General features: G+C 32.4%; 4 protein-coding genes across 4 annotated transcripts; 1 reads left to right on the top strand and 3 right to left on the bottom strand.

The window, feature by feature from the left end:
* Positions 1–581: 581 nt before the first annotated feature.
* On the bottom strand, positions 582–3,545 carry LOC115887225 (protein FAM200A-like). Its single transcript, XM_030906590.1, has 2 exons — positions 3,110–3,545; positions 582–3,003 (listed from the first exon to the last, which is right to left on the bottom strand). Exon 2 carries the CDS (start codon positions 2,992–2,994, stop codon positions 892–894), a length of 2,103 nt encoding a protein of 700 aa, XP_030762450.1. The 5' UTR covers positions 2,995–3,003; positions 3,110–3,545; the 3' UTR covers positions 582–891.
* Positions 3,546–13,466: 9,921 nt separating this feature from the next.
* Positions 13,467–14,976, bottom strand: LOC115887216 (uncharacterized protein C15orf41). The gene is made up of 5 exons (XM_030906583.1): positions 14,776–14,976; positions 14,373–14,718; positions 14,258–14,307; positions 13,962–14,201; positions 13,467–13,846 (listed from the first exon to the last, which is right to left on the bottom strand). Exons 1-5 carry the CDS (start codon positions 14,871–14,873, stop codon positions 13,690–13,692), a joined length of 891 nt encoding a protein of 296 aa, XP_030762443.1. The 5' UTR covers positions 14,874–14,976; the 3' UTR covers positions 13,467–13,689.
* Positions 14,977–17,370: 2,394 nt separating this feature from the next.
* LOC115887226 (ATP synthase subunit b, mitochondrial-like) lies at positions 17,371–45,913 on the top strand. Its single transcript, XM_030906591.1, has 4 exons — positions 17,371–18,021; positions 33,395–33,647; positions 41,559–41,700; positions 45,644–45,913. Exons 1-4 carry the CDS (start codon positions 17,479–17,481, stop codon positions 45,849–45,851), a joined length of 1,146 nt encoding a protein of 381 aa, XP_030762451.1. The 5' UTR covers positions 17,371–17,478; the 3' UTR covers positions 45,852–45,913.
* A 4,576-nt stretch (positions 45,914–50,489) lies between these two features.
* LOC115887227 (histone acetyltransferase gcn5-like) lies at positions 50,490–55,622 on the bottom strand. Its single transcript, XM_030906592.1, has 3 exons — positions 55,528–55,622; positions 55,091–55,254; positions 50,490–50,934 (listed from the first exon to the last, which is right to left on the bottom strand). The coding sequence occupies exons 1-3, from the start codon at positions 55,576–55,578 to the stop codon at positions 50,805–50,807; spliced, it is 345 nt and encodes a 114-aa protein (XP_030762452.1). The 5' UTR covers positions 55,579–55,622; the 3' UTR covers positions 50,490–50,804.
* Between the last annotated feature and the right edge of the window lie 5,326 nt (positions 55,623–60,948).

Here is a 60,948-nt window from a genome sequence, read left to right as displayed (position 1 = left end):
TATATTTTAGCTGATAGTAAAGAGTAGTAAAAGCTTAAAAAGTCAGCAAAAACCGCATCTTGATATCTTCTTTCAAACCGAAGATATTAGTAAAATTATAATAAATACCAAAAAATAAGCCCTTAATTACCTTACTTTTACAACGCGGTATCAGTAGCCCTCTTGATTATGCCCATTCTAACCTAAAAATAAGATAGAAACAGTTTATTTTAAAATCGACGATATACCAGAATATATCATAATATCAGATGGATTAATAACTAATAATTAAGATATTAATAATAGGAATATATAAACAAGGATAATAGTAAACAAGAAACGATGATTCAGTGAAGTCATGGTAAGCTTTGGAAAAAAGTTGCTTTTGACGTAATAGTATAAACGTCAAATTGTTATTAGATCAACATTTTGATAGTCTTTTTGAAGGGCATTTTGAAAAAGCATTTAAAAGATAAAAAACGCTGCTAAGACTATCAAAATGTTGATCTAATAACAATTTGACGTTTATACTATTACCTACGCGAAAAGCGACTTTTTTCCAAAGCCTACCATGACTTCACTGAATCATCAGTGTTGCCAACCAGAAAACTACGAATATCGCTACGTCACTACACAAATTCCGCTACTCCCCGCTACGGTCGTGTCATTTCTAATTTCACTACAAATCTAGTCTATTTTGGAATTATGATTTATATAGATACCATTTGGCAATTGATTTTTTTCAATATAAAAAAAATTACAGCAAAATAAGCACTTTTATTTTGTAAACATATAAATATAAACAATAAATCACAAATAAATCCTTATCTGGAAAAATGGAAAATAAATCAAAAATATATTTTCTCTTTAAAAGATAAACATACACTTAAATTAACTAACTCTAATCGTGCTCTAATCTGAATCAGACGTGTCAGTGTCACAAACATTTTCTTTGGGGGCGGTGGACCTAGTTGCCTCATTTTTGGTTTTAAATTGGTACATGAACTGATTAAATTTTTGAAAATGGCTTTCGCTAATTGCATAACTCGTGCAGCATTTATTTTTGGTTGCTAAATCAATTTTTACTCTGAGAATATCACTCAGAGTATCAGGTGAAAGGCGATTTCTTTTTTTTGACTTAACATCAGTCATTATTGAAAACACTCTTTCCACGTCCGCGTTGCCGTGAGTTAAAGTAAGGATGATCAGAGCAACTATGCTGATATTTCTAAATAAATGCTCATCGTTAAAATTTTTCATGTCCAACAAAGTTGTCCAGAACGTAATTACATCATCGCATGTTAGACTTTCTTTTTCTTCTTCAGAAAAATATATTTTTATATTATTATATTCAGTTATAGCTTTTACGGGGTCTATTTTATTTTTAAATGTGTTACAAATTTCATCAATATCATGTTTTAGATTTACATTCAGAGCATTTTGCGGTTGTACAAATGTAATATTTTTATAAAATTTATCTTTAGTAGGCAATCTTTTAAATGCTTGGGCAACGGCTACTTGATAAAATTTCAAACACTTAAGTTTAAATTGTTCGTTATCAGCTTTGATACAATCTTTGAGTAAATTCATGGTATTCAAACCCACATTAATTTCTTCCACCGGAAGCAACACATTTGGATCAAATACATTTAATAGATCAAGTTCAACCTCACTCGTATAACAGGAGGGTTTGACAAAGTTTACACATAGTATCTTCACAAATCTTCTACTCTCTACATACATTTTATCTACAAGGACTTTGGAAGACTGAAACATAGCATTAAATGAATTAAAGATCGGAAGAACGTGTTTTAAAAATAGAAGATAAGCTTTGACATAGGGATTTTGCATTTCATTAAATATCATATTGCCTACTTGATTTTTATCTTCAAAGGCAGCTACTCGGAAGACTTCTAAAAGAACATCCCACTGATCAATTAGCCTTTCAACACAATTTGATAGTGCCAACCATCTGGTTTTGCTGGGGCTTATAATTTTAAGTTGAGCTGCCCGCATAAATTGTTGAAATTCTTCTAAAACTGACTGTCTCTTTGGACTTCTAGAAAAATAATTGGAGATATTTTGCAATAATGCTTCTATATTACTTGGCAATTCTTGGCTAGCGGCAGCAGCAATTAAATGAGCCGAGTGACACACACATCCATTTACAACAATATGGTGATTTTCGTTTAAGAGATAAGTCTTAAATGATTCTTTGTTCCCCATCATGACACTGGCGTTATCAGAGCAATAACCCACAATATTATTCACGCTTAAATTAAAATCAGTCAGACATTTTTTAAACAGGGAATAGAGACCTTTTGCTGACCCCTCATCAGCCTTGATGGGAATTAAGTCTAATAATTCGGTTTTGATTTTGTTTTCATAAATATATCTAACTAAAATACACAGGTACCGATAATTGCTGATGTCTGTACTTTCATCTACAAGAATAGAAAAACTGTTATTCTTCAGTTCACCACACAATGCCTCTTTAATTGTAGATGCAAGTACGTTTTTTAAAATGCTTGTGCATTTTGTACGCCTTAATTGCATATTTTTTGCGATTTTCGAATCACTAAAACTTAATTTACAAGTGTCGGTTACATGGTCAATAGAACTAAAACTAAAATTATGAGATGCAGCTAACAAAGTAAATCTGATATCTGCTATTATTAGATTTTTATCTTGTTTAGAAGACTGAAATATTTCAGTAATTGGTCTAGTTATTTGCGTTAAGTTCATATTTTTTAAATGTTTCTGACTTTTCCCATGGCTTAACAAATCACTTCTTTTGGTCCCTAAATTCAACTGGCATACTTTACACTTAGCTTTAGCTGGATCTTCAGTTGGTAGTAGCCATCGCTTAAAAATATCTTCTTCCATCCACTTTCTGGAAAAAAGTTGTTTTCGGCTTTTCTTTTCATCTCTGGCCAGTTCGTGCCTCATTGCCCTTTTCTTTTTCGGAGTAGATGATCCGCTTTTTCCTATATCAGAATCAGATAACTCAGACATATTGCGCCCCTGAAATGAGTGCAAATTATGTAATTTTTTATTGTGGTATTTATGCATATTTAGATATGTATTCTGCTTGAATGCATGTATATATGTATAAATCATATTAGCATACCTTTTTATAATACTAAATACACGTACAACCTACATTGCTTTTGTTTTGTTTACTTTAAAAGATTTTGGGAACCACCGAGAACTAGTAAATAGCGATCAGCGCACTAGAGCCTAGAGCCCTCTACCGCTCCCGGCGCTCTCTAACACATTTTACCTGGCACGCCACAGTGCCGGTTGATTGATTGATTGATAGATGTCGCTGCCTTGTTGATTTGAGTTTTAGTTAATAATAAATAAGATTAATATATAATAAAACACATAACTTCTTACTGCTCATAATACTTATGATAAATAATCTGTTTTAGAATGTTGACGTCATTACACGCGTCTAAGAGAATTAAAATATTCCGCTACGTCTTACTGTCATTTGGTTCCGCCGCCGCTACACCGCTCTTGACGGTAAATTCCGCTATGCGTAGCGGAATTCCGCTACGGTTGGCAACACTGTGAATCATCGTTTCTTGTTCACTATTATTAATATCATAATTATTAGATATTAATACATCTGGTATTATGGTATTTCGTCGATCTTAAAATAAGCTAACTGTTTCTATCTTATTTTTTTGTTAGAATAGGCCTAATCAAGAGGGCTACTGATACTATATTGTAAAAATAAGGTAATTAAGGTCTTACTTTTTGGTATATATTATAATTTTGCTAATATCTTCGGTTTGAAAGAACATATTGTTACGTTTTTCGTCGGTTCCGTGTGGATAGAAAGTCACAATTTATTTAAACACTATTTATTTAACACTAATGAACAAAAATAATAACGATAAAAGACTTATAGAACTATTTACAAACGATTTATAACTAAGAATTTATTTTGAATTTTAGCGCGTCAACTGTATATTTATAACTGCCCTCTCTAGGCCACTGCCGCCGGCTTTTATACCGACAGGTAAAAGAAATCTAGAATAATAGTCCAAGATCGTTAGGCGCATAGAGAAAGGTTTCGAATGTTCTCGTATGTACGCGTCCATTCTAGTGGGTCTCGATTCTTCTCGAACGAATGAATCATTGCGGTGTCTATGCGATGTTAAAGGTCATCCGGGCGGGCCATATTGTGAGGTTAGGTCGAGTCCACACCGGCTCGCAACACTGCCCCCTTCTTAGGCACATGCTCGTCCCAGAGATGTACACGGTGAATGAAGGTATTTGCAAAGCGCTGGCCCCCTGGTACATTGCGAAGTCTGGTAGAAAATAGCAGTCTGACAGTTTTCTCTCCGATCCTCAGCTTTGGGTTGTAGCAGCAAACGAGGGATCTCGATTCCCGTAAATCTGAACAAGACTTCAATCATGTTCCGGATTGTACGCCAACTCAAACCATCGAGTCCACACGCCAGCTTCGGAATGGCTAATCGTGCAATGTTGTTGTTTAGCAGGGCTTCTCTCCAGTTCAATCAGGGTCTTCCATAGATTGAGATAAGTCCGGCTTACTCGAGGACCATTCCTTGGTGACCAGGTAGAAGATGTGCCTTGCTTGACCATGTGCATTGTCGGTTAGCCTCAAGACACTTCCAACCTCTGGATCCTGTCGGCGTAGTTCTCCGACACGCCCAAACTTCTCATTGAACGTCGCAGCGATTCCTCTGGACATCCGCAAATCTCGAGCCACACAATGAGCGGCAGGCGAATAATCAGGAGGCACGGAAAAGAGGTCTCGTTGATCTTCTTTGGTTACACCATAGCGAGCCTTCTCTTTGCTATTGTATCGGGCCATGAAATCGTCAAAGGACATCTCCGAATCAGGGGATCAAAGCTGCAGGTTCTCACGGTCCCAGCACGATCTTCTATTTCGCCTTGGTAGGGGCTCAAACGGTTGAAATGGACTACCCTCAGTTTTCTTTTTGGCAATTTTTCTGATACGGTATACGACGTCATTAATTCTATCCATGACTTCGTATGGCCCTTCCCACGAGGATTGTAGCTTCGGAGATAACCCACGACGTCTCTGCGGGTTATATAGCCACACCAACTTCCTGAAGGTCGGTATCCTCCATGCTCAGCTTTGGATGTCGTAGTGTTCCTTCATTCGGTCACTAGCACTTTGAATATTTAGGCGGACTCTCTGATGAATGTCGTCCATCCTTTGACGTAGTGTGTGGACATAATCTTCTCCGGCGACTTCTTCTCCCGGTCGGCAGCAAATTTCAGATCACAGGGTAGGCGCACTTCCCGTCCCATAACGATGCTGGCTGGAGTTTGCCTGTAGATTCTTGGACGGATGAACGGTAGGCCAACAGGAGGAACAGGTGAAGAAATTTGTCCCAGTCTCTTTGGTGGTCAGAGACTACTTTGGCCAGATAACGGTTGATAGTTCTGTTCATGCGTTCAACCATCCCATCGAGGATTGTGGATGTAGAGCAGTCGTCCTGGTCTTGCGGATGTTCAGGACTTCACAGACGCCTTGGAACAGATTGGACTCAAAGTTTCTTCCCTGATCTGAATGAAACTCCATGGGAACACCAAACCTGCAGATCCATTCTTTAACAAGGGCATCAGCAATCGTGGACGCTTCTTGATTTGGCAACGCGTAGGCCTCGACCCATTTGCTGAAGTAATCCGTTACTACCACAATGTATTTGTTGCCATCGTTCGTCTCCGGGGAAAGGACCAGCCACGTCGATCGCTATTCGTTCGAAGGGACTACCAACATTGTACTGGCGCATAGGGGCTTTACCACGCTTTTGTGGCCCATTAATGGCTGCGCAAATGTCACATTTCTTACACCAGGCCCTCACATCTTCTTTGCAGTTCACCCAGTAGAACCGTTCACGCAGCTTGCTAAGTGTCTTGACAGCGTCAAGATGTCCTCCGCTAGTTCCATTGTGAACTTCCTCCAAGACTTCTGGGACCCTCTTCTTTGGAATGACGATCTGCCTTCTCTTCTTGTCCCTCCGGTCTCTCGATCACACGGCGAAGTAGTCCGTTATCTATTACCAAGGAATTCCACTGGGCCCAGTACGACTTTACGTTCGGCGAATATCTGCCAAACTTCTTCCCACGTTGGTCTTTGGCCTGTGTTTTCCAGTTAATTACTAAACCTAATTCTGGGTCACTGGTTTGGTCATTTGCAAGATCTTCGGGTTGCCAACTATCATTAACCACAGTTGTTCTTAGAGGTTTCACTTCTTTCTCTTCAGCTCGGGAACAATGCTTACAGTCCCTTAGCGCAAGGTCTCCTGGAAAGTGCGTCGGCATTCCGATGGATTGCCCCAGCTCGATGTTCTGTGTCGAAGTCAAATTCTTGTAATCGTTCAAATCCATCTAGCTACCTGCCCTTCCAAGTTCTTAAATTGCAACAGCCATTTCAAACCAGCATGGTCTGTTCTTAACAGAACTTTCTTCCATAGAGATACTTGTAGAAGTGTTCCACTGCTTTAACTACTGCTAAGTAATTCTCGTCTGGTTACACAGTAGTTCCTTTCCGGTTTGACAAAAGGTCTTACTAAAATAACCAATGACTTTTTCTTGACCATCCTGGATCTGAGACAGAACAGCGCCTAACGCAACATTGCTAGCGTCGGTATCCAATATAAAGTTTCCGTTGCCAAGAGGGGTAACTAAGTATGGGCGCACTAGTCAGGGCCTTCTTCAATTTCGGAATGCCTCGTCAGAATCTGAGTCCCAAGAAAAGCGCCTCTCGCCTTCGGTAAAGTCTGGTCAATGGTTTTTGCGATGGTGGCAAAACCCTGTACATAGCGGCTTGATAGTATGTGCATAGTCCCAAAAAGCTTCGTAGTTCATGTTTATCTTTAGGTATCGGCCACTCTTCCACTGTCTTGGTCTTCTGTGGATCTACCGCAACTCCTTGGGAGGGAGACTACATGGCCCAAGTAGTGTACCTTTTCTTGACACAGATGACATTTCTTGGGGCTAAGTTTCAAACCAGAGCTCCCTAGTCGCTTGAAAACTTCTTCCAAATTCTTCAGATGATCGTCAAAAGTTTCCCAACCACTATGATGTCATCCAGGTACACTAAACAGGTAGTCCAGGATAGTCCCTTTAACACAGACTCCATTAGTCTCTCAAAGGTAGCTGGCGCGTTGCACAATCAAAAGGCATGACGGTAAATTGCCACAGTCCGGAGCCCACCGAGAACACTGTCTTCTCTCTGTCTTTCAGGCGCCATGTCGACTTGCCAATATCCACTCTTCAGATCTAACGTAGAGAATATCGTTGACCCGCCAATGTGTCTAGAGTATCGTCTATCCTCGGCAGGGGATAGCTATCCTTCTTGAAAAGTATTATTGAGCTGCCGATAATCAACACAGAACCTGGTGGTACCGTCTCTTTCTTCTTTACTAGTACTACCGGCGATATCCACGGGCTGTTAGATGGTTCGATGACACCCTCTTCTTTCATTTCTCGAAGGATTTTGTCAGCTTCTTCACGTTTGGCGAGCGGAAGTCTTCTCGGATTTTGTTTGATTGGTCGTGCATCTCCGGTGTCAATTTGATGTTGTACTAAATTGGTACGACCTCTATCTCCTGCTTCTCCTTTATCAAACACGTCTTGATACTTGATTATTAGGTTTCTCAATTTTCTACTATTTTCGGGGAGATAATCCTTTAACGTTTACTAACTCCTTCACCATTTTTGTCAGATTTTTGAAGTCGAAACTTTGGAGGCTTCACGCTTCGAATGACTGAGGAGACCGAACAACAGTACCCTAACAGGGGTTCCCTTCTTCAAGGATACAAGAATAATAATTCGTGTTCATTACTCTCACCGAGGAGGTACAGTCTTCTTCGCTCGTAGCAGGGCTTTTCCAACAACGACCCCTTAGCCGATTTCGCTGTCATGGTTCATAGCTCCCAACAGAATAATACTCCCATTATTCATTTTACCTTCCAGGCAACCATCCAAAAATATCTCACAGCGCTCAGGGATCGAAACATCTTCTGCTACCACCACGCTTGAAGCGTCTCCTCACATTTTCGATGTAGAACCACTTCTTCTTCATTTATTTTTCAAAATTCCCTGTTTGAAGTTTAGTTCCAAAACTTTAGTGGTCATAATGTCCATTCCGAGAATAAGTTCATCTTCGATATCTGCTACTAACACTGGATGTTCAAAACTGGTGCTCCCAATAACAAAATTAAGGTTTACTTCTCCATGGACAGCAGCGGAGCCCCCTGTAGCAGTACGTAGTCGCCATTGTGTTGTTTTAACCTTCTTCGATGTTTTAAGAATGTCCGGTCTGATGATAGTTTTCGTCGCACCTGTATCCAACAGCATGGTCCGGAACTCTCCATCAACAAAACCATCCACAAAAATGCTGTTGAATTTGTGTTGTAGCGAGGCGACTTGAGCAGTTTTCGTTGGGGCATGTTGGGTACAGGTCGACGTGTCCTTCATTTCGACCTTTAGTAGTTTTCCGACGCCTCGACGAAGCCGGTTCTTCGTTCTTCTCCTTACAACGGCTTCGCACGTGTCCCACACCTGTCCGCAGTTCCAGCAACGAATCGGTCCCTTCTTGCCCATGTACTGGTCCATTACCTTCCGAACAATCCCTTCCACGGATTCGTCGGAACATTCGTCGATGACCCGTACTCTTCCTAAAGACCGAGAACTTTGTTTCGCGGCCTCAAATTCTAGGGCACGTGCTAAAGCATCCACCAAGTGCGTTGGGTGGGGTAGGAGAAGTGCTTGTCTTGTCTCGTTGTCACGTAAGCCGTCGGAGAATGCCTGTACTGCCAACCGCTCCATAACATTCTCTGGCGTAGCAGGGTACGCAAGGCGAACGAGGCGGGCTACGTCGGCTTCAAACTCCTGCAGAGACTCATTTGACTTTTGAATGCGATTTTTTTAGCTGGGAATGATAGACATGTTCCAAATGAGCTTGGCCGTACCTCATTTCTAAATGTCGTACCAATTGCTGATAATCTCCCTGTTCCGATGGTGACAATGTCTGCAGAATATCAGTCGCATCTCCTCGCAATTGCGACAGTCAAAGCTTGGTAGCCTTTTCAGCGATTGTCCATCCGTTCGCTCTCGCAGCTGACCTCAAACTGGCAAAAATAATTGGCCCAAGCGGTTTTCCGTCAAACTGTGGAGGCTTAATAACTGACTTTGAGATATACTTATTTTCGACTAGTTTCCGGTGCACTCCGATGTTTCTTGACATTTTGGGTGAATTGGCCTTTTTCTATTTCTTGTTTAAAATTTCGATTTTTTATTTACATCGTCCTCAATTTGTGTTATTTTTGTCTTGTAGCTCCGTAGGAATTCTCTATAATCTTTTCTTCTAATTCCTGGAATTTTCTGTTATCTTTTTCTTCTAAATTAAGTATTTTTATTATTAAAGCTGGCCTGTATGTCTTTAGAATTTTCTGCGATCTTAACTCTTCCAAAATATTAATTTTATCACTGATTTTCTCTTCTAAATTAACTTCAAGTTAGTTAATCATTTTTACTATTCAAATTGTTCAAGTTGTCGTTTAAATTGTCTTGTAAATTTTTTCAATGACGAGTCAAGGTCACCTTCAGCTCAAAGCAAAATGTTTCAGGATCCTCACCTTCCACCACCAAAACGTCTCTCAGTCTGGCTTGCAAAATGCTTTTCTTTCCATCTGTCTCGCACTCTCTCTCTTCCAATATGCATTTTCAGTTCCGGACGCTTTCAAGTCTTTCAACAATTTTTTCAGAGCCATGGTCAGTCTTTTTATTCTTCTAGTCTATCACACACGCCACACTTGACACCAATTGTTACGTTTTTCGTCGGTTCCGTGTGGATAGAAAGTCACAATTTATTTAAACACTATTTATTTAACACTAATGAACAAAAATAATAACGATAAAAGAACTATTTACAAACGATTTATAACTAAGAATTTATTTTGAATTTTAGCGCGTCAACTGTATATTTATAACTGCCCTCTCTAGGCCACTGCCGCCGGCTTTTATACCGACAGGTAAAAGAAATCTAGAATAGTCCAAAGATCGTTAGGCGCATAGAGAAGGTTTTCGAATGTTCTCGTATGTACGCGTCCATTCTAGTGGGTCTCGATTCTTCTCGAACGAATGAATCATTGCGGTGTCTATGCGATGTTAAGGTCATCCGAGGGCGGGCCATATTGTGAGGTTAGGTCGAGTCCACACCGGCTCGCAACAATATCAAGATGCGGTTTTCGCTGACTTTTTAAGCTTTTACTACTCTTTATTACCAGCTAAAATAACACATACTATCTTATTTAATTTTTTTGAAAAAACGCGCTATGTTTGTTACATTGTCTGAAAGCGCCCCCTAGCGTCTACGTTCAAAACCTTATTATTCTTATTATGATATAATATTAGAGAACAACGGCATACGGTCGAATCGGCCGCTGCTGGCACGTATACGTAGACGTAAAGAATCTTTTACGTGTATAAAAAATATAAGAAATGCGCATGCGTACGTAAACGTTTACGTGTTTGTAGGCCGATTCGACCGTATGCCGTTGTTCTCTATTATAAAGTAAGAAACGCTTTTTTAAACGAGCCCTCGTTTGTTGGATTCTGATCATCCAGTCCGGAGTTATTATCATATATACATCAAGATATGTATACATATCTATCTATACATAGATACATCAAGTAGTTATGAAATTTTAGTTATGCAATTATTAGCAGATTATTACTACTATCAGAGATACTATTTTTGTTTTGTTTGTTCAGACATGTGTAAATTATCTGTGATTTTTAACTTGAATTAAATATATTATATCTATCGTATATCATATTTATTAAAGGTTAATAATAGAGAAACATATCTACTCAAATTCAATTATATCTTTATTAAGATTTAATAACACAGATAAAACCACAAATTTTAAATTACAAATTTAGAAGTTCAAATTCATATACTTTAAAGCTACATTCTATTTAAAGCACACTAAGCAAATTTATGAAAAATATGCGAAAAATTCGTCAAAAATAAAATTTAACCATATTCTACGTAATATAGAATATAATTGTAATATGCAATTATATCCTCAAAAAAATCTTGTCCTGTATCAAAATACAATTTTATTACATTTCTACACTCAGATGCAAAAAAACGCAACGGAGAAATTTTTGATCAAATTTAAAGTGTTATATGTATTTTTGTTATTTTTAGCCCTATTTTCATAATTTTTTTACTAAGCTGCATATAATTATACAGGGTTGTTCACCACATACGACACGGAGTATTGTAGCTAAACGACTAGATTTTTACAAATTGTAAGTTTTGGGTTCCTTGAAGGACTATTAGAGTTACAATTTAAAAATATTTTTACAAGATACAGAGTGTCCCAAATAAATAAAAAATATCAAAGTTGTATTTTTTTAAATGGAACACCCTATATATTATTACATTTTTAGTTTGTACGATTAAAATAAAAGTAAATTTTATTATGGTTTATTACACTTAAACCTTACCGTTTTTGAAATATTTTCAATTTTGTGAAATTGCAGTATAAATTTTAAAGCTTCATTTTTCCGAGGGTATCAAAGTTTTTAATACTAAATATTTACTGAAGTTTATTTATTGATCAGTTATTGTGTTGCAATAATAAAAACTTTACTACCTTAAACAGAGTGTCTAAAAATTTATTTTAAATAATTACTAGCTTTAAACGGCAATAACTTGTTTAATTTAAATGTAACACCCTGTATATTTTATGAGAATCAGATGCACAATTTAATTGTCTATCAAATTGTATTATACCATTTTTTACCTATCTCTTCAAGTTTCCGTAGAAAATGCATTTTCTTGTAATTTAGAACTCATTTATATACTGACATTTTAGATTATTTTTAAAGATATACCAAATTTTTAAAGAGTACAGATACTAATATTGTCGATATAGTTCGTTTATTTCATTAAAAAATAAAAAAAACTGTTTAAATATTTGTTAAAGAGAACCAATTAATATGATTCCAGTATTCAAACTACATTAATTGACTGTTTGCGTTGATTAGTAATAATTGCTACAAATACTAAAAAACTGAATTATGTATGTGTATTAAACAGTGTGGTAAAAAGTAACACCTTAACAATGATATTTAATTTTTTGACAAATGCTTATTTATAACAACAGAGACGTTCATTTTCATAACTTATTATTATATTGATTTCTGATTCAAATCCACATTTATTTAGAATAATTTATTAACGAACACAATTAAGTATGTAGTTAATTAGTATTTGGGCGGAAATACTGGTGGTATATTTAATTACTGGTATATATATATATATCTTTTATAAAGATTTAAATCATTTCTTTTTGCATACAAATGGGCTAGTAATATTATCGTTTTTCTAAAAACGATAATATTACTAGCCTGTACATTTTGTACATTTGTTGTTTTAAAAACAATCTAAAATGTCAATATTCCATGAGTATATTGATAAATGAGGTCTAAATTATAAGAAAATGCATTTTCTACGAAAACTTGAAGGAATAGGTAAGAAGTGGTATAATACAATTTGATAGACAATTAAATTGTGCATCTGATTCTCATAAAATATACAGGGTGTTAATTAAATAAGTTATTGCCGTTTAAAGCTAGTAATTATTTAAAATAAAATATTTTTTTAGACACTCTGTATAAGGTAGTATAATTTTTATTATTGCAACACAATAACTGATCAATAAATAAACTTCAGTAAATATTTAGTATTAAAAACTTTGATATCCTCGGAGAAATGAAGCCTTAAAATTTATACTGCAATTTCGCAAAATTGAAAATATTTCAAAAACGGTAAGGTTTAAGTGTAATAAACCTTAATCAAATTTACCTTTATTTTAATCGTAGAAACTAAAAATGCAATAATATACAGGGTGTTCCATTTAAAAAAATGCAATTTTGATATTTTTATTTATTTGGGACACTCTGTATCTTGTAAAAATATATTTAAATTGTAGCTCTAATGGTCCTTCAAAAAACCCAAAACTTACAATTTGTAAAAATCTAATCGTTTAGCTACAATACTCCGTGTCGTATGTGGTGAACAACCCTGTATATTGTATTATATAGTACACAATAATCACCAAAGCCGCCTTGTCATACTAAAAAATAACTTAAAAAAAATGATAATTAAAAAAATTGCAAATTGTTGATGGCAAGTTCATTTTGTTCTTAAAAATTTACCAAGGCATGTATTGACATGATCCAAAAAACAAAATGCTCAGGAGACATCGTTCAGACTTTAAAATTATATTATCGGAAAATTTACACACGAAATTATTGCATAGGGTGTTTTAAAGTTAAGGTAAAAAAACAACCACTCAATTAATGCTGTATAATATGCCAAATACCTACTAAAGTTTATAAAAAACTGAGTTTACGAATTTAAGTTGATATAATTATTATACACTTGCTAAAAAAATTATGAAAATAGGGCTAAAATAACAAAAATATAACACTTAAAATTTGAGCAAAAAATTCTCCGTAGCGTTTTTTTGCATCTGAGTGTATAAGATATTTGCATTCTTAAAGCTCTATAGAATTAGCCTCAAACTATTTAACATATAAAGCTATATATTGATTAGAATTATATAAAGTTATTAAATCTTCCTATGAGTAACATAGGAATAACATCATTACAATTTATTTCAGCCCATTTGCTAACTCTATTGAAGCTTTACTGATATCTAACTTTTTAATATGAGAGGGTAAATGATCTCTAACTATAAATCTTTTGTCCGACGATTCTGTAATTTTTTTCAAATAACCAAACCAGTAAATAACTAATCCAGGTCCAAACCTAAAAATATATTTTTTTTTTGAATAATTTTTTTAAAAAGTTCCTTCACCAAAATGTCAAGATAAAATAGCGATACAACCTTTAATAAATTTATTAATGTTATACCAATTATTACCTGTTCCAATAGCTTAAATACTGGTTCTTAGTATAATCTCTGTGCAGTTCTTCATCAGCAAACAAAGCTTTACTTTCTATCCAATTAATCACAAAACCATCGATAGCTACAGGAACCTCTAACTTTAAATCTGGTGTTTTGTCGTACCCAAATTTTCTCAGGTATTCCTCATCACGAAAAGTTAAGCCCAATGCCATAGCATCCTTATGAAGACGAATTTCGTACTGTTGTCCTAATGACCTAATAAAAAAAGAATAATACAGTATATCCATTATATTTTTTCAAAAGAGACTTACATTTTCATAGCATCTGCTAATGGGCTATAGAGATTATCAAACACAGTACACTAAAACAAAAAGGAATACGTTTAAAATGGAAAACAACATACATATGAACCTAATAATAACTTACCAGAAATACCTCATATGCTAAATCAGAATCAGGGATCATATAAGTGTTTTTTAAATATTTGTTTACATTTATTTGAGCCTCCCGAGCCTCCTTTTTATCCTGTTGAGTTTTCTCTGTTTCCTGGTCATCGAAATATTTCTGTAAAATCAGTTTAGCCATTAAACAAGGAGCAATATCAAAAAGCTCCGACAATTTGACTAAAATACCGGGTCTTTCTTGATTCTCTACACCTTTACGAAACAAGTCCCAATATCGATTTCGATTATTTTGACTTTTGCCGTAATTACTTTTCATTCGGCGTTGATACTCCACACTTAAAATGCTATATAAAGTGTTTGTGTTAAGACTAAAAATAAAAATTTTGGTTTGTTACAGTACTAAAATATAAAATATAGTTCAATACTTAGGGAATGTTTCTTGTAGTTTCTTTGCACAGTTTCTTGTAAGTCCACTAAAATGTCTGATAACAGTAACAATATCGTTGTATAAAGTAATATCCATTTTTAAAGATTAATATCACAAAATGGAAAAGGATTAAATTAGATTTCAAATATCGTATTCCGCCAAAAGTAAACAGAAAAATCAACAAATTTTTCTAGGTTAGCTTCCGCCTGTCAACTAAAACCATAGTTGCCAGGTCAAGCGAATTTTTGGAAAGAGTCTGAGTTTTTATAGAAAAGTGATGCTGAGGAAAATTTGTAGAAACAAATAAACTTTAGAAAACATATTTTTATACAAGATTTAATGAAAATTTAATTTGAAATTTTCAAATTTGGAATCTGTAATTGTATTGGAAGAAAAAAGCTTCTAAACGATATTCATTAATAATAATATTAAAAGTTGTTTCTTTAATTTATTTGAGATATGTATAAACTATAGTGATGGGCAAAACTGTTATTTTTTAGATAACAGTTGAAACTATTATAGTTATTTATAAAAAACAGCTTAAAATAACAGCTTAAAAATAACAGGTTTCTTTATTTTATTGCTAAATATCTGAAAGAGTATGAAGCGGTCGCCGCCAGGCGTATTAACGCAGTTGCAAGTTGCTACAATGACATGCTCGGTGGTAGTATTTCCAGGGTGTCTAAAAATTTCTAAATATCGATTGTTATCTAAAATACCTCTCTAAAAACGGTCGTTGTTTACAAATAAGCGCTGTTTACAAATTGCGATATAAAAAAGCCAAAATTCCGCCACTCGTCTATACGTATACATTCCGATCTACCTACGCCTTGCCCCTCGATCGGCGTAGATCCTGAATTGCGTAGCAGTGTACAGGGTGCATCTCACTCGACGGGCAAGAAGCTCTTAGTTATAATTTTACCATTTGTGGTCAAAAAATAGCAATATAAGAAAATGTGTAGTATATTCTTCATAAGTAAACCAACTATACACTAGAGTTCGAATTAATTTTACACTTAAACTAGCGTGTACCCGCGACTTCGTTCGCGTCGAATTAATAATTTGTAATGGTGATGATAAAGCAAAGCAAGAATTTCTATTGACATACAAACTGGATAAAATTTTCTCACATTTGCCAAAAATAAGCTTTAAACGTCGAGCAGTTTAAGCAGAATCGTGGTTAATCAATTACTCAACTTTTTGGAACACCCTGTATTATTTTTTAAAAAATTTCAAAATATGTAAAAAAACAAAATAAATTATGCGTGTCCAAGCGTTTTCCCGAAAGACTAACCGTTTTTTAAATAACAAATATTGTAATATTTGAGGGGCGTTTTCACCCTCTTGGAATTTAAGATTCGAGAAACCCCTCCTTATCGAACCTCAACCCCACAGTCAATCCGTTTGCCAAAAATCAGCTTTAAACGTCAAGCAGTTTAAGCAGAATCGTGATTACTCAATGGTCACATTTTATGAAACACCCTGTATATATTTTTAAAAAATCTTAAAATATGTAAAACAACGAAATAAAATATACGTGTTTAAGAGTTTTTCCGGAAAACTCACCGGTTTTTAAATAAAAAATATTCTAATATTTGAGGGTGGTTTCACCCCCTTTGAATTCGAGTTTCGAAAAATCCCTTCTTATCGAACCTCTACACCCTAAAGTCAATCCGTTTTCCAAAAATCAGCTTTTTACGTCAAGGGCTTTAAGCAGGATCGTGATTAATCAATGACCAGATTTTTCAAAACACCCTGTATACATTTTTAAAAAATCTTAAAATATTATTCTGAAAATTTTTCAGAATAAATAAATACCTAAATATTGAAACTTAATAACGTACTGAAACATACAGCGCCATAATATCTCGACCTCCGCCCGTTATGCTCGTAACAGGTTGAAAAACAATATATCTAAAACAACTGATGCGTTATTCTCCAACCTGTTTCGAACTTCCATCGACAATCGACCGATGCAGCAGCCTTCCTTTCCCACTCCTGTTATCTCGACCGCCAGGCGTTATGCCCGCAACTGTTTCAAAAAACCTGCTTCTTTTATATCCTATTATTTTTAAGCTGTTATAAGCGCAATACGACCGTCGACGGGATCGACCGAAGCAGCTACGTTCGCCGTAGCGCATTCCCCACTCCGTTGTCCGTTGTCTCGCCGCCTGTATCGATGGTTGACGAAATAACAGGTTTTCCATCCATACTAGTTGTTTTTTGGAATTGCTTCGAGCAGCATAGAATTTCGGGGCGGTGCAGAGCGCCGACTTCGTTTTTCGTTTCACGAGCGGCCGATCTCTACGTGTCGTTATTTTATATCTGTTATTTTTTAGAAGCAGTAACGGTTGCGTTATGTTATTTCTAAATAATTGTTATAAAATAACAGATAGTTAAATAACAACCCATCACTAATAAACTAAATTTTTAACTAACTATTACGAATTATTGTTCTAATTACTGACATTATTGATAATATGGCATTAAAGTTAGTTATTTTTGTGTCAACAAAAGAATTATTATTATTAATTAATCACAGATTTAAGAAATTTGCAAAATTTGATCTGGCAATGCCGACCACAACCACAGTAGCGCACGTGCAATGGAAGACCACAATTTAAATTAGCCGATTGCCGTTTTGAAAGGTTTTTTGAAATAAATTAGCAATAACTGTCAATCAATATAAATCAATCTAATTATGCTGTCGAGTCAAAAATATATTTCGAGAAATCCATACGTCCGATCAAGTTTAATCAACTTTTATTGCAGTGATAAGAAAAAAGACAAAGCCGATCTCCTAAAATCCACTGAAGTAATAACTGAAAATTACGACCAATGTTCCGAATTTGAGGACAAAGTATTAAGGCAAGTTTTCATAGAAAAAGGAAAAGAGGCCGTCCTCCAGAGTAATTTATCCAAAGAATGCAGAACGCTATTTAATGCGCCTTTGAACAAGATCCGTCTTGGCAAGAACGTTTCCATACATTTGGAACAGATACCAATAAACAAGGAACGAGAATGTATAAATTGGGAAACGTATAATTTTGATCAACTGCAAGGGAAACTGTTAGAGCCAGGTACGTGTACTACTGTCACCACTATTAATCCGCCGACAATCGAGGTGAAAGAAAACTTGGTAATTGAAAATAAGAAAATTGAAAAACAACCATCTGGAGGTGGTGGTGGTAATAATACTGGAGCACTAATGATAAACAGACCTATCAGACAAGAACCAGGAAAAGTAAGTTTTCTTTTAAATTAACTAATTAATATTTTATATAATAAATCAAAAACTATCTATATGTATAGGGGGGCCAAACTTTATATAATTTGATGGACGTCTCTATACTATAATAATAAAGTGCTTGTAATATAACCACAGCCTATTCAGTACAAGCCGGCCAACTTATAGTTTTTTATATCGATTTTTTCTTTGCTTAAAAAACGATCGATTCTGACGTCTCTTCTATATTTCTGACTACGCGCATGTACAGAGTGTCCCACTAAGAATAGCTCTCGGCTGTATCCCGGAAAATATTAGTCGTAGAGTTTGCGGAAAAAAATATTTATAACTAAAGAGAGCATGAGAAATTGCTGGAAATTATTTTCAAGTTTGTAGAGCGGCCAAGAGGGCGCAACTGCTATTAAAAATAAGAAAAAGGAGTTTTTACACAATTTTGCCGAAATAACGGATACCTACTATAAATAATAGATTCATAATCTTCAATAATTTTTGCATATTTTTTGTTGGAACCATTTCCTCTCAGTTAAATTAAAGTGGTGGGGGAAGGTTAGATCTGTTTTTATTTAAATATTAATAACTCCGGACTGGTTGATCGGAATCCAACAAGTGAGGGCTCGTTTAAAAGAGGGTTTCTTACTCTATATTATACCATATAAACAATAAAAATAAGCTTTTCAACGTAGACGCTAGGGGGCGCCGTCTTACAATTTAACAAACATTACGCGTTTTTTCGAAAAAGTTAAATGCGATAGTATACGTAATTTTAGCTGATAATAAAGAGTAATAAAAGTTTAAAAATTCAGCGAAAACCGCATCTTGATATCTTTTCTCAAACCAAAGTTATTAGCAAAATTATAATAAATACGAAAAAATAAGCCCTTCTAACACACTAGCCTTCTTTATTATGACCATACTAATACAAAATAAGATAGAAAAGATTATTTCATTCAAAAAATCGATAATGTACCAAAATACCATAATACAGGTGTATTAATATCTAATACCTAATTAAGATATCAATGAGAGTGACTAAGAAATGACCCCGGTAGGCTTTGGAAAAAAGTTGCTTTTAAAGAGATAGTTTAAACTCAAAATATTATTATATCAACAATTTGATAGTCTCAGCAGCGTTTTTTATCTTTTAATTGCTTTTCTAAAAATGTCTTTCTTCAACAGAGAAGAAACGCTGTTAAGACTATCAAAATGTTGATTGAATAACTCTTTGACGTTTATACTAATACGTCAAAAGCATCTTTTTTCCAAAGCCTACCATGACTTCACTGAGGCGTCGTTTTTTATTCACTGTCATTGATATCTTAATTACACAAGTATACACGGTTTTGGACCTGAGCAACTAAAAGCAATTTCTAAGATAATTTTTGGAGCTGAATCCAAATCAGCAGTCCATTTTTTAAGATTGGTTCTAGTTTTCGAAATATTCAATAAATTCATTATTAATGGTCATTTATTGAATTAAACGATATAACTGAAACAAATAGAGTTAACTGAATTTTATACTGTTTGGGATCGCTCTTGTTTGATTAGGTCCACCCATAGACTTAAAATAAAATATATAGACTATACTATTTACATCTAAACGCAGTCAAACAATCTGTACACATTGGGCAATAAACAAACGGAGCCTTCCTCATCCAGCCTATGTTATCACGTCTTTAATATTATCAATATTTTTTTTTCTTGTTATACATATATTGAGATATTAATACTACAGTTTAATAAAGTAGGCTTTAATATTCCATAGATGTATTAAAGAGTCCTTATACTACTAAATTATAAGTGGGATACTGTTTAATAAGGATAAGTTCTTACAATATGACAACACTGATTAGAGGCGAGGGAGCCTGTTCATTCATTTATTACCTTGTAGTACGTCTCGCACGTGTGCGGTAAAGCTTTGCTGCCGCTATCTCCCCGGCCGTATTAACGCATTTCTTCTTAGCTTGTAGTCCTCAAGTGTTTATTTTATTGACTTTTTCTGTTCAAAAATATAAAATATGGTTCGCCATTGCCAAATTTGGTGAAGAAATTTGACTGCAAATAATCCATTTAAGTCTTGAACCGACTTTTGACCGGTAGGCAACTCAATTTACCCATTAGGAATCAGTGGCGTTGTTGTAGCTTATTTAGATAATATTTAGTAAAATGTAAAATCTGAATTTTTTCTCTTACATTACATTATTTACTTACTAATATTGTAATTAAAATCATAATTATAACCCTGTTAATAATTAATAATGTTTTATTAAAATATATTCCGGTTTATTCTAAAATTATCTTCAGAATCTAAAATAACATACAGTAATTTTAAAATGATATTACATTATGAATATTTTAATATACCGGGTCGTCTCAAAAGTGGCTCACCCTATAATCTTATTTTTTTCTCAGATAAAAAACAGATTTGTATGTTAGTAGGTATATGACATAAATTAGGATTTTATTGACGTATTCAATTGTTTTTGGTCTCTTCCTGTTTCACCGAAATGATTACATCTTTTGATTTTAAAGACACCTTCGGTATATTGCTACTTTATTCGATAAAAATGACACTTCTGAATAGAATGACATATCATATGTTTTGACATTGTCGCTTAAAAACATATCCTATTTTAAATTTCAATCCAGGGTGCCATGGTGTTATTAAAAACACTAAGTTTTAATCAAGGAGCCTTGGAAAAATAGTTTTGATCGTCTAATAGGTTTCGTGTCTTGTCTAGGCCGGTTAAAAGATATACAAATCGTATTATATCGACATATGTATGATTAAAAAATCATACATATGTCAATTTTTTCAAATGAAACAAGGGTGACTCATTAGCATATTTGGAAAAAGCATTTTTTTATGAATATATTGATACCATAATACAGCATTGATGTCACTCATTAATGGTATTCTGAGTCAAATTGTCGTTATGAACCGCGCGGGCATAATTACAACAACAGGCGGAAATGTCAAAGTTGACATATGATATGTCATTCTATTCAGAGTGTCATTTTCTATCGAATAAAAGAATATTAATTTATGGGTGCCGTTTAAAAATTAAAAGTTATAGTCGCTGGTGAAACAGGAAGTGACAGAAAACAATTATGTCAATCAGATCCTTAATTTATGTCATATACTAACATGCTAAATCTTGTTTTTTTTATTTGAAAATATAAAAAAAGTTGTAGGGGTCAGCTACTTTTTGGACGCACCCGGTATAATAAAGACAGTATCGTGTTAAATAAATGTAGTTTCCATTTTATCCACTTCCTATCATCTTCCTTGCTTTAATGGAACAGATTTATGTTTTCTAATTTTATATAATATTATCACTTAAATCAGAAAAATGCATACTAATCATTTTTCTCTCCCTGTCGCAGATTCTATTATATCTGTGGAATAGATCCTGTTTGATTAATATTAGGGGTTGTAAATGTTTGACTAAATTAATAATTTATTATTAATTTCAGATTACATAATTTCGATTATAAAATTTCTTCTATAACGTATTTACATGTTATCCTTTTGGACTCTAAGACGTTTCAACTTTTATTTAAAAACTATTCTTTAATAAAATATAAAATAGTTTAAATACGATATATTTTTAATTAATTATAGCTTCATTAAAATAAAAAACACCCAATATAAATTTGAGAGTTCCAGAAAATGGAGAAACGAAAGACAGTGTTGTGTTTCTGGCAGAGTCGTCAGGGAACGACCGTTACGACAGAGACAACCTATCTATCGCTCGTGTCGCACTCGTTATAACCTAAAACAATAACACAACAATAACAAGACAGTGTCTGACCGCATGTTCCAGCTATTTATGAATGAGATGCTCAGTCTATATTTTATTTTAAGTCTATGGGTCCAACAGTAATCGCTCATCATGCCTTCGTCCCAAAATCCTTGGTATCGCCTATCGATTTTTGCTATATCTTGGTGTAGCCGCTCTCCTTGCTCGTCGCTCGTGTCGCCCAAGTTTTGTGGAAAAAAATCAAGATGTGAATGCAGAAAATGTATCTTGAGAGACATTCGAGCTCCAATCTTGTGGTAATTTTGCAACAAATTGTCGATTTTTGCCGGCGGTTCTCAAAAATTTTCGATTATTTACAATATTTAAAAAAATTTATATTTTATTTTTACAAAGAAATAAGTTGGCACAACTGGAACGGGCAGGAAAGGTTAAGTATTTAAAATTTGACTGACAAGTGATTACTTCAAAATATTGTGAAAAAAACTGTATAAAACTGAAAAAATGTAATCGAGTTATTTAATTCTAATAAAAACAGTATGTGTTAATACAAAACAAACAAGAACAAGACATGTTTTCAAGAAAAAGATAAAAAAGAACTATTTCTACTTTCAAGCTTTATGAAACTTCCAGCATTTATGATTATATTTATCAATATAACTTACGTACAAATACAAATTAGTAATATTCCGCAGGAATAAATAAACAACATAAATAAAAACAAACAATTTTATTATTAATAACACTTAGCAAATTTTATAGGTACCTTAAAGGCTGATTAATTTAACTTTAATCTAATTTTTTAAACCAGTACCTTTGGCATTACTAAAATCCATTATTTACGTATCGTGTGATGTCGATATTTTACAGCTACTCCAGTTTTTAGTATGTGTTTAGTATGGTCCTTCTACCATATTCGAGATGCACTTGTCTACGACGAGATGGTAGGTATACGAACTTTAATCACGGCATATAAATCACACGGCAGGCCGACTCGCTTTGGCGGGAACGCTACGCGCATATCCTCGCGCACGCCGCCATTTGCGTTTCCATCAACAGAAAGTAACCAGTGTCGTAGTTTTTTCAGCGACAACACACAGTTACGGCAGATTCGAGTCAGTAGCGTGCGGCTTAATTTATTTTGATTTCTTCTTGAGTGATATATTTGTTGTTTATTTTTGTTTTTATTATTAATAAATAACTTGTTATTTATTAAACCCTTATAATGCCCGGTGAATACAGTGCCCGGTGGCGTAGAGGTACAGGCCTGTCTACCAATCTCGCTAGTGCCTGAACCTACCACCCGGCATTTCATCAGCCGACAATTTTTATTAAAATAAAAATAGTTTGGGTACCTAGGTCGACACAGCCTTAAATGAGTACTTGGGATTCACAATCCTGAGGTAATAATAGGCGGTTGAAGCGCAGTGCTAGCCACATTACTTTCCTTTGTATACCGAACGGCTCTAGTATGGCAAGTTGTACCTTTGCTACTCTCAAGGCGTCAAACGCTATATACGGAGCTATTATTATTATTATGTAATATAATTTGTTTTAGTAGTTTATTTTTGTTGTTCAATAAAAGTTTCTTTCTGTTTCCTAGAGATCCTATTAGGTATGTATATGTGATTAATTATTTAACATATTTTAGTTGTGAAAAAAAGAGTAGTATACATAGACATTCAGCCAATATGAAGATCTAATTAAAAATCTTAACAAACTTTAATATTAGTAAGATTTAATGTAAAAATATTTGGCAAAATAAAATTTAATGTTGTATCTAGAATCTAGACATTAAAAATTAAATTTAAAAATCACTATATTATTCATTTAAATATAATTATAAAAATTAATAAAATGAGTATATCGAAAATAAGTTAACAATACATTTTTAGGGCAAGAACATGGGCAATTGCAGCTAATGGAGAAGACTTGATTGAAGATAAAAATGAGGCCCACAAGTACAGGTTGTGTTCTGTTCACTTTGAATTTAAGTTAAGTATTTTAAAATGTTTACCAATTCACTTGTAACCGTATAAAATACAATGCGGTACCTACTTTGTACCAAATGATCGAAAAAAAAAAAAAGTTTTCAAAAAAAATTTTTTTTTTTTTTTAATTTGTAAATTGAATATTAATAAATTTGCTACGCCCATTGATAGGCATAATTTGTACGTAGCTTCATATTGTTCAATAAATATTTTATTGGTATTTTTTTAATTCTTGTTTGTAACTCTGGCATGTTTTTGTTAGTTGCATGTTTTAATTTTAATTGTCTATTCCCTACAGTGAAATATTTAACTGATTTTTTCATTTTTACTTTTCGAGAAGTATGCGCGGTTAACGATCCATTTGTTTGGACAAAAGTATTGTAAATAAAATTCAGTTTCAGTCAATTACAGTATTTTTTTTGTCACGACCCTGTCGTATTTTCGGAGAAATTTTTTAATACGTTTTAATCCGGCCCTGACTAGGAAACCATCATGGCGCCGACAAGGTCAAATTTTATAGAAATTTTAAACAATAGAATCTGAGTAGAGTTGGCGTGCCGATTGTTTTATGTGCCGTGCTTTAATGATGGTAACTTTATTGGTGTATAAGACTTTTTGCCTGGGCAGCGTGTATTAACCATAAACTGTGCTCTGGGTCTACAGTTACACTCGATTTTTCCTCCAATTGACTTCAAAAGACACAAAACACACGTAATAACACGAATCAAAATGCATCATCTTCCAAAATGTAGGGTATTTGACAAAACTGACAACAGTTGACACAACACGCAATCCTCTAATTTGGCAAGACTTTGACAAGGATCAAAAATCTAAAGGCGGAAATGGCGATTTGTCCGTTTGTCGTTTATCGTTCCGTCAAACCAATAAAATTGAAATACGATCTGTCATTTTTGAAATAAACCAATAAAACTGGTTAAAAACAACAAGAGACGACGCATGACGGATTTATATTTAAACCCATCCATAGTTAAGTTAAAAACAGAGAAATAGAAGGGATAGAAAATGAGCGTCAACATGCGCAGAAGGTCTAATCAAGTTCGGCGCCATATTCCAGGTCTTCCTGTCATTTTGTATATAGGTGGTAATCTATAAGTAATCAAATATCAATTTGCTGTTTTCAACCATACTGGGGCAATTAAATTAGTGAAATTCTATCATTTATTATGGTTAATTAACATTAATATGATTTATTTAATTATCAGTTTCAAACTGCGTACAATATTGGTATATAATACACCAAATATACGAATATTCTGGCAAAAGACGCTACGGACACATGACCTTTTCTTAGTCGTTAAACACTCGAAATGATATTAAATAAGTATTTACAATATTTCATGTTTTACTTGTACTGAATTACGTTGTTTCAAATTTGAAATTTTTTTTTTTTTTTTTTTTTTTTTTTTTTACATTTTTTGTTTGTTGTATATTCATAAAAACATTTGTTCATAATTATTTTTGATTATATAAATAAAAAAATTGTATTTTTTAATATAAACCTAGAAAAATATGTTTTTGTTTATTTTTTTTTATTCGTCCCTTCAAATTGTGTTTCAAAACTGTTACATAACATGTCCGCTAACAAATATTTTCATAATACATAAACATCATTGATTTTTTTATGGGTATTATTATTAGTATTTATCCTGGTTTTGTCGACAATAAGAACTCAATCTTGTAATAGATCAATTTTATATTTTAAATTATTTTATTACAAATTCGAAATAAAAATAAAAAAAAATTCAAGTCATTAATATATTGATAAAACAACCCAAATTATTCCTAAATATTTTATTATAAAAAAAAAACTGTTACCGGTAAGTTTGTAAAACACATTATGGTTTGTCGTAATACTAGAAAAAATCATTTATTTTTAAACAAAGAAGCTTGTCGATCCTTATTTGTCCATAACAAAATTCTGTATATACAACATACATATACCTAATTTATTATTAAGAAAATTAGAATATATGATCTCAGAATTTTGGCACTTTTTTTTTTAAGATAAAATAGTTTCTTCTCAACTGTAATATTGTCAACTTTGGCCCGTATTTTATCTATTTAAAACATGGGATTGACAATACCCTTACTAAAATACATACTGGAAGATACCGATTAAGTTTCATTGCATCAAATACCTTTGCTATAAATCCTGGCTCACAATTTAAGGTCATTTTTGAACTTCATCATAGATTTCACAAGAATAAAAGTGTAATATTGAAACAAAGTAACATTGTAAGCTTCATGACTAATAGTCTCATTTTTAACACTTTAAATATCATCTCGTTAACAATGAATATTATATGATTTTTCTCAGTGACTTGTGGCTCAGATACAAAATTAATATATGCCCCATAACAGTTTTAAATAAGAAACTTCTGCCTACAGACCTAATTTTCTTATTGGCATAATACCCTTTCTTCCTATATAAAACTTGCCATTTTTTCAGTCAAATGTTCCTTGTTTTTACAACTGTAAAAATAGGAATACTAAAAATGTTTACTATAGAACTTGATACTATGTTTGAAAAGCCTTCATACCTGTAACTATGCATAAATCTAATTAACTTAATTCTCCTCCTCTTGACACTATGAACACTGGGTTGCTGCTGTTAATGTTGGAAATATTTAGCACAAAACTACAACTACCTACAACAAACTTTTTACAATAAAAATGTTAAATTTTCGCTGTTCGATTAAATACCCTATCTTATGTTTCCTTTTCCTCCAAATAATCCTCTTGTCAAGTAAGGACCAATTTTTTATTTGACATATTTCTGGTACACTTGAACTTGTGCTTTCATGGACACTATAAGAGTGCACTGTTTTACAGAAGCACGAACATTGATTCCAAGTATCTAAAAATAAACATGGATTACATTTGGATCATCTGTAAACACGATTATGTTGTATAAACTTACACATGAAAACTAATCATTTTTCCCGGCGTATTAGCTTTCTTAGAGTGACTATGACAATATACAACAAGCGTTTTTGAATTTGAAGTTTTGAATAATTGAGATAATAAAGCAATTTTAACTAGATAACAACACAAACGAAAAAAAAACAAAACAAACAGATGTCAATTAAAGAGGGGAAGTGACAGCGAGACCTGGAAGATGTCTGCCATCTTGCCGTCGACAAAAATTTGGATGCGCACTCGTCGAAGCTCATTCTCCCACTTCCATATCTCTGGTTAAAAATGATTAGAAACTTTTTTTAGTAAAATAAATAGATTGGTATTGGACGTCATCTGCTTTTCTTCTGTCATCGTCTGTCGAAATCTTACCTGAGAAAAACAACAGAGTATACTGGAAAGCCGGTCCTTCGCGATTGAGCGTTTTGTCAAAGTTCTTAATAAGGCCAAGTTTTCTGTGAAGAGGTGGCAGTAAAAGGTCCTGTGGGTTTACAAGTGGTACAGTGGACATATTTTATTGTCCTGGCTCATAGTGGGTACGACTCGGCCACACCTTTCTCACATAATGATGATCGTTATGCTTTGAATCGACTTTGCAACGTTCTCTCTGCATTTTCACACGTTCCGCAGCACAATAACAATACAAATCCAAATGATGTTTAATGCAACCTCTTCAACTGACCGTGCGTCAACTACCTTGGCCGTTATAAGAGCGCAGTGCTACTGCCATTTGCGAACTCGAAAACTAGAGCCAATATCTTGACAAACGGATTGAAGATCTGAGCTCAGGGCATCAAATAACGTTAAGAATCGTTCTCATCTGCTCGGGTCCAAAAGTTGACCCGAATTTGTAAACTTGTGTTATTAGATATTAATACATCTGGTATTATCGTATTCTGGTATATTGTCGATTTTAGAATAAACTAATCGTTTCTAGCTTATTTTTTATTAGAATGGTCATAATCAAGAGGGCTACTGTAACCGTGTTAAAAAAAATAAGGTAATTAAGGGCTTATTTTTTGGTATTTATTATAATTTTGCTAATATCTTCGGTTTGAAAGAGGATATCAAGATGCGGTTTTCGCTGACATATTTTTCTGCCATTTTTTTTATAAATAACTCGAAAACCTTGCGTTTTATCGCAAAACTCATATTAAGCAAAAATGAAGCTTTTGCAATAACTAAACGGTTTATTTTTTGCTGATTACCGTAGGTGTAATAGTAGCCGAGTTATGACTCTGTAAAGGTGATTTTTTTATTTTTCGAAAACTAAATTCCAACCTTTTACCGTAAAATAATGGCGAAAGAACACATTTTTCGAAGAAAATTAATATGACCGATTTTAAAGTGCTTGAAAAGACCTTTTAAATGCTTTCTTAAAAAAGTTCGTAGCTCAAAAACTCGCGGAGTTATGATAAAAATTAAATGGTCACCTCATCATTTCGGAAAAAATTAACAACAAAATTTATTACTAAAATCCTAAAAAGGAAAAACTAAGTGATATCAAGCGCATAGGTGGGTTTACCCGATCGTTTTTAACGGAAACACCCCTTCAGATAGACAAAACTATTATCGGTGTCTGAGCTCATGGCCAAAACATGATGGTGAAAACCGCATATCGATAGTCTGTTACCGTTTTGAGGCATGGTGTTTTTCAGGCCATGCATTTTAACACTGTTGTAACTTTGTTAGAAAATTTTGTATTTTATGAAAACATTTCCAAAATTTTTTTTTTTTTTTTAATTTATTTGTTTATATAATTTTTTTTAAAATTAATACTTAGATTATCAACAGAAAAATTCTGATTTTTTATATGGGACACCCTGCATTTTTAATTTATTAAAGAATTTAAAATTACCTTTCCAAAAAATATAACACACTTGATATTTTGCTCGATTCCTCTTCGAGATATAGAGTATATAAAATTCGCCCGCTTTAAATACATAAGTAGGCTTTGAACGGCACCGGCTAGGTAAAAATTCTAGCTGTGAGCATCAATTAAAACGAAAATAATATTTGCTACGAGATGCCGAATTTTATAACAATTTAAAATATATTTAACCAACATCAACACATTTAAACTACATATATCTAATAACAATAAAAAATAAATAGCAAAACCAAGACATGAGATTTTGCTACAGGTGTTCGACATATCGACCGTCTTCGTTCAAAGCTATGGACAGACGGGCAGTTTTTGAACATTTTTCGTGGAATTCATTAACTCAGTGGGGGTGAAGATACCCTCTCATAACTGCTAAGTATTTCTAATTTTGTCTAGATTATACGGAAGAATAAAAACCTTTATTCTTCCTCAAATATATCCATAGGGTTAGATCCATGAGCACTAAGTCAGGCCACCCGACGGCCAACAGTTGGGATCTTTAGTCAGCTATTCAATTATATTTGAAATTGGCTGCAAAATTTGCTGATAACTTCAGCGTTCAGAGGCATTGCGTCGTGTTGCTGGAAATATGTTTTCGAGTTCCATTAAGGGCATATCATCAATAAGGGGTCCAAAGCCTACTAGTTGAAAATGGCGAACTTTTAAAAATTTGAAGGGGATTATAACAAAATACCAAGTGTGCTATATTTTGAAAGATAATTTAAATTATTTTCCGTTAATTAAAATATAGAGGGTGTCCCCTAATAAAAATCAATTTTTCTGTTGATAACTTTAATTATTAATTTTAAAAAAATTATACTTAAACCATTAAATTCTATTGTCAAAAGGTGCTTTGGAAATGTTTTCATAGAAATACAAAATTTTCCATAGCAAAAAAGTTACAGCGATTTGTTAAAAATGCACATTTTTGAAAAACACCCCGTAACTCCGAAACGGTAACAGATATTGATGTGCGGTTTTTACCATCATGTTTTTGATAAAAATTGAGCTCCAGACACCGATATTAGTTTTCGTCTATCTCCAATAGAAAAGGGTGTTTCCATTTAAAAGCGTCGAATTTGTCCCACCCTGTACAGTTGGCTATATTTAGGTACTAACCATGGACTCTGCAAGTTCGAGGGGTTTAGAATGCCTAAATTTGGAAAAAAGTCGAAAATAATGAAAAATGTTTATTTTTTATAAAATGTAAATTTTTTTGACATATCTCAAAAACTAAGGAAGGTACGTAAAAAATGCAACATAGTAAAATTGAAGGTCTTCTTTGCAATATTTTTGCTCTTTTTCAATTTTTCTGTATGTCTCTTTATTTCGTAGATATTACGTTTTTTACGTTTGGCTTGCCTGTAAGGACCACCTTCTTTGAGCCCTTAAAACCCAAAAATCTCGTGAAAATGGGAAGTTCAAGACTGTTCAACTATAGGGGTTAATTTGTAGCTCGTGTAATTTCCTACAAATTGATAGTTTTTATTTTTATAATTTTAGTCATAGATTTTGTTGTTAATTTTTTTCCGAAAAAATGAGCTGACCTTTTTATTTTTATCATAACTCCGCGAGTTTTTGAGTTACGAACATGAAAAACCTTAAAAAAAAGACATTTAAAAGGTCTTTTCAAGCACTTCTTCAAAAATGTGTTCTTTCGCCATTATTTATAAGTAAAAGTTGCATTTTAGTTTTTGAAAAATAAAAAATCAGGTTTAGAGTGATAACTATAACTATAGTCTGTTACCCTGTAAAACGAATAACTTTGAATTTGACAGTTCCCGCGGGCTTTTCTAGTGTTAATTTTATTAGGTTAGCAACTTGCGGCCATGCTGACGCAATGCCGTCTCTAATAGAACAGCCTCGGAACGAGATTTATGACGTCACACTAGTTAGATACTACAGATTAATAACTATGTTGTAGAATACATGGAAAACATAGTTATTCCTCGATTTGTTGGTTTGTATTTTAAAAATTATATAGTTTACACGAAATATACATAATATACAGTTAATAAATACAATATATATATATATATATATATATATATATATATATATATATATATATATATATATATATATATATATATATATATATATATATATATATATATATATATATATATATATATATATATATATATATATATTTATATTAACGGCCTGAGCTTATATTTAATAAATACTTTGGCAGATAAACTATGAACCATACAAATGCAGCAAATGTTTTACAATATGACTGAAATCGTTACTCCATAGTCAATGTAGATGGTTTGTGTGTTAAGAATAATAATTTAAAAAAAATATGTAATCAACTTTTAACAAGTACGATATTAGTTTATTAATTGCATAAACATTATAATATATAAATAAATTTTGTGAATGCAAATAATAATACATCACTATTAATAGATATTGAATGTTTTTTGTTAAATTAGATCGATTTTCAAACCCCAAAATTTAAAATATATTTTACATTTTACCCATTATCTTATGTACCACCTATTCATTATTTGTATATTGTAAAGCATTTGCTGCATTTGTATGGTTCATAGTTTATTTGCCAAAGTATTTATTACTATAAATAGGTATATATTATATTGTATTTATTAACGGTATATTATGTATATTTTATGTAAACTATATTATTTTTAAAATACAAACCAAAAATACGAGGAATAATTATGTTTTCCATGTATTCTACAACATATTTATTAATCCGTAGTATCTAACTAGCGTGACGTCATAAATCTCGCTTCGTGGCTGTTGAGATGGCATTGGTCTAATATTTAGAAATGTCAAAAGCTGATGACATTTTACTTTTGTCAGTTATGACATTTTGTGTTGATTTTTGCAAGAAGAGGAAGAACTGTCACTTGTTTTATTATTTTCCTTTTCTATTTCACGAAAGTAAAAAGAGTTACATATCTGATTCGTTCAGGCACTCAATTTAAAGAATATCAGTAACTTTTTTGACAGAGGGATTTTGTATTTGCCATGTTGGTGAAAATAACGGTCAAAATTCAAAGTTATTCATTTTATAGACTATATTACTACACCTACGGTAATCAACAAAGAATGAATCGATTCGTTATTCGAAAAGTTTTATTTTTGCTTTATATGAGTTTTGCGATAAAACGCAAGATTTTCGAGTTATTTATAAAAAAATTGCAGACAATAAAATTTGATTTTAACTGTCACTCAGAGACGCTTTTGTTGTGATTTCACGGTTTGATTTCGTTTTTGATTTCGTTTTGATTTGTCGAATTATTGTAAAATTAAATTCCTTCAGAATTTTGCCAGTATTCTGTTTTAGACAATGTTTTTTTAAAGATGGTGGGACAATTTGTGTTTTTAATATGCTGTTTTTAGATGACAACTCAACATTTTTAATCCTAAATAACTCGGAAAATAATAATTTTTTGAAAAATAAATAGAACCTTTCTGCTTTGAATTCTTCTCTTTATTGATTTTTGTAATAAAATGCCAATGGCAGTGATTTATTTTTACCCCGGTGCAGGTAAGGCACTCACCCCCAGGGTGAAAATGACACATCGCTACATGTAACTTTTGGTTCTTATACAGGGTGTTCTCAAATGCGAAAAACTTTAAGGGGTTTCCTTGCCTAAATAAAGAGTAGTTATTTATAAACGTTGGGTCAAAGTCAACCATTAGGGAGATATCGCGGTACAAAATGGCGCAAAAATAATGTTTTTTATTTTTTATCTTGAAAACGAAAAGAGATAGACTAATGAAATATTATGGAAGTTATTACTGTTATGAAAAACACACTTTCAGGTAATTTTTTACTTTTTTAAAATGAGTGGAAGGGGATTTGAAATAAATACCCTTATCATTCTTGTTAACGAAATTTAAAGAAAAATCTTATCAAATACATGCAAATGCTTTAATTTGGATGAGTTAGTTTAGAAACTTTTTTACCTCTTGTGTTTTTTGATAAACTCACCGATTGGAAATTAAAAATAAAATGTAAAGCATTACATGTAAGGACAAAAACATTTTTAGATTAAGAATCTAGTGATAATAACGATAATAATAATCATCTTGTATGCTAACGTATTGCAGTAGAGTAATGTCAAATAAAAATAATATTAGGAAGCATCCTAAAAGTTCTTACAGCGGCCGACTTTATTTTAAATTAACTAAAAATTACAGCAGCCCACTAGATTCTTTATCAGAAAATGTTTTTTGTCCTGACATGTAATGCTTTACATTTTATTTTTTAATTTCAAAGCGGTGAGTTTTATCAAAAAAATACAAGAGATAAAAAAGTTTCTAAACAAACTAAACTATCCAAATTAGTTTTTTTGCATGTGTTTGATAAGATTTTTCTTTAAATTTCGTTAACAAGAATGATAGGGGTAGTTTATTTCAACCCCTTTCACTTATTTTAAAAAAGTTAAAAAATTACCAGAAAGTGTGTTTTCATAACAGTAATGCTTCCAAAAAATTTCATTAGTCTATCTCTTTTCGTTTTCGAGATAAAAAATAAAAACATTATTTTTCCGCCATCTTTGTACTGCGATATCTCCCTAATGGTTGACTTTCGACCCAACGTTTATGAAGCAAACTACCCTTTATTTTGAACAAGGAATCAGCCCCTGAAGTTTTTCGCATTTGTTTTGAAACACCCTGTATATATCTCTATTCACTGTTAAAATTTCACGACAATCGGTGCGGATGTCAGGAATTCGGAGGTAATACCCTATTTTGATCCTCGCTTACTGGCCTATGTTTATTAATTAACATAATTAATAGCAGTTTGTTTTATACAGGTTATTTTCAAAATTATACCGGTAGAATGGTGGCACACCTTCTTTTCCAAAACCGGCGTTACTGGCTTTGGCACTTTTCTGTTCACTTTTGGAACCTACCTTATAAGCAAAGAAATCTATGTTCTGGAGCACTATTATTACCACGGCTTAGGCGCATTATGCATGTGGATAGGATTTATTAAGTATGTGGGACCACATACGGCGAAATGGTTGGATAAAGGAATAGACGACTATGAGAAATCTTGTAATGAAGGTATTTGTTAAATTTAAAAAATACACACGGTGTTCCATATAAAAATGCACATTACGGGGATCTCGTAAACCAGAAGTCGAATATTTTTAAATTTCGAGCCAAGACGTACGTTGTAATGACCAGCAAGTACAGTACGTCTGTCCGTTCTGTAGCTTCGGGGTATCCGTGAGAGGGGAAACGATATTCTCTCGATGTTTTTCGTAAAAAATTAGACGACGCGTCCCATCAATAAAAATTCGACAAATTTGCAAGTAGCCAACAAAATGAGTGGGCGGAGCGATTTGCGGTGACGTACTCGTCAAGTCGACGTATAAAATATATTGCTGTATATTTAAATGTTTTTTGTCCGCATTCCTTTCGTAGACACAGATCCAGCAGATGAACTGTAGTACATAAGACAGCAGTAATTATTCCTCTGCATAAAGGAGGAGATAAAGAAGAAGCTTCAAACTATCGCCCAATTGCACTCCTGTCCACATTATCTAAGATCATTGAAAGATTGGTTAAAAAAGGTTTCTATCTTTTCTCCTTAAATATAAAATACTTACTACCCATCAATTTGGATTTCTAAGTAACAGTTGCACAAATGACGCTATGTTCGACCTTTTTAATAATGTATACTCTAGCCTGAATAACCATCACTCTACAGCTACAATTTTCTATGATTTCTCTAAGGCTTTCGACTGTGTAAATCATAATATCTAAATTAACAAATTGCAATACTATGGATTCAGGGGAGTGCCGCTCGAATGGCTTAAGTCATATCTTGGCAACAGAAGGCAGCTTGTGAGGATTGTTACGTCTATGTCTTCTTATAAGCCCATAGAATGTGGTCTACCTCAGGGTTCAGTACTTGGCCCTATTTTGTTTCTGGTGTTTATCAACGACATTGCAAATCTAGACATTAGCGGTAAAATCTGCCTCTTTGCGGACGATACTAGTTTCACTTGGAGCGGCCAAGATGTTACGGCACTATATAATACTATATCCAGTGACTTACGTTCATACCATTAAATCTTGGTGCGATTCTAATCTCCTATGCGTCAACCTATCAAAAACTAAAGTTTTGTCATATAAAAGTACTATACAACCTTTTGTACTTAATAACACCACTATTGACGTCGTGGACTCTGTGAAGTTCTTAGGACTTGTTGTAGACAACTCGTTAAAATGGGACTTGCACATCGAAGCTTTATCAAAGAAACTAAGCGCTGCCCGTTTTGCGCTAAGATCAGTTTCTAAGGAACTTAACTTATCAACCTCTACAATAGCCTATTATGCCCTTTTTGAGCTACATCTTTGTTATGCCCTTCCATTCTGGGGTACTTGCTGCGCAACAAAATTTGATCGTATTTTCAAACTACAAAAGAGAGCAGTTCGATATTTATTGGGCCTGAACAGTAGAACTCACTGCCAGAATTTCTTTAAAAATTTCAAAATACTGACTCTTCCTTCCTTATTCATTTTTGAATCCGTTTGCACATATCTGCTATTCCCGAATAGTACGAGAGCTAGCAACGTCGGGAAAACAAGTATTTTAAGACGTGTGGCTCTTTGATATATCTTTTATTATGCTCTCTGGAACAGCATGCACGCCGTCTGGCTGCTGATACACGTTGCGTTCACTACTGCGCATCATGGTACAAAGAATACAAGGTATGATCGATAGCGGCTCCAATTTCGTTCAGTTGGCGCATACCACCTGTGACGTCGCTAGGAAAATAATGAAATAAATAAAAAACAAAGAAAGTTGACAGGAGATCTGCATTTTTTGGGGTTATGGTATGGTTAAGAATTGTTTATTTTTAAGACTTTTTAGTTCGTTTAATTTAATAATTACTAAAACCAGCAGTTTCAAAAATATATTTAAAAATAATAATTATCTATTAACATGAAAAAACTGGAAATACTAAATTTATTTCTATATTCGGTATAAAATTGTTTATTAGGTTTTTAGTTTGCGATGTTTATGGTAAATAATTTTTATGTTCATTGCCTCTGAATTCACATAAGGACAGAGATGAGGATATCTATGGAAAAATAACCACAAGAGGAATTATTACATCATTTAAAAAATGTTGGGAATTATATTGTTTCCCATCGAAAAGTAGAAAATGCCAATGCAGATGAATGTATTGTAATTGTGATAGAAGTAATTCCAAGGGTGAAGTTTATTATAATTAGTGACCTGGTGCTTCTTTTTATATGTAGATGTTTCAGGTTTTGAGAATAAATCGGTTGAACGAAACCCAAAATTTGTAGTATTGAGGAAGTATTTGCATACCCAGAATACGCCCATCAAGGATTATATAGCTCAAATTTCCTTTGATCGTAGGCAATTATTCAATGCAAATTAACTTTTTAAGTGACTGAAATATTAAATAGTTTACAATATGGTATATCACTGTAAAAATATATTACTTTTAGGTACAATTAGGGATGGATACATTTCAAAAAGTAGAATATTATTTTATATTAAATGAGGTATTGTACCAACAATCAATTTATATTAATACCGCAGATTAAAAAATAACAGAATAAATAGTTCTTTTATACTACAAAAATAAACTATAGAATACAACAGTATTAAAAAAAAAAGTTATGTCTCGCCGAGATTCGAACTCCGGTCTCTCGCTTCCTAGCCCAACTCCTTACGCACTGCTCCACAGTAACTTGCTTAGCGATAATTCAATGACGGTATATAAACAAAAAAACAGGTTTATAACAATACCTTGACGGTTTGAACTGGCGCGCGGAGCGTGCTGACCAATAGCGCCTGTTATCACCTGTGAAGTAGCGACCAACCTGCGCAATATCATACCTTGTATTCTTTGTACCATGACTGCGCATCTAAAGAAGATCCTCTATTTTTTTACTTAGCGGTTTAAATTCTAGTATTGAATAAAAACCGAGCAAGTCTTCATTAGCTCGGCGCGTAGAGCTTTCTTTTCTTTTTTTTTTTTTTTTTAAAAATATTTAATTCAATTATAATACAAATTAGATTGTAATGATCTAAACATAATGTCTAAAAATAAAACTAAAAAAGTTGGCCGTAATTTTTTCTTGCCTCATTCATAAAAATATTTAATTCTTTTATAATTTCATTTTAAAGATTTAAACATAATATATAAAAATTAACATTTTAATGCTTTATTAACGTAATTTCTGCCTGTCTTATATTTTTTTCAGCTGTTGTTTATTATTTTAATAATACTTTTTTTAACAGATTGTTATCTAAAAGCTACACAAGTTTATATTCAGTTCGGTTTGTAAGATAACGATGGAAAACAAAATTATATCTGGTTAAATTAAATAAAATAAAATAATAATACTTTTTAAACAAGATGATTAATGTTAATGTGTAGAAAATGCGCAAATCTATGGGTAGAATATTTAATTACATAAAAAACTAGCAAAGTAATGTGAAAAAAAAACGCACCATTGTATCTCCACTCATAAACGAGAAATCCCAAAAATCGCACGAAAATGAGACACCCTGTACCCATGGGATGCGCAGTAGTGAACGCAACCTACCGGCGCGGCAGCCAGACCATCCTAAACCTATTTAATAATTAATTACCACAATAATCCTTCAAAACAAATGAAAGTATCAAATTCTATATACACTACGGATCATAAACCTATAAACGCCATTCGTTCTGGTGATAAAAAAAAACAAATATTTAATACTTTACTATCAGAACATAAACGAAAAAAAAAAATAAAAAAAGTTACACCCCCAGCCGGTATCGAACCACTGACCTTCGCTTCATAGGCGAAAGCTCTACGCGCCGAGCTAATGGAGACCTACTCGGTTCTTATTCAATACTAGAATTTAAAGCGGTAAGTAAAAAATATAGGATATTCTTTGGAGGCGCAGTAGTGAACGCAACGTGTATGGGCAGCCAGACGGCCTGTACGCTGTTCCAGAGAGCATAATAAAAGATATATCAAAGAGCCAGACGTCTTAAAATACTTTCTCGAAAACGTTGCTAGCTCTTAGACTAGAAAGGCCATCTCACAACTATCCACTTAGGAATGCGGAGCACGATCTTTATCTGCCAACCCCGAGCTCAGAACTAGTCTGTGGAACTAGTTAAAGGTTCAATACTGTACAATGGCAAGAAAATGTACAATCATTTGCCATTGAATATCAAGTCGCTTTCATTTTTTCCCGCATTTTGCAAAGCTCTGAAATTATACTTGCTGGAGAGAGCCCTATATGCGGTAAACGACTTTTTTGTTGATCATGAACAATTTTGAATTTTAAAATTTTGATCATCTCACACACTGGTCCCTATTTTTTTTTAGTTTAATATGTTAAATGCTAGGCTTGAACATATTTCGACCGAAGTATCCCGAACTCGGGCCTCCCGAGATCGGGATACTTCGGTCCTGCATCGGGTTACAATTTTTTTTTATTTTATTTTCGTTAATATTCTGATTGTGAAATATTAAATACATATCTTAAACAATAATTCAAGGATTTATCTCTTATACTTTTCGAGATAAAAATAAAATATATGTAAAATTGACAGAAATAATTTTGAATAAACATTGGTAAAATTATGAATTGAACATTTTTAAAGTCGATATTTGAGTTAAAACGAAAATCGGAAACACAAGTCGTTAGGAAACTAGAATTAATTCAATTGATATTATCTGATTTAATTAATTATACGATAATTCAAAGTTTATGAATTATAGTCAAACTTCTTTAATATTATTTTGAATGACCCGAAAAAAATAGAAGGATAACCTACAAAAAGAAATAAGATCTCATTAAAAACATAGAATGTAACAAAATGCCAAGTCTCGCAACACAATTCCTCCGCTATAAAAAGTTGTGAGATCTCATGTAAAACCAAGTCAGTTTATTTGATTTAGTCTCTCTTCTCTCTTTAAGCACCCCCAAGCAGCAAAAAGAAATTCTAAAAGGATTGAATTATTTTATAAGAGATTTTATTAAGCGTTTGGTCTCGACCATTCTGTTTTTTAATAAAAGTTGTCATATTAAACTATTTTCTAGTGGTTTTTACAACGTAGGTATCCTATAACGCATTAAACGATAATTTCTTTTAGTATGATATAACACTTAATGAGACAATGCTATATGATAACAAACATATTATTTTATTAGACTCTTATACCCACCATTTAAGAGTTCTATAATATTCATATAACTAGTAGTCACAAGATCATATAATAGTTACTTAAACTTGTCTTATTAAAGTTGTATTACGTTGTATGTTTTATTGCGTTAAACTACGGTGCTGTATACAACATTCAGGAGGGATTCATTTATAATAAAATGGTTGCATTATAATTCGCCATGTTTAAGGCAGAATTTTTGTATGGCCTATGACCGCCATTATATGAAGCAACATTAAAAACATCAAAATAAATTGTAAAATGTTATTTTTGAGAACTATTTTGTGATAAGATTTCCACATACAGTAATAAAGTGTTTAATTAAATTAAAAACAAGAATTTTTAAAAATTTTATTTTATTTTATTGTTTAAATTTATATGTAAACCTTAATCGAAATTAAAGCGCTTTAATTTTTTCCCAAATACATACCTATAATCTACCAGTAAAATTTTCGGCGCAAAATGTCCCTACTTTTCAAACCCTATTAATGATTCTTTATATTACATATTTGTTGTACCTTCTGGCTCTACCCGCCATTTTCATTGTCGAGTAAAGTCTCCTTTTTAACAATCCACATCCTCTAGATTCATTTTACGACACGCTTAAAATATAAATTGCTCCTACCCAAGTAGCATTTTCACGACTTGCGACCACATATTTACTAAACACACCGTTGGATTAGTTACAAAAAATAGTTAGCTCCCTACCTTGGGTATTAAAATAAATTTAAACGTTTTTATAACGTTGTGCCGACGTTGGACTAGTACTACAGCAAAGTAGAAGCTTCTGCGACGTCGAATAAACGTTGTCTTGTAACCTTTTTTGCTTAAGTGATCTTTAGGTGATTTGGACAACGTAGTTACAACGTTGGATAATATAGAGTTTTCCGACGTCAGTTTCAGGACCTATTCCAACGTTATGCAAACGTCGTCTGTTTTACTAATTCCAACGTTGTTTAGATTTCCTTATTCTTACGTTGGTAGGACGTAGAGTCACTACCTTTTTGCAACTGTATTGAACCATAACCTTAAATCTTAAATTTTCAATTCATTGTTCTGTTCAGTCAGACAGTTCAGTGCTGTTTTTGTTTTTATAAAAAAAAAACTTAATTAAAATGGGACATAAGAAAGGTACATATAAAACTAAATTTAAATATACATCGACATATATTACCGACACTTCCTCGTTTATTTAGATTATAGAGGGCGGCACAAGCTAGACTCTAGAATGACTAAATTAGGCAATCTTGCGACTAGTATACTACCTGTTAAGGCCGAACTGCGACTTTATTAGTCCAGTATGCGACTACTCGAACTACTCCATCTTAATCTCCAAAACAACAAAGTTAAAGCCGCCATGTTGTTAAATAAGAAAATGTTTCGTTCTTAAAATAGCAATTCCTGCTTTTTGAATACATTAACTTGAAATATTTGACCCTAAAAAATACGCGGAAACAATTTTTTCGAATGCGAATAAATTATTCTCATTTTACTAAAAAAAAAATTCAAGAAAATTTTTAAAACTTCTTTAATTTCAAGGCCCATTAGTATTTTTTAAAGTAGAAACAATACATTTATCAATAAAGTTGTTTGCGTTTAACTTTTTACCTTGGGTAACGAGTTACAGAGTCGGTTAAAGTGTTTCAATAATTATGATCTTCAAACATCCTCCACACTTAAATACTTTTGTTTTGTTTTCCTTCACTGCCATCTGACATATGTCTCTAACTAAATTATAAATATAATATTTTTACTATAATTATCCCAATTTAGGATAAAACGCGACTTAGACGCCATATTAGTTTTGTATTTCTGTGAATTAGGATTTTAAACAACGTTGCAGTTTGTACTAAATTAGGCTTCTAGCCAACGTCGGTATCCAACGTCGTTTCGACCCAAAAATTATTCTCCAAACTAGTCCAGACTAGGGTTGGTACGAGGTTGTGCCGACGTTGCGCCCCGACGTTTGGTCGCGTGACACAACGTTGTCCCGACGTCCAAATGCTGCTTGGGTAATATTCTTCGGTAAAAAATAAAATACTCTTGTACCTCGCTAAATGATCAAATGTTTTTATTGTTCTGTTTCCTAGATGTGACCACGTAATACATAATAAAACTAGTTTTATAATAGTCATATAACGCTGTGTAAAATAGTTGCATAAGAGTTGTATACCCTTTTTATAGAACTTCTATGCTACTAAACGGTTGTATAAAAATGGGCCTTTTTTGGTTGTAAAGCTATCATATTACGGTCATATAGCACGTTATATGAATTGGGGTATCTTATAAAAATTATCACATAGCTGTTTATACAGCCTTTATAAAATAAAATTTGCTACTTGGGCCTATTCAACAATTTTGGTATAAATTGTTAGTATCAATATTAGTCATCTTTATTTCTATAAGAATTATAATGACTTGGCATTTGCACGATATGATATTCTACAATAGTAATTAAAAAACTTTATTCTTAAGTGCACCGTTTATTAGGTTTACTTAGTAATCGAAATCGTAGATTATTCTTTTTTATAATTATGGTGCCGTGCCAAGTCATTATCATTATTATAGAAATAAAGATGACTAATATTATAGAGATACTAAATAAAATAAACTGACTTGGTTTTACATGAGATCTCACAACTTTTTATAGCGGAGGAATTGTGTTGCGAGACTTGGCATTTTTTTACATTCTATGTTTTTGATGGGATAATCTTTTTTCTCTAGATGTCACCTAGTATTTCAATGATAATACTATTTTAGGAAGAGTTGAAGAGAAGAAGTATTTAGAAGATTCTATTGTAAACGAACTGTTTATGCAATATCAATCTGCGGGACAGGCGTTTTTAATAGATGCTAAACGAGAAAATGTGCAGCTGCAGCTTGAAGAGGAATATCGTAAGAGGTAGGTAGAGTCTAGTATTTCATTAACGAATGTGGTCTTGGTCTTGCCTTTCGTCTAGCATGCAAGACTCTTGCAGTCTTGCATTTTTCTATACAAATCGTCTATACAAATAAAATTGCAAGCTACAATAGAATAGATTATTAACACCCTGTACATTACTTTTCAGAATTAATTCTTGTGCTGAGTTTAAAGGTAGAGAAATAAACTTTACTGACAAATGGTATTGCTTCCTTAAATTTATACAGGGGTATCAAAAATTGCTGATCTATTGTAAGGATTTGTTTTATATAAAAACTTCGTTATTTTAAATGTAACACCCTGTATTTTTTAAAAATATGTAGATGGCTTATAGATGGCTGGTGTCGCCATGGCAATTTTCTAGTGACAGTTAGTAACTATTTTTAAAGTCAACATTAATTTATGGACATTATTATTTATAACAGTTTACTAAGATTTGCCTACAATAGTTTAATAAGTAAGTATTCATTATTTGATAATGAAAAATAAAGCAGTATCTGCTGCCGGAACGAATGGATATGTTACTAGTGATTTTATTTTGTGAAGAAAATTGCTTCTTGGCCTCAAGGGCTTATGCTCAAAAATATCCAAATAGGAATCTTCCTGATAAGCGTTCCTTTGAAAAACTACTTGCACTATTTCGTAGAGCTGGTATTGTGGTTTATAAAAAAAACCTATTAGGCAGCCTATCATTGGAAGTAAAGAAAATGAATTAGTTATGTAAAATAGTATTAGTATAGTTAGTATTAGTTATGTAAAATCCAAAGTGTATGGTCATAATAGGGCTACTAATCTGGATGAGCTTCAAGTAAAAATACGAGAGGCTTTCCAAACTATTAGCCCTAATATGTTAGCCAATGTCAGACGGGGATTTTACGACCGCCTAGGCTTCTGTCTAGCACAAGAAGATGGTCTTTTTGAACACTTGTTATAACTTTTTTTTATTTAGAATAATATTTTACTTTTTTTTGGGTTTAGAGAATTTATTTATTTTTAGTTTTGCCTTGTAAACACACTCAAATAATAAATATTTAAGTATTTTCATTTTAAATGTTACCTTAAGTAAAGGCAAACACTTAAAATGAAAATAATAAATACTCGGCACTCCTCGCGTCGTATTCCTAGTCTGTCACGACCGACTCGTCCAGGCACAACTGCAACTACGTACTGCCTGACCAGCCGACTAGCCGGCAGTGAATCTCGAGTACGAACGCAAAATGGGTAAACGTAAATTCGTCCGGCAACTTGCTATGTAACTAGTAGCCTGGTCTTCTCTGTATACGTGACGTGTAGTAAACCCAAAATAAACCACTTGATTATGAAATTTATTTTCGCTCTTATTTACTTCTTATAAAAAATAATTAGGATACGTCAACATAACATAGATAAATTTAGTATTCATTTGATTTTTGTATGCGTCAGTGCATTATTAGTTCTTCCAAATTTTTATAACTTTGCCGTATAAATACTGTGCTATTTTTGCGTTTATTAAAATAGTTAAAATACTAAAATAGTAGTTATTTTTTAATTTTATTTATTGACGATTGTGTGCATGTGCAGGTGGTCAAAATTTTTCCGAAAATTTGTGTGGTTTTCCGTAGTCCGATCTTTCAATTATTTAATTTTATATGGTATATGGCTATTTTTTAATGGGAAATTTTGAGAGGTAGCAATTTTTAAGAGAGATGAGATGAACTTACAATTAATTTTAAAAATACATATTTGTATTTTAGATGTTTTAATAATATTAATTAGTTGAACTTAATAATCATATTTAAGTAATGTAGTTAAGTAAATGGTTATCGAACTCAAACTATGGGGTGAGAAAATTAAAATGAAAGTTTTACACGTCCCAATTTAAAAAAAAAATTAACGATGTTTGTATTTTGTTTATGCTAATTCTCTTACATGTAGTTTTTTGCGAAGAAATATTTCATTTATTTTTGCCAGTAAAGTAAATGCCAGTAAAAGTAAATATAATTTTTAAATAGTAATATAAAGCACCTAATATAAATAATTTTGATTTCTAATTTTTTATTTATATTTTTGTTCCATTACACTGCATGCTTAGAAAATTAATAAATGTTTATATTTCATGATTTTAAAATTTGTTGTTAATATAACAAATTAGTTCTGTAATTATTATTATTTAATAAACCAACGTTGCCAAAAAATTTAGAGACTATATTATTTTTAAATGGGATCTAATATAAATATTTTTTTTTTGTTTCGTTTCTTTGACCTGTATACTATATATTTTTTTGTTTTCACTCTTGGCTTTAGGTCGTTGGGGTTGCAAAGATTCCAGTAGACATCGGGTATTGAACCGATAAATGTGTTTTATACAGAGCGATCTGCAAGGAAATACGTACGTGCTCGTAGTAAAGTGTAATGTCCAAAAACAATTAAAACAATAGTTAATATGTGTTATTGTGTTGTTCAGTTTAACAAATTTTAACTCTGTAAGAATCTACGTTCAAGAGGCTTGAAAAAAACATATACTGTCGAAACGTCGTCACAAAATAAAAAAATAATGAACAAAATCTAGAAACATCTTTGCAACCCCAACGACCTAAAGCCAAGAGTGAAAACAAAAAAATATAAATAATTTTGACATCTAATTTGTTGTTTATATTTTGCTACTACTTAAAAAAAATTTATATTAAATCATTTTAAATTTTGTTGTTAATAGGTATAACAAATTATTACTGTTATTATTATTTATTAAACCAGTCTTTGCTTAAAAACATTAAAAATAATTTTCTTACATCCAAAATAACAAGTATTATTGCAGTGTAACAACAGAATATTAATAAAAAAATGCAGAATATATAGACATACTATCCCTAACTAACTAAAGCCAAACAATAATATTCTTTGCTAATATCAACTAATACCAAAATATGGCAACAGCGCCCTTCATAATGTATTTTCTGTGTAAATACTAGCACCTCAGTAAAAAAAATAATGTGTCCTTATCTATATCTGACTCCGCAAAAAATCAAAGATGCCGGCTTCTTTCATAGCATTGCCACCGACCGCTGTCGGGTTTCTCGGAAAGAAACCTACTTCGCCGGGCGACAACTAAAATTCAGTTAATATTTTATTATAATCGATCCTGACGAATAAATGAATTTCATAAATGAATGAATTTTATAAATGAATGGTTTTTGCTGCCGAATTACTAGAATACAGTATTTCAAGGCATATGACGGATCTATTCGATAATTTTTATTCGAATAGTTTTCAACGAATGTTTTCTTACTAACTATCGAATTATTCGAATGAATTGCAACTATCGAATGTTTCGATAGTATTCATTCGATAGTTCCCACTACTAATTTACATGTGTGGAACTTGAAGTACTGACAGAGGTATTGATTGGGTCGACCGGTCAACTGCGACAAATCTGCTATATCCCCTTCCACGTCTCTTAGCGATGTGCACAGTTTCTCGGTTTATTTCATACATTTGGCAACGTGTTTACTGTCCTCTCTTTGTTCAGTACATTATAAACGCATTGTAGTCTTCTTACATACGGAAATCCCGACCCAAGACTAACCTTTCCCAGCCCTTAGTATATTTTTTGTTAACAATTTTAATAACTAATAACATTTATTGAGAACGTAAAACAAAAGCAACAAATTGTTGAGTCTACTCTACATTATATTTTTACACGTTTAAATGAAATTAGAACAGCTCTGATGAATCGAAATTTAAGTCAGTCATATTAATCCCCTATCGCGCTCCGCCTAAGTTTGTTGATACGATCCTTCCTTAATCTTTTAATTCATAGATAATTTATTCAACATTCTGAAAGTGTATTAGAGACAACCTGTGATAGTACTCTTTCTGTCATGCATATCCTCTCATAGGCAGAATAAAATAATTTTTCAATAGGCTAATCGTTATGTTTTATTTTTAGACAAATGCAGGTATACCAGGAAGTAAAGAAACGTTTGAACTATCAAGTCGAATTGGTGAACATTTATAAGAGAATACAGCAGAGGAATTTGGTTGAATATGTTACGAGAGAAGTATCAAAAGCGATAACGCCCGAGATGCAAGACAAATTGATCCATTTTTCTATCGACCAGATCGTCGAAGAATTCAATAAAGGAGGGAAAAAATAATATCTCCACCAATAGGTGAAATAATTATGTAATTTAAGTGTATTATATATTTCTTAACAATATTTGTTGTCTACTTCTTTATTCTAGTTCGTAAAATGTATTTTTTTATCAAGGCAAGTAAAGTGCGAATCGACCTTGTCGCTTGAGCATAGATAAAGGTGCTCTTGAGTCAATAATGGATGCGCCAGTGTAAGAGTCAAATAAATAATGGTGGTGACCTTTTCTCAGCTAATTCATACTCTGCTTGCTTTAAATCATTTTTGTTTATATTCAAATTGGAGTCATTCTTATGTTATATATTCGTATTGTTTGAATTTTACATAGTTATATCGTTGGTTATATTGTTTTCATTCCTATATGGGTATATTTTTCATATTATTATATTTATTTTGATTCTTATTTTAAAGTTGAAGTAACAAAAAATATCTTCAAAATGAAAAAAAAATTGTATCAACGGTATTATCATGGAATAATCAGTAAATCTTATTCCATATTATTTTTCGCTCGTTTAAATAGACGCCTAAAAATTATGACGTCACTTATTGTGTATTTGACTGGATAAGCACTAGATGGCGTACCTAAAGAATCATATTGGAGGCGTACCGACTTCTTCCGTAACCGGAATATTACTTCCTGGTTAAATTTATGTTATTTTTTATTTGTATTGCTATTGTTATTTAAAATATGAGCTTTATTGTGTCGTGTTAAGTTATGCGACTGTGACATTAACCTTATTCTAATATTCTTATTTTTATAAATAAAATATTATGTTAGGATTGTTTTGTTTCATCATTGTTTTCCTTATGGAGGATTTTAACAGCTGTACCCTGAACTTGTAATCTTCATTATTAGTCATAGAAGAGGACATTTTTGCGGTAAGTATTGTACGATACTTTCTTTCTTTCTTTGATATGTTTACAACCATAAGCAAGTCGAAAGCGCAGGCTGCGCAAAGCGTTGCATCGCTTGTACAGGGTGGTCGAAATTGGTCTGTTTTAACAGAGAAAACCTATTTCCTGACTAGATAGAGCAAAACCGACATAGATGTCATGGGCTCGATTTCTGAGAAACATTTAATGGCCTAAACCGCCTGTTCATATTTTCACTGCCAACCGAGATACGTAAAAACGTTCTTAAGGCACTTTTTTAAGCACAATCCAGTGGCGTAGTCATTTTTTTCTAAACTTGCTTTTTTAGTCAGAAATAATAAAAAATATAATTTTTTAAATGGAAATCGTAGTTGACTATGAACTTAAAAAATTGCTGGCGTTTAACCCTTTCCAACGATATAAAGTTTTGTGTATTTTTTTCTAAAAATGAGAGAAATATTACGTGTTTTATCTTTGTATCGAAGCGGGCCTTGATTTTGTGTAGACCTATAGTTGCCTAATTATTTTTTATTACAATTTAATATTCTATATCATTATTTATCTGCATAATTAAAGACTTGAAAAGGTAAATCAACATTCTATATTAGTATTACCATTTACAATTAAAAAGCCAGGGTTACAACTGCACTATTAAATGGATAATTTAGAGAGAATTGAATTGGAACAAGGGATCCCATATCTTGGCCTGCTAGGTCCTGTGATGTAACTCCTTTTGACTTTTTTTATGGGGGAAATTAAAAGGCCTTATATATAAGGGAAGAACCATTGGGACAAGAGATGGAATTACAGAAGACTACTAGGCAAGCTTTTGGACTTATTACACCAGTTCGCCTAATAAATTGTTGTAACTCTGTGTGCAAAAGATGCACCCCCTTAACATCTTTGATTATTTTTTTTTAGAAAACTATATTCGTCACTCAAAAAATACTTTTTTTAGTTTTATTCTTTGTTTATTGTGTTGATTTCAATTGTAATTACTAATACTAATATAGAATGTTAATTTACCTTTTCAAAAGTTTTTAATTATGCAGATAAATAATAATATAGAATATTAAATTGTGATAAAAAATAATTAGGCAAATAGGTCAACACATAATCAAGGCCCGCTTCGATATAAAGATCAAAAACCTAATATTTCTCTAATTCTTAGAAATAGATGTCGATAACTTTAGATCATTGGAAAGGGTAAAACGCCAGCAATTTTTTAAGTTCATAGCCAACTATGATTTCCATTTAAAAAATTACATTTTTTATTATTTCTGACAAAATGAGCAAGCATAGAAAAAAACTGACTACGCCACTGGATTATGCCTAAAAAAGTGCATTAATAACGTTTTTACAGAATTTTATTATTCTGCAAAAAAAAAGTTATGGGCAATTTTCAAAATGGTAAAAAATTCAATAAGACCCCGTATCTCAGTTGGCAGTGAAAATATCAACAGGTGGGTTACGCCATTAAACGTTTCTCAGAAATCGAGCCCATGACATCTATGTCGGTTTTGCTCTATCTAGTCAGGAAATAGGTTTTCCCTGTTAAAACAGACCAATTTCGACCACCCTGTACAAACAGAGTGTCCCATTTTAGTTGAAATCATACGGTATCTCCGTTATTCGTGAAGATAGAAGGGTGCGGTTTGCACAAATCTCTGCCCCTTTTTTGTCAAACGGAAGATGCTGTCAACAAAATTTTCATAGCCCTCGTCGTTTCTGAGCTACAGGGTCTTTTTGAAAATTTTGCAATTTGGAACAGCCCCCGTATCTCCGTTATTATGAATGATATCCAGAAGGTGAAAACTGATTGTTGTAGAACTTTTTACGTAGAATACAGTGGCGTAGTCTGTTTTTCTACGAAAAAAATATTTTTGAAAATATGAACTAAAGTTATGTTTTTTCAAATGGAACACCCTGTATATTTATAAATCAAATAATCCGCTTTGCTATGAGCTTCTCAAAAATATATATCACTCCATATTTATTTTTTAGGTTGAGGATTTATATACCAATCACGTAAAATATATAGGGTGTTCCATTTAAATTAAACAAGTTATTGCCGTTTAAAGCTAGTAATTATTTAATATAAATTTTTGGACACTCTGTATAAGGTAGTAAAATTTTTTATTATTGCAACACAATATCTGATCAATAAATAATCTTCAGTAAATATTTAGTATTAAAAACTTTGATACCCTTGGAGAAATAAAGCCTTAATTTTTTTACTGCAATTTCATAAAATTGAAAATATTTCAAAAACGGTAAGGTTTAAGTGATAAGATAAACCTTAATCAAATTTACCTTTATTTCAACCGTAGAATCTAAAAATAGAATAATATACAAGGTGTTCCATTTAAAAAAATACAACTATATTTTTTACTTATTTGGGACACTCTGTATCTTGTAAAAATATTTTTAAATTGTAGCTCTAATACACCTTCAACGAACCCAAAACTTACAATTTGTAAAAATCTAATCATTTAGCTACAATATTCCGTGTCGTATGTGGTGAACAACCCTGTATAGTATACCTAATCTGTGGTAATATACTTGATATCATATTTATATACAGGGTGTTTCAAAACAAATGCGAAAAACTTCAGGGGGTGATTCTTTGTTCAAAATAAAGGGTAATTTGCTTCATAAACGTTGGGTCAAAAATCAACCATTAGGGAGATATCGCGGTACAAAAATGGCGGAAAAATAATGTTTTTATTTTTTATCTTGAAAACGAAAAGAGATAGACTAATGAAATTTTATGGAAGCATTACTGTTATGAAAACACACTTTCAGGTAATTTTTTTATTTTTTTAAAATGAGTGGAAGGGGTTGAAATAAACTATCCCTATCATTCTTGTTAACGAAATTTAAAGAAAAATCTTATCAAACACATGCAAATGCTTTAATTTGGATAGTTTAGTTTGTTTAGAAACTTTTTTACCTCTTGTGTTTTTTTGATAAAACTCACCGATTGGAAATTAAAAAATATAATGTAAAGCATTACATGTCAGAACAAAAAACATTTTTAGATTAAGAATCTAGTGATAATAACGATAATAATAATCATCTAGATAATAACGTATTGCAGTAGAGTAATGTCAAATAAAATAATATTAGAAACATCCTAAAAAGTAACAGCGGTCGACTAGATTTTTTCCTAAAAAAATTACAGCAGCCCACTAGATTCTTTATCAGAAAATGTTTTTTGTCCTGACATGTAATGCTTTACATTTTATTTTTTAATTTCAAATCGGTGAGTTTTATAAAAAAAAATACAAGAGATAAAAAAGTTTCTAAACAAACTAAACTATCCAAATTAATTTTTTTGCATGTGTTTGATAAGATTTTTCTTTAAATTTCGTTAACAAGAATGATAGGGGTAGTTTATTTCAACCCCTTCCACTCATTTTAAAAAAGTAAAAAAATTACCTGAAAGTGTGTTTTCATAACAGTAATGCTTCCATAAAATTTCATTAGTCTATCTCTTTTCGTTTTCAAGATAAAAAATAAAAACATTATTTTTCCGCCATCTTTGTACCGCGATATCTCCCTAATGGTTGACTTTTGACCCAACGTTTATAAAGCAAACTACCCTTTATTTTGAACAAGGAATCACCCCCTGAAGTTTTTCGCATTTGTTTTGAAACACCCTGTATATCATATTATATAATATAATATTATGTAATACTTTGATATCATATTTTTTTTATTTTCGGGAGAGTTCTTAAAATTAAGAGCAACCAATTAAAACAACAGCTTGTTATAAATATGAAGTTTATTAACCTTAAGTGAAGTACTCATATTTCCATTTGTAATAATTATAAAACAAACTTAATATCCTTAACAGATAAATACTTAAAGAGGAGATTTTACAAACAACATATATATTTACAACTAAAACGATGCATTTTTACAAAAATACACGTCTTACATGCGTATCCTAAGTGAAACAGAATAAACTTAATAGTTAAATCTAGGTGCGTTGATTTTTTGTCTTTTTCACGACTGCCGACGAGCTCTATAAAAATAAACGTTTCGTATAAAGTTAACCGCGGAAGAAACTACTGTAATACTATTTTGTTCGCTTCTTTTTTGGTTTGGGTTCCAGATCTTCATCTTCTTCCTCTTCCAATTCTGGTGGTACCTTCAGTCCAATTTGTTTGGCTCGTTTGGCGAGATACTTTAGCAATCGCATACCGCACCTTATGGAAAAAAGAGATATTTATAGTCGGTGAGTCAAAGAAAGAGTGAAGTTCATTATTTCATTTGTTTTGAGAATTATGAAAAAATGTTAACTACAGTCGGTTCAAAGAGTCAGGAAAGATTTCGACCGACGACATCCAAAAAATAACAGAAAATACAATTTATCTGTGAACTAAAATGACAGTACACAAATGCCAATGTTGTGAATCCTCCCGTTGGGCATATGAGTTGGTTAAATCAGTTTTAGAAACTGTTGAGATACACAATATAAAATGATTTGTGAGTCTATCTGGTACTTCAAAAGTGTTAGCACCCTATGTTTTATTTTATTTTTAGATTCTGCGTTTAGAGTGTTTTTTATATATGTGTAAAACTGGTAATTTTTGTAATACACTCACCGGCACGGAAAACGGGCACCTTAAAATTTTGATGTATTTTAAAGTTTAATATATTTTGTTCTAGTGGGCCGATTTTGATGATTTTTTAAGCAATATGTAGCTAAATTATTTGACTTTTTAGTATCTCTTTCTAAATTAAAAATGAAAGTTTTCATCGGTCGCTTAAACAAGGGAAAACAAAATGGTGATATTTTGGTGAAAATTTGAAACACCCTGTGGAGTACGTTAACAAAGCAAGAAATTTAAAAATAATTTTATCACCCAAGTAGCATTTTCACGACTTGCGACCACATGTTTACTAAACACAACGTTGGATTAGTTACAAAAAATAGTTAGCTCCCTACCATGGGTATTAAAATAAATTTAAACGTTTTTATAACGTTGTGCCGACGTTGGACTAGTACTACAGCAAAGTAGAAGCTTCTGCGACGTCGAATAAAACTTTAAAATACATGAAAATTTTAAGGTGCTCGTTTTTCGTGCTGGTGAGTGTATGTTAGGTTTCAGTAAAAAACAGGATTTTAAATATTTTGCTTAAAAACAAGTGTTTTGAACGTGTTTCAAACATAATTACATGTTTTAAACATTTGTAACTGTTCAAAACATCTTGAAAACTCTTTTTTTTTCAATAAAAAATAGGAAAAACTCGTTTTAACTATTTAATAAAAATTGGTCAAGTGCGAGTCGGACTCGCGCACGAAGGGTTCCGTACCATTCATTATCTATAGAACATTAGACACTAGTGATGTAAAAATTCTAAGTAATCGTTACAAAGTAACAGTTACTTTACGAGGACTCGAAGTAACGCTTACTATAGTCCGTAAAACGAATAACTTTGAATTTGACAGTTCCCGCGGGCTTTTCTAGTGTTAATTTTATTAGGTTAGCAACTTGCGGCCATGCTGACGCAATGCCGTCTCTAATAGAACAGCCTCAGAGCGAGATTTATGACGTCACGCTAGTTAGATACTACGGATTAATAAATATGTTGTAGAATACATGGAAAACATAATTATTCCTCGTATTATTGGTTTGTATTTTTAAAAATGAAATAGTTTACATGAAATATACATAATATAGAGTTAATAAATACAATACCTATTTATAGTAATAAATACTTTGGCAAATAAACTATGAACCATACAAATGCAGCAAAATGTTTTAAAATATGGCTGAAATCGTACTCCATAGTCAGTGTAGAAAGTTTTTGTGTTAAGAATAATAATTTAAAAAAATATGTGGTCATCTTTTGACAAGTTTATATTAGTTTATTAATTGCAGTAAACATTATAATATATAAATAAATGTTGTGAATGCAAATAATAATACATCACTATTAGTAGATATTGAATGTTTTTTGTTAAATTAGATCGATTTTCAAACCCCAAAATTTAAAATATATTTTACATGTTACGCATTATCTTATGTACCACATTATTTGTATATTGTAAAACATTTGCTGCATTTGTATGGTTCATAGTTTATTTGCCAAAGTATTTATTACTATAAATAGGTATATATTATCTTCTTAATCTAAGTATATTATATTGTATTTATTAACTGTATATTATGTATATTTCATGTAAACTATATTTCATTTTTAAAAAAACCAAAAATACGAGGAATAATTATGTTTTTTCCATGTATTCTACAACATTTTATTAATCCGTAGTATCTAACTAGCGTGACGTCATAAATCTCGCTCCGTGGCTGTTCTATTAGAGACGGCATTGATCTAATATTTAGAAGTGTCAAAAGCTGATGACATTTTACTTTTGTCAATTATGACATTTCGTGTTGATTTTTGCAAGAAGAGGAAGAACTGTCACTTGTTTTATTATTTTTCCTTTTCTATTTCATGAAAGTAAAAGAGTTACCTATCTGATTCGTTCAGGCACTCAATTTAAAGAATATCAGTAACTTTTTTGACAGAGGGATTTTATATTTGACATGTTGGTAAAAAATAACGGTCAAAATTCAAAGTTATTCATTTTATAGACTATATTTGAATTTAGGACTCGTTACTCGTTACTAAGCTAATTCGTTACTTTTGCGCCGGCAGTAATCGTAATCCCTGGAAATGCACGAACGGAGAACTCGAAACTCGATACTGAAATATTTCTTACTTCGACGTAGGTTCAGTTGTTATCAATATGTTTATGTTTAAAGTGTTGACTTGACGCCGGCCGGTTTTTGGATCGCAAATGTGTGATATTTTTATTACAATTATTATGATTGGCTCATGCCAACCCGGAGGCGGTCTGTCCCTTTGCCGTTTGTTGTCGCTTTTTATTTACAGAATAGAATTGTTTATTTAGATTAACATGACTTAGATATTAATTAAAAATGGATTCACGTTAGTCACAAAAAATGTTAACATCTGAAAAAGCAGAGCAAATATTTTTCTTCTTCAAAAAAGAATAGATATTTCGCCACTTACACTGTAAGAAAATCTACAAAATAAAAATAGTAATTTTTATTAAACACTGCTGCGTTAATCCAAAGGACTTTTTTGAAGAGATGAATCCGCCACGGAGGAATATACATTTTTTTAATATTTTAACATTTTAACAAAAATATATACATTTTTTTTAATATTAAAGTATTTATTACTATAAATAGGTATATATATATTGTATTTATTAACTGTATATTATGTATATTTCATGTAAACTATATCATTTTTAAAATACAAACCAAAAATACGAGGAATAATTATGTTTTCCATGTATTCTACAACATATTTATTAATCCGTTGTATCTAACTAACGTGACGTCATAAATCTCGCTCCGAGGCTGTTCTATTAGAGACGGCATTGGTCTGATATTTAGAAATGTCAAAAGCTGATGACATTTTATTTTTGACAATTATGCCATTTCGTGTTGATTTTTGCAAGAAGAGGAAGAACTGTCACTTGTTTTATTATTTTCCTTTTCTATTCCACGAAAGTAAAAAGAGTTACCTATCTGATCCGTTCAGGCACTCAATTTAAAGAATTTCAGTAACTTTTTTGACAGAGGGATTTTATATTTGCCATGTTGGTAAAAAATAACGGTCAAAATTCAAAGTTATTCATTTTATAGACTATACATATTATTAAAAACATATTATTCAGTACTTGAATACCGAGTATTGAAATTATCCTATTAAGCCCTTACACTAGAAGAAAGTAGAAACCCCTTATAGGTTAAACCGAGCATGCAACGAAGATCGCCGCGCACAATAAGTAACGAAGTTCCACGTCAAGCCTAAGTCTTCCAACCTGTACCCAAAACAATGATTATAAAGTAATGATATTAAGTACCAAAGTAACGAGTAGCTAAACTAACGAGTCCAAAGTAACGAGTCCTATTACCAACAGTAACTAGTAGTTACGAGTCCATAAAAGTAACTAAAGTTTACATCACTATTAGACACTATATTATTATAAACTTTTTTTCCGATTTAGCTGAAATTTTGAATACGCGTATAAGTGATTTAAAAAAAATGAAGAAGCACATTACTAAAAATTGTATTAATCAATAATAAATATGTAAAAAGTAAAAATAAATATGTAAAAATTAAAAAAAAAACATTAAAAAAAGTCGTCTTGACTAGGATTCGAACCTGCCTTACTACGGCTCCAACGTCATAGCAGCGTAAAAAAAATAACCAAAGAAAATGTTTTTAGTTGAAAAAATTAAAAAATAATTTTGAATATGTCATAATTGCTACTTTGATAAGAACCGATTGGTAAAGTTATACAATTGTACTTACTTGTAAACATCAGCATCACTGGAATTATAGGTACTACAATTTTCAAATACGAGAACCACATCTTTTAACACCTGACTATCTGTACTGTAATCTCCAACGTTTAATTTGTATTTTATCGTACCGAAATCCATAGGGTTTGAAATGACTTCATAATAATCAGGTACCTAAAAAAAGTTCTAAAAATTAAGATTTTTTCTTCCGAATTCAAGAAAATATAGCGCCCGCTAACGTGAAATTTTTAGTCGGCTGATTATTTAGTTGAAGAATTGAAAGCAATATATTCATAAATATGCAAAATATGGCATGTCAGCACGCTCTTATAATATGCTTTAAGATTATATTAATTTTATTTATTATTGCGTATATGTGTATATCAGTCTTTTTCCTTCAAAACTGACAACACTTTGTAAGATATTTTATAAAATGTATTTCCTAACCTCTTTTTGTTGAACCGGTCTGATGAACGGCCATGCGTCTTCGTGCTTCATGACGTCACTCAGTAACTCTTGCAACGCCGCGTTATGAAGAGGAAGGTCTTACGCGTTTCTTCCGTCGTGAAGACCTTACGACTCGACTTCCACCTCCGCCATCGGAATCTTCTAAAACAATAAATACCAATAAATACCGTACCAACTTTAAACAATAAGATGTATTAATTGCAGAGTCTACAAAAGCAAACCAAAAGCATATGACGAATGTTAACAAATAGACTAATGCATAGATAACATTTTATTGAAAAGTTCTATATTCGAGGATTTTTCTAGTTTAAATGTCAGCCAATATTAAATATTTCTACGCTATGGTTTATCCTAAACAACGGCGGCGTATGTTCAACCCCACGACATCTAAATAAAGGGAGACAAAACTAAACACATGGCCAAAATTCTTGGACCCCCTTGGTATTAAGAATAATATCAATTTATTTAAGTAAACTTTTTTCCTGCCAAGTGTATGATTTTGGTATTTTAATGCATAAAAAACGGCTCGCAAAAAATCAAATTTAAGTAAACAAATGCAGTATGAATAAAATATGTTCAGTAAAACATAGACCATCGCATCGCAAAGTTCGCATCTTTTGTGCAGTTTTACATTTAAAATGCCGGGTAATCCGATTTCTTTGTTCAATAGAGCCAGAATTGTCGCTTTACACCAAGAAAATTTTTGCACAGTGATCAGGATCCTAAATTTGTACCAGGAAACTGGAAGCTTGGAACGAAGGCATGGAACTGGTCGCCCTAGGGTAACAGATCAAAGAGGGGATCGATACCTGGCAAATTTTGTCCGTCAAAACCCAACAGTTTCCATAACAGCTCTACGTGGCCATTTTACGAGGACATATCGCAGAGTAATATCCTCAATGACAGAAAAAAGGAGATTACATGCCGCAAATTTAATATCAAGAAGACCTTTACGTGTACCTAGACTACTTCTAAGACATGTTGCTGCACGTCTAGATTGGGCACGAGACCACAGGGGATGGCTTTTAGCTCAGTGGCGGAACGTGCTGTTTTCGGACGAATCCAGATTCTGTTTAGTGAGTGACAGTCGGCGCAGTAGGGTTTGGAGAGGTCCTGGAAGGCTGGAAAGACTAGCCGTTCCACAAGAAGTTGTTCCCTATCAAGGTGGAACGATTATGTTCTGGGGGGTATACTGTTCAACCGTCGCACAGAGCTCATTGCTCTTGAAGGGAATCTGAATGGCCAAATGTAAGCGGAAAACATTACTAGAGCCATAATTTACCCTCTCCGTGATGAAATGGGCGAACATTTTATCTTTATGGATGATAATGCCAGGCCGCATCGTACCCAAAGGGTCCAACAGGTCTTAAACGAAGGGAATATTGAAAGATTAGACTGGCCGGCAAACTCTCCCGACATGAATCCCATCGAACGTGTTTGGGATTATGTTCAAAGACGAATTCACTAGCGAGATAACCCCCCTATAACTCTTGAGGAACTACGAATTGCGGCTCAAGAAGAATGGAACAATATCCCACAAAAAACTATCAATAAAAAGGAAGACATAGACTATTAAAAGTACCAAGGAAATTTTTGTTGATTTTTTTTGTTAATTTTAAAAAATAAAAAACTGCGTTTCTTTGCAAATTTCTCTATTTTATTTTTTTCTCAAAGCCCGAGCATTTCAATTTACAAAAGTTTGGTAGTTTCTTAGTTGCAATAGGTTTTTTATTTACTAAAATAAGATGCAGCAGTTTTGAAATAGGTCGGGGGTCCAAGATATTTGGCAATGTACTTATTTACATTTTTTCGCGATCAAACATCGTTTTCAACCAAAATCGATGATACCAAATTTTAGCGGATTACGTTATATCTACGACTTTTGTTTGAAAATTAAGTATGTTATTATTATTATTAATGCTTTTTTGGGTACCTATAGAAAGGGCGTACTAAATATAGTACGTATATCATTTTAGTTAAAATACATAGATTATTCCTTTGAAATTATATTTAATTTTCTAATTAAATTAAATTAAAATTTATTATGGAAGTAACTGCGACAACGCTGCTTCAGGAAGACTGTTTGGTTTCTATGATTTTTACAATTAACAGTAAAAACTTGATGGATTCATTCAAGTTATGTTTAACGGTGCGGTGTTGTAAATTCTGTGCTGTGTTTGTGGACTTTTGTGTTTTTCAAGTAATTTTTACTGCTTTTCTTTGTAAAAGAACTGTTTTTAAAATATCTAAGATGGTTCACCAGTTAGTTTGCAAAAAAGTGGAATATTCTAGTCCCAAATCTTTGAATAAAAAGACTGAGGAAGGAGTATAATGCTATCCATGTATTCATGCATGGCAGACGGGGGTGGGGACCCTTGACACTTCTGTTTGACGATTCATTTGACAGATTTGAATTTGAATTGAAATTTTGTGGATATGGCTGTCTTTACTGAGTTTATTTTATGTTATTTATTATTTATTCTACAACTAGCAGTTGTTTAGAGATACTAAATCTAGAAGGAAATTGTGGCAGAACTTAAATTAACAGTGACACTATTGCGATTTATCGAAAAAGACTCTAAAAGAGTTGGTTGTATAGTGTGTCTCTCGCCGATCTCTCGGTCAAAATCGAGGAAAATAATGAAATAACTTTTCGTGTAGTAAACCGATCATATAATGAACTAATTATATATTTTTTCTTGCATTTTTGCTTTTGTCAAAGATTATATGTCCAAGAACTTAGATACGTCAATTTGACTTACCTGCTTCAGTAGCAACTTATATATTTTTATTAGAATTGTATATTTTTATAACAATTTTAATAACTACCAACATCTATTGACCACGTAAAATAAAACAACAAATTATTGAGTTTAACCTACATCATACTTTTACACGTTTTGAATAAAATTAGAACGGCACTGATAAACCAGAATTTAAATCGGTTTTTGGTGCCCACCGCGCTCTTTTGATATACTCCTCCCTTAATCGTTTTACTTAAAGTCTCAAATTGATATTTTGGCGGTGAGTGACGTTTCATATTTTTTAGTTTTAGAAGTGGTGTACCTAATTGTTTTAAGTATCAACAAAACAAACACAAAAAAGTTATGTCCTGTTAAAAGTGGGATTTAATGTTAAATTAAAATTAAAACTAAGGTTGATATTTTTCTGTAAGCACGATATAAGATAAACCATAACATAATAGATCTGTCAAAATTAACGTTCTTGCTTCTGAACGAACTTTTCAATGTCAAACGACTACATAATACAAATCATAGCGGAAGTGTGGTAAGGGCTAATATTAGTGATAACCCACCATTTTCAAATCTATCCATCTTAGAATGTGGCTGAAGGGCTTTGACAAAATTATGGATCTTAATATTGGCTTTGGCGGCACAACGCCTTTGCTTTAATACAAGGCCGGCGAGCTTGACTGCGCCGCTGTCACAGTCTACATAAAAGTAATTCAAAGTGTTAGATACTTAAGACTTAAATATCTCCCATTCTTTATAACTTAATATAATATAGTGTAGGAGTCTATAGTACAAGGTAATAGATTGTATAACAAATAAATAAAAAAATTGTAACAAGTTGTTGTTATCAAAGCAAAAAATTGATATTAATTGTTGAAATAATCAGCGACAATAATATTTTAACTGGCAGTATATCCCTAGAAACACATTTTTCAAAAAACGTTGAAATTTTTATACAGGGTGTCTCAATCCTTCATGGACATAAGCTTCATTCAGAACCTCAAAATTAGTGGTTTCAATTAGCGTAGAAGTTTGTTACAGTTGAGGGTTGGAACCTTTGGTGTTACACAGCAAAATAAAACACTAAATCACCACAATACACCAAAACACTTTTACTTTTACACTGGACGCGCGTTTCGCTAACCATGTTAGCATCATCAGCAGATGATTATAAACTATAATGCAATCTACAATTGGAGCGTTTATACACTCGCTCAGTGGGCACAGAGTGGGCGTGGCAAGATCTAGCCAACCGAGTCAGAACCCACAGAGCGTAACAGTTAGATTTCCGCCACTAGAGTAGTAGGAACAAAGAACTTGAAGGAATTGGACCGTTGTCTCTGTTCATACTATCTTTACATTTATTAATTCTGATGCTTTCATATGCATCTAATTGCCTGTAATTTGAGACTTGTTTAAGTAATTTTAAGTTATTAAGATCTATACAATGTTCTTTATCAGGTCTACCATATCTTATCTGAGCTAAATGTTCTTTAAATCTAGTTAATATTGATCTTCTAGTTTGCCCAATCAAAGAATCAGTTAGAGTATTTTCCAAGAGTATGGTTTAGGTATGTGGATGATATTTTTGCTGTTTTTGAGACATTCAGACACCATAGATAATTTTATTTCTAAGTTAAATAATCGTTTTCCTTCCATTAAATTTACACATGAAATTGAGAACAACGACAGATTACCATTTCTAGATGTATTAGTTATTAGAAATACTAATAATTGCCTGGAATTAGATATCTATAGGAAAAATACCACTGCACGCAGATATATTCCTAATGAATCATATCATAGTATTGAACATAAAATGGCTAGTTTAAATTTCTTAGTTCATAGATTACTTAGTTTTCCACTTTCCAACGAAAGATATGAAATAGAAAGAGATTACATTAGGAATGTAGCTGAGTGTAATGGATATTATCCTTCACTAGTTGATAAAATAATTAGAAAACGTAGATATAGGTTAATGATTTCTGAAAATTCGACTTTTCAAGTGGAGAAAGATACGTCAAAATATTTTTCAATACCGTTTGATAAACAGTTATCCCGTGGTCTAAAAGGAATTTTTAAGAATGTCAATTATAAACTTGTGAATAGTGCTAATAATAAATTACAACAATTATTAAGTAATCCAAAGGATAAAACACCTCTACTGGAAAGGTCGGGTATTTATGAAATCTCCTGTAAAGATTGTAATCAGAAATATGTTGGGCAAACTAGAAGATCAATATTAACTAGATTTAAAGAACATTTAGCTCAGATAAGATATGGTAGACCTGATAAATCTTGCGTTGCCGAACATATTGTTGATAAAGAACATTGTATAGATCTTAATAACTTAAAATTACTTAAACAAGTCTCAAATTACAGGTAATTAGATGCATATGAAAGCATCAGAATTAATAAATGTAAAGATAGTATGAACAGAGACAACGGTCCAATTCCTTCAAGTTCCTACTACTCTAGTGGCGGAAATCTAACTGTTACGCTCGGTGGGTTCTGACTCGGTTGGCTAGATCTTGCCACGCCCACTCTGTGCCCACTGAGCGAGTATATAAACGCTCCAATTGTAGATTGTATTTTAGTTTATAATCATCTGCTGATGATGCTAACATGGTTAGCGAAACGCCCGTCC

The sequence above is a fragment of the Sitophilus oryzae genome, unplaced genomic scaffold, assembly GCF_002938485.1.
Source record: "Sitophilus oryzae breed Bouriz unplaced genomic scaffold, Soryzae_2.0 scaffold_556_pilon_pilon, whole genome shotgun sequence".
Lineage (NCBI taxonomy): Eukaryota > Metazoa > Arthropoda > Insecta > Coleoptera > Curculionidae > Sitophilus > Sitophilus oryzae.
The sequence above is the reverse complement of the archived record's forward strand: the minus strand, read 5'-3'. Positions and strand labels throughout refer to the sequence as shown.

Coding starts and splice junctions, on each gene's coding strand:
- LOC115887227 (XM_030906592.1), bottom strand. CDS start 55,578: ATGAAGCACGAAGACGCATGGCCGTTCATCAGACCGGTTCAACAAAAA. Junction 55,255..55,527: donor GACCGGTTCAACAAAAAGAG/GTTAGGAAATAC, acceptor AACTTTTTTTAG/GTACCTGATTATTATGAAGT. Junction 50,935..55,090: donor AGTGATGCTGATGTTTACAA/GTAAGTACAATT, acceptor TTTTTCCATAAG/GTGCGGTATGCGATTGCTAA.
- LOC115887225 (XM_030906590.1), bottom strand. CDS start 2,994: ATGTCTGAGTTATCTGATTCTGATATAGGAAAAAGCGGATCATCTACT.
- LOC115887216 (XM_030906583.1), bottom strand. CDS start 14,873: ATGGATATTACTTTATACAACGATATTGTTACTGTTATCAGACATTTT. Junction 14,308..14,372: donor TAGCATATGAGGTATTTCTG/GTAAGTTATTAT, acceptor TTTTTGTTTTAG/TGTACTGTGTTTGATAATCT. Junction 14,202..14,257: donor TTAGCAGATGCTATGAAAAT/GTAAGTCTCTTT, acceptor TTTTTTTATTAG/GTCATTAGGACAACAGTACG.
- LOC115887226 (XM_030906591.1), top strand. CDS start 17,479: ATGCTGTCGAGTCAAAAATATATTTCGAGAAATCCATACGTCCGATCA. Junction 18,022..33,394: donor TCAGACAAGAACCAGGAAAA/GTAAGTTTTCTT, acceptor TGTTTTATACAG/GTTATTTTCAAAATTATACC. Junction 41,701..45,643: donor GAAGAGGAATATCGTAAGAG/GTAGGTAGAGTC, acceptor TTTTATTTTTAG/ACAAATGCAGGTATACCAGG.